Source organism: Psittacula echo (genome assembly GCF_963264785.1).
Source record: "Psittacula echo genome assembly, chromosome: 1".
Taxonomy (NCBI): Eukaryota; Metazoa; Chordata; class Aves; order Psittaciformes; family Psittacidae; genus Psittacula; species Psittacula echo.
In genome coordinates this window covers 144045342-144117430 of record NC_137735.1, presented here as the reverse complement: position 1 = coordinate 144117430, position 72089 = coordinate 144045342, and the positions used below count along the sequence as shown (strand labels likewise).

Sequence of the window (72089 nt, the reverse complement as noted above, 5' to 3'; positions counted from 1 at the left end):
CAAGTGCTGATAAAACCGTCCTCACCCAGGGCTGCACCAGGGCTTATAAACATTTCCGGCAAAATTTTTCAAACACAGTTACAACCTCATTGTCATGGCCTATTTTCAGAAGGTAAGGCTTCCCTAGAACCTATTTTACAACTCTCTTAAGAGCTATACCCTGAATAACAGACCTGAGTAGCTGTGAACACTTTACTGAAGCTGCATATATAGCACTTTAGGGCTGGGGAGCAATTAGGATGTATAAACCCAGCACTGTGAAAGAGTGAAAAAATGAGGATGGTGTTAATGTCCTGGCAATCCCACCTTATACAGCAACCCATGTGTGAAAGAGTATTTTGTCCATATGATTTTTAAGGTGAGAACAAGTGTCTGGCAAAACCATTTTTTCTTCAACTTATTCGTGTAGAACATACATGATCTAGAGTTTGATTATGATCTTAAAGTTACTCCGTGTAGAGGAATTTAATTCACAGTTTAAATTTCGATAGACTTATGAGACATTGCTTTAAGTATTTGGAGAGAAAGAATTTTCCTAGGTTGAAATTCAGCTTGATGCATTGAAGACGTGAGCTGTCAAGACCTTACTTTTGAGCTCCCACATCTTCGCTTTATTTATTAACCCATTGGTCCTCAAGTGATTCATTAGAACAGACTGGCTTGGATGCTCTGTTGCTGGACAGCGATGGGAAAAGGTCTATGAGAAAGGTCAGCAAACTTTGTATGAATTATGAGGTACCAAAGATCTCTAGCCAGGTCTCCTTCATGTTCTTGAATGCAATTTAATGTGGCCAAGTGCAGCCTGATGTGCTTTCTTGGGCATTTTTCAAGTGACAAAATTGCCTATGGTGATTCAAAGTGATAATCAGGTAACAGAAATACTAGTGTTGACATAATAACAGCACTTCTAAAACAAATATAATTACTCTTCTGCAAAGCATTTGACACAGTCTCCCACAGCATCCTCATAGCTAAATTGAGGAAGTGTGGCCTGGATGATCAGGTAGTGAGATGGACTGCAAACTGGCTGAAGGACAGAAGCCAGAGAGTTGTAGTCTATGGGGCGGAGTCCAGTTGGAGGCCTGTATCTAGTGGAGTGCCTCAAGGGTCAGTACTGGGACCAGTATTATTTAATATATTCATCAATGATTTAGATGAGGGAATTGAGTGTACTGTCAGCAAGTTTGCTGATGACACTAAGCTGGGAGGAGTGGCTGACACGCCAGAAGGCTGTGCTGCCATCCAGCGGGACCTGGACAGGCTGGAGAGTTGGGCAGGGAGAAACTTGATGAAATATAACAAGGGAAAGTGCAGAGTCCTGCATCTGGGCAGGAACAACCCCAGGTTCCAGTATAGGTTGGGGAACGACCTGTTAGAGAGCAGTGTAGGGGAGAGGGACCTGGGGGTCCTAGTGGATGGCAGGATGACCATGAGCCAACACTGTGCCCTTGTGGCCAAGAAGGCCAATGGCATCCTGGGGTGTATTAGAAGGGGGGTGGTCAGTAGGTCGAGAGAGGTCCTCCTTCCCCTCTACTCTGCCCTGGTGAGACCGCATCTGGAATATTGTGTCCAGTTCTGGGCCCCTCAGTTCAAGAAGGACAGGGAACTGCTGGAGAGAGTCCAGCGCAGGGCGACAAAGATGATTAAGGGAGTGGAGCATCTCCCTTATGAGGAAAGGCTGAGGGAGCTGGGTCTCTATAGTTTGGAGAAGAGGAGACTGCGGGGGGACCTTATTAGTGTATATAAATATATAAAGGGGGAGTGTCATGAGGATGGAGCCAGGCTCTTCTCAATGGCTAACAATGATAAGACAAGGGGTAATGGGTATAAACTGGAACACAAGAGGTTCCACTTAAACTTGAGAAGAAACTTCTTCTCAGTGAGGGTGACAGAACACTGGAACAGGCTGCCCAGGGAGGTTGTGGAGTCTCCTTCTCTGGAGACATTCAAATCCCGCCTGGACACATTCCTGTGTAACCTTATCTAGGTGTTCCTGCTCCGGCAGGGGGATTGGACTAGATGATCTTTTGAGGTCCCTTCCAATCTCTAACATACTGTGATACTGTGATACTGTGATACTCTGTCTCTTGCAGTATTAACTGAAAATCACAGAGCTGTGCAAACAGCAATCCAGCATGTGAATAACAGGAGGAAAGAGCATTTCTTACAGAAACATGCAAACTAGAGAATGATTTGTCTAATTACTTTGTCCGTCTCTCTAGTTGTACAGACTGATCCCTTTGTATTCTGTATATTTGATTGCTGATTCTATACCATGCACTGTGAAATTCCACTTCAAAACTGAGCACTTGAAGGGATTAGTGATTGTTGTTTGCTTTCATGAGATAATATAGCCTTGTTCTACTCTATGCTATTTACCCATAATCTTTTCTTTCCAAGGAGAAAATTCTGATTAGCCTTATGCTTTGAATAGTAGAATTATTTCCTAGAGTGTGACAATTCTGTAACCATTCAAATAAGCCAGAATACAAGCCGGGACAAATTTATCCCCAGCATAATAATTCTGATTCAATTGAAATAAAAACTGACAAAAATCCACAATAACAGAGTAAAATGCCGTTGGGGATTTTAAGAGTGAAACCTCTCAGGCCAGAAATACCTGTTCTGGTTTCTTAACCCAATTAATGCATCAATGTTAGGTATAGGCTGGAGAGTATGGAACTCTGTCTGGGGATGGGTGAGCAGTCGACAGAGAGTTTGTGGGTCAGGGTTAAAGGAAGAGCAGCTATGGGGGACATCACTGTGTGGGTCTGTTACAGACCGCCTGATCAAGAGGAATGTGTGGATGAAGTGCTCTATAGGCAGATAGGAACAGCCTCACGCTCGCAGGCCCTTGTTCTCATGGGAGACTTCAACCACCCTGACATCTGTTGGAGTGACGGTACGACCTGGCACAAGCAATCCAGGAGGTTCCTCGATTGTGTGGAAGACAACTTCCTTCTGCAAGTAATAGAGGAGCCGATAAGGAGAGGTGCCATGCTTGACCTCGTGCTCACCAACAGGGAAGGGCTGATTGGAAATGTGACGCTCCAGGGCAGCCTTGGCTGCAGTGACCACGAGATGGTCGAATTCGAGATCCTCGGGACAGTGAGAAGAGCGTGCAGCAAGCTCACTGCCCTGGACTTCAAGAGAGCAGACTTTGGCCTCTTCAGGAACCTGCTTAGTAAGGTTCCATGGGACACAGCCCTAGAGGGCAGGGGGGCCCAAGACTCTTGGTTGTTATTCAAGGATCACCTGCTACAAGCTCAGGAATGTTGCATCCCAACTAGAAGGAAGTGCAGCAGGAGGGCCAGGAGACCTCCTTGGATGGATAAGGAGCTGCTGAGGAAAATTCAAAGGAAAAAAGAGGCTTATAGAAGGTGGAAGCAGGGACAGGCGGCCTGGGAAGAATACAGGGATGCTGTCTGGGAAGCTAGGGACCAGGTGAGGAAGGCTAAGGCCCAGTTAGAATTGAACTTTGCTAGGGATGTTAAGAATAATAGGAAGGGATTCTATAGGTACGTAGTGAGTAAAAGACAGACTAGGGACAACGTAGGCCCCCTTCGGAAGATACTGGGAGAACTGGCTACCCAGGATTTGGAGAAGGCTGAGGTTCTTAATGACTTCTTTGCCTCAGTCTTCACTGGCAAAGTCTCTGACCGCACCACCCAAGTCTTGGAAGGCGAACGCAGGGACTGTGAGAATGAAGACCCTAGGCCCACTGTAGGAGAGGATCTGGTTCGAGACCATCTTAAAAACCTAAACGTACACAAGTCCATGGGACCTGACGGAATCCATCCACGGGTCCTGAAGGAGCTGGCGAATGAAGTTGCTGAGCCACTGGCCATCATATTTGAAAAATCATGGCAGTCAGGTGAAGTTCCCAACAACTGGAAAAAGGGAAATATAACCCCCATTTTCAAGAAGGGGAAAATGGATGACCTGGGGAATTGCAGACCAGTCAGTCTCACCTCTGTGCCTGGCAAAATCTTGGAGCAGATTCTCCTGGAAGACATGCTAAGGCACATGAAAAACAAGGAGGTGGTTGGTGACAGCCAGCATGGCTTCACTAAGTGGAAATCCTGCCTGACCAATCTGGTGGCCTTCTATGATGGGGCTATGAAACTGATGGACAGGGGCAGAGCAGTTGATGTCATCTACCTGGACTTGTGCAAAGCGTTCGACACTGTCCCACACGACATCCTTGTCTCTAAATTGGAGAGACATCACTTTGATGGGTGGACCACTCGGTGGATAAAGAACTGTCTGGATGGCCGCACGCAAAGAGTTGTGGTCAATGGCTCAATGTCCAGCTGGAGACCGGTAACGAGTGGTGTCCCTCAGGGATCAGTGTTGGGACTGGTCTTGTTCAACATCTTTGTCGGTGACATGGACAGTGGGATTGAGTGCGCCCTCAGCAAGTCTGCCGATGACACCAAGCTGTGTGGTTCGGTTGATATGCCGGAGGGAAGGGATGCCATCCAGAGGGACCTCGACACGCTTGTGAGGTGGGCTGATGCCAACCTTATGAAGTTTAACCATGCCAAGTGCAAGGTCCTACACCTGCGTCAGAGCAATCCCAGGCACAGCTATAGGTTGGGCAGAGAAGAGATTCAGAGCAGCCCTGCAGAGAAGGACTTGGGGGTGTTGGTCAATGAAAAAATGAACATGAGGCGGCAGTGTGAGCTCTCAGCCCAGAAAGCCAACTGTATCCTGGGCTGCATCAAAAGGAGCGTGACCAGCAGGTCGAAGGAGGTGATCCTGCCCCTCTACTCTGCTCTCGTGAGACCTCACTTGGAGTATTGTGTGCAGTTGTGGTGTCCTCATCATAAAAAGGACATGGAACTGTTGGAACAAGTCCAGAGGAGGGGACTGGAGCACCTCCTGTATGGAGACAGGCTGAGAAAGTTGGGGCTGTTGAGCCTGGAGAAGAGAAGGCTGCGTGGAGACCTCATAGCAGCCTTCCAGTATCTGAAGGGGGCCTACAAGGATGCTGGGGAGGGGTTATTCATCAGGGACTGTAGTGACAGGACAAGGGGTAACGGGTTCAAACTTAAACAGGGGAAGTTTAGATTGGATATAAGGAAGAAATTCTTTACTGTGATGGTGGTGAGGCACTGGAATGGGTTGCCCAGGGGGGGTTGTGAATGCTCCATCCTTGGCGGTGTTCAAGGCCAGGTTGTACAAGGCCTTGGGTGACATGGTTTAGTGTGGGGTGTCCCTGCCCATGGCAGGGGGGTTGGAACTAGATGATCTCAAGGTCCTTTCCAACCCTAACTATTCTATGATTCTATGATTCTAACCTTGCAGAATATGCTGTGTGTTAAAATAGAGTGACATGGACAGAGACCAATGAAACCAGTCCCCAAACAAGGTGAAATTGCCTTGAATGCAAACCAAAATATCGTTACAGCTAATATAGGCATCTGGGCTTGGAAATAAATTATGAAAAGTAGATTTTTAAATGCTTTTTTTTTTTCCTCAGAGATGAGCTGAATCTTTAAGGTTTTAAATTAAAATAGAAATCATGCATGTGGCCTTTCAGAGAGACATGGGGAGGCCTGTAGAGCACTGAAGTCTGAAAAAGCAGTGATGATACAATTTCTGTTACTCTGTGGTTTATGCAACAGCAAACTCACAGCCAGAATGGCTTTAATTTAATGCATGGTTAGAAGACCAAGAATGCACAACACATCCCTCCCGCATCACAGCTGAGATGAAGACTCTGTGACCGTATCAGGAATACTGCCCAGCATTAACTGCTACTTTCTTTGGAGAACTCTGAAAAATGTGAAGACTTCCAAAAGGATTTAGAAGAATGATTTGAAACCCAGAGAACCTAATAACAGAAGAACCCCAAACTACTTAGTTTGTTGAAGAGAAATCTCAGAGTTGATTTGATCAAAGTATCCGTTTAGGAGAAGATTTCTAATAGTCAAATTTGAAGGAAAAGGAAGATTATTTAGCTGAAAGCTAAGCCAAATAAAACCAGAACAGAAATACGGACCACATTTTTCACAGTGAGCATAATTAACTGCTGGAACAATCTACTCAGGATGCAGGTGAGTTTGCTATCATTCTCAGTCTATCTGGGGCAGGTCTGAGCTTTGCACATTAGTGCTTGGACAGAGACATTCTGAGACCTGCTGAAGGACGTTACTGCAGCTTGTCCAAACTTTGAAACTGCCAACTTGCCCAGATGCAGCAAGAAAAGCTCATGATTCAGTAGTAACTGCCTCCTGCTGCCTACCAACACACCAGTAGGCTGCGTAGAAGCAATTATGGATCTTCCCATAGTTGACACACCATAAGGGAGCTGACAGCAGGAAGAAAGCAACAAAACTCTTGGATCTAAAGGTCCCTTTGCTCTGCCACAGGACCAGGCAGGGTTTCGGGTCTTCTAACAGCCAGCCTCAGCAGCCCCTTTTGACATCCTTCCACCACAGGGATTCAGCCTCCCAGACAGCACAAGCCTGATGCCAGCCACATGACATGACCCTTCTGCAGGAACCACACTTCCGTTGCCTGCATGACTTACCTGGTCCAGGAGCCACTCTCTGACCAGCCTTCCCAGCGTAAGCCTAAGGTAAAGTCCCATCCATGTTCCTCAGACAAAGAGAGGATGTCCTGTGAACATCTGGTGGGACAAAGAGGCAACGTGTGGAAAAGGGGCATGGGGAAGAGGGTTGCTTTGAACAGGGGGTGGTGTTATGCTTGAGAGGTGTTACTGTTGGAAGTCTGAAATGAGGTGGAGAATACCTGTAACTGCAGTGGTGGACATATGTATTAACACTGTCTGCCCACACCTGAATGACCATCACAGGAAGCATTGGCACCAGGGTGCAAAGACAAAAACCTGGAGAGAAAAGACCAGGAGGGCAGAAGACCTTCTGAAGGACCCTTCTGCAGGTGTAAGAGACATTAAAAGCTGCTTAAATATATAGATGATAATAATAATAATGATAATAATAGATAATAATAGATTATCTTAAGGTCCTTTCCAACCCTAACCCTAACTGTTCTATGATTCTATAGCCTTGGGTGACATTTAGTGTGAGGTGTCCCTGCCCATGGCAGGGGAGTTGGAACTAGATTATCTTAAGGCCCCTTCCAACCCTAACTATTCTATGATTCTATGATTCTATCTCTCCTGAGTTCAGAAATCACAGAGGGTGCTTAAAACCCTCCGGTGACACTGTGAGTAGTTCTTGGTGTTACACAGATTCACCCAGAGCTGAACAACAGTGTCTGCAGAGCTCACAGCCCCAGGAGAGTACCCACCTGGGAAACCACCGCAGCACTTGCCTGAGAAACCTTCATGGCAGAGCAAGGCACAACTGTAAGAAACGAGTCAGTTGTGTTGTATAAAATTTTCAAATTAGAATTTCAGTGCAGAGCAGATATTCAAGAAGGAAACCTCAACAAAATAATTTGTTGACACTATAAATATGATGAAGTGTATGAGACTATCTTAATAATAGGCTGTACTGTTTGTGTATTCTACATAAAATAATCTGATTTATGCAGGGGGGTGGGTAATGACTTAAATTCTTGTTAACAAAAGGTTACAGTGGAATCAAGTATTAGAAGCTTCAAAAAAAGACCACTGTGTTTGCAGTCCTGTGTAAATTCAATGGCTCTTCACCTCTCCTGCCTTATAGTTCCAATCTGTGATAGATGTAGTCTTTTACATCACTTATTTTTGAAACTTCAACTTTTAAGATCTTCTTGTCTTTTAGATATTGATAATAATTCTCTGTATCTAAAATACCAGTGCCTGTGATAAAAAATATTCTTCCGTATTTTATTCTGCCAGAAGTGTCCATTAGTAACAGACCTGAATCATACTTCACATTTAATTTTTCTGAGTTAAACAAAAAATGTCCTGAGCTCATTTCTAATTATAATAATTACGTTAATTGTTTTCTTAGGAAACTTCTTCCTCAGAAAGCAGACTGGATTAATTCCCCTTCCAGCATCCACAGGATGCGCATACCAATGTCCCCAAAATGGCAAAATAATTATGTCAGGCAGTGGTGGACTTTTCTAAAATCAATCAATCTATTTATCTATTTATCCAAGTTCAGCAAAGCCTTTCATATATTATATTCACTGCTTTGAGTCAAGCTTGCTTGGTGCTATCAAATCATTAGGCAGAAGGCTCTCACCATGCAGAATGGAGATGCATGGGAACCAGATGATAATAGACTGGGTGATTTTCAGCTGGGTCTTGTGTCTCAAAACCGAAACATCTTAGCACAGAGGGCGCAAGCCTGCAGATGCCATGGGCTGGATTGACCAGAAGTCAGCCCCCAGCCTCCATGTGAAGTCTACATCCGCCTACAAGATAATGCAGCTTAAATTCTTGGAGGTGTTCAAGGCCAGGTTGGGCGGGGTTTTGAGTCCCTTCCAGCCCAAACCATTCTATGATGCTATGATGCACTGCTACGGGGAAAGGCCAGTTTTTGGTGTCTGTAGATGCTGTTGTTTTAAAATTCTGTCTCTGTCTGTCTGTCTGTTTTTACATACAATACAACTTTACCTCTTTGTGAAGATTCCCACCTTGATTTTAATTTTTCCTTGGCATAAGCCTCCAAACTGAACTCAGCAAGATAAGTGGAAGTACATAAATTTTTTATATTATATGTAATATGTTCAACTTAAAATAGAAGGCCTAAATATTGCCAATAGAAGCAGCTAAAGACACTCAAAAAGGCTGCAAATTCCAGTATGACTGAGGTCAGTGGCAGTGGCCTTGATCTGCGCCTGAGTTACTCCAGCTGCTGACTGCTTTGAGTTCTGCCACCAGCATGTCATGCTGTGAACAAGCTGCCTCTCCATGCCTGTGCCCCCTTCAGCCTCCCCAACCCATGGGACCCTCTGCAATTAGAGCAGCCAAACACCTGTGAGTGGTCACCCGGAAAGGATATCAAGAGAGAAGGTCCTAGCTGGACCTCTGGAGGGTGTTTTTGTGCTTGGGAAGCAGGCTGGAGGCTCACTTCTGTCATGTAACCCAGGTGTGCCTTTCTTTATCCTGACTGTGCCAGATGTGTGCCTCCTGATGTGAACAAGTAGAGTTTCACACCTCAGTGCAAAGAGACGGTCTATTAAACACCTGTTTCACAAGATGTCTAATAAGTTTTCCAAGACAACTTAAAGGAATGGGTTTTCAAATTCACAGCTGCTCTGTCCGAGGCAAGGATCAACAACTAACATGTTGAGGCCTGTATAAATCACTTTGGTTTAACACAAATATTTGATACGTTGTCAGTTTAGGCTTTAAATCTGCAAGTTATTTCATCCAAGTCATTGTAGAAATAATTACAAGGAAATTTCTTTGGAGGCAGCTACTTTTTCTCATAAGGGAACACTTGCCTGTGTTTTGTTTTTCTGAATGTACAAAATTTCCCAGGCTGGTCAAATTGAGCCAAGAAGAGACAATCCAAGGACAGGCTAAGTCCATTAAAAACACCAGCATAAAAACATGTTACCACAATACACTCAGAGAAATCTTTTCTTACTGGTGAATATCAGGATTTCATAAAGTGGTCTTAAATCCAGTGTGCTTTTAGGACAACTTTTTAGTTTCTTGGAAACAAAAACCATTGCATTCTGCTGAAGAGCACATAAATAAGTAAATAAATGAAAATTATTCAATAATTAAATCATCCTATCTTTGCAGTGTTACATTATCCTGCTGTTATCAGATTAAGGCTGTTTTTTCTCCTAACTAATCAGGTGGAGGGATTAAAACCTGCATATGCCAGCAAAACACAAAACAGACAGAGGGAGAAAAGCCAATTTGATAGGACAGATGGGCTGGGAGATGGTGACATGCGGTGCCTTACCTTGGCTGGGAAGAGGAGTGGCAACTTTGTCTTGAAAATTGATAGGCAGAGATATATCAGCTACAGCTCTCTGACAGCCTGCAGGATCTGCTTTTGCCTCCAGCTTTCCAGGACACGGGTTTTCTACGAGGTTTTATCTGAGGATGCATGCAGGTGACACAGATGATGAACTTCATGGTGAACTGTCAGAACTTGGAGTAGTTATGATATATTCTGTCTACCAGAGTGCTCCCAAACATGGCTGTATGTGTTAGCAACTTCATGAATTCCTTCCCCAGTTCCTAACAATTTAAAGCATTGCTATGATAGACACCTATTTAAAGCACTCGCCAAAACTTTTGCCTCTATTCAGCTCTGCCGTCATAGCAATGCGCAGTGGTACCTTTTCTCTTCTTCATGGTTTGTGGTGCTCGGTGCATTTCTGTGCCCTCAGAAAACCAGCAGCAGCTGTGCAAGTGGCATATGGATTCAAAGAAGCTGCTACAGGCAGTTTCTGAATCACAGAGGATCAATATTAATTACATTTCATCACTTTGACATTATACTGGGGGGGAAAATAGCTCCATTTCCCCTGTTTATTTTCCTCCTCCTCAGTCTTTCCATTCCATTTCTCTTCCTTAAACTCCTTTTGTATACATGGGACTAGCTGAGAGGCATCCCAAACCGTGTTAGAATGAAAAATTTGCTTTATGCAGCTTTTGGAAGTCTTTGATCCTTGTCTAATCTGAGTGGGGTTCTGACCTCCCCACATCCCTGGAGCAGGGTAAGGACACCCAGGAACTGCCTCATTACCAGCTATATATCTGAATTGTCAGGTTTTTCCATCGTGCTCTTCAGTCCCTTTCCCCTCTGACAAGCTGCTTTTTTATGCATCCTTTCTTACATTTATTTGCAGAGGTTCTTTTTCCCCCTTTGTCATTTAAATATTTTTTTTCCTTCTTTAATTCTTCAGTTTGACCTTCTTTCTCTTATTCAAGATGGCTGTTATTATGCACACATGGTCATTCACTGCAAATTGCAGAAATCTAATGTTTAGCACTGGAAGTTTCTCACCAATTTCTCTAAGGGTTTTGATGCATTCAGTCTGAAGAACTGCTTTCCAATTCATAAAGAAATGCTTTGGATGTTAACTTCTAACTTTATTTTTCTCATTTCTTCTGAACTTTTCTGCATACATAGTTCCATCATCCTGTGCATCTACAATCTGATCTTTAAAAAATAGCTTCTTTTTGAGCTCTCAGGCTTTTTAATGAAGTGAGCTATGTTTTAAGTTAGAATTTTTCACCTTCCAGTTTCCGAATCGTAATTTCACAGAGTGATCACTGCTTCCTTACACAGTAAAGTATTGTCAGAGAGATAGCCTAGTATTTAATGATTCTTGCATGAGAAGCCATTTTCTTTAGACCTGTTACTCACACTCTGTTTTATTGGTCTTCAGCTCCCTTCTCACTGATCTGTTCCTTATTCTTCCTTTGCTTTGCTATTTAATCCTCATTTGCACTGTGTCCTTCATTTTTTCTGGAGGAAGCTATTTCTGCTGTAGCTATCCTTGAAAGTAGCCCTCCTCCTACATTAAAAGTAGCACTGTCTTTTACCATCTTAATTAAACTGGAACATTTCTGCCAACAGCACTTAAAGTTAAATGCATGTAACTGAAAACTTCCTGGAATAGCTCAATTAAAAAAAGAAAACAAAACCTCATCTCTGACTCTCCTCTTTACTTTAGCAACATGAATCTCAGTTGAATTAGTCTCAGTTTGCTTGAGGAAAAAGAGGTCCTTCACGTGCCAGTAGAGCCTTGCACACACACCGGGACTCGCTTGTTGAGTATTGCAGTAGTAAGCAGTTTGAATTTCCAAAGAACTGAAAACAAAAATAAAATTGTATACCCCTCTTCCTCTCCTTCTTCTTTCCTGTTAGCACTCACTAGCAAATGCATCCAGTCATGAGTGCAGGAGCAGCTATCCACTCCTTCCACTAACATGGTGCCGACACCCTGTTGTTAAGAAAATCTTCAGCAATCAGGAGTCACTGTTCGCATCAGAAATATTTCCTTACTTTTACAGAGCAGTTATTTTTACCAGCATGAATATATGGCCTTTCATCAGTTTTCATTTACCTTGCTTTAAAGGAGAAAAATCATTTTGATGGAGGGCAACATCCTGGACAGTGTGATATGACTTGTTGGAAGGAAACAAGTTTGCAATCAGGTTGGGACTGTGTAGCAGCAGGAATATTTTAGTCAGCAAACTGGCTACACTAAATTAAATGAAAGTTGGGAATAACTGTTTAACATTGGACATTAGTTAGAGTGCGAGGAAGCAGAGTAAGTCGTGGGCTACAGCTCTTGAACTGATTAACAGACTGTCATTTGCTCTCACCTTGAGCTGGCATAACTGAGTGGCTGCCACTGACATCAGTATTTGCCTCCCACATCAGTAGGTCTGATTCTGTGCCTCACAGCAAGATTGGTTTCTAGAATGTCCCTTCATGCACTTATGGTTCTTCACATAAGCATATGAATATCTACATGAATGCCATCACAACTTGAGACCCATCTAAAGCATGTACAGATTAAGAACTATAGTACTTGAAAAGGATAAAATATCTTCTGAATTAGGGCCAGAGGCCAGAAATACATTATGTATAAATAACCTAGCCAGGTGTGAATGAGTAGATCATTGGAAATCACCACTTGAAATGTTATGAAAGTATCAGGCAAGCTGCCACTTGAGGTACAGAAATGCAAGGCCTTTAAAAATGTGTGGAACTGTGCAGGATTTTCGAATTATTCTAGCTCTCATTTTTCATAGTACATTTTAATTACAGAGTAGCTTATTCAATCTTACCACTTTTACTAGATAAAAACATGGTATATTTTGAACTTGTATAGAGAACAGCAGATAGCAACAAGGGATACATAAAACGCAAATCACAGTCTTCAAAACCAATAGTTCAATGAACAAACCTAAACTGAAGTTAATTTTTTGGCTGCATCTTTAATCTTACATGTTTCATAAAACTGAGTTTGTTCTTCTTCACTCTGCTAAAAATAACTGATGACATGGCAAGTCTCCATATTTTGTGATTTGTTTCAGAATATTCTCCAGAGAGCAACCTTGGCCTGGCCATGAGCCAGACAAACCTCTTTGTGTTTCCTTTCTTTCATTCAGCCTTTTAAAAATGCTTTGCTTTTAAGTTTTTACCCTAGAGCTGTAAAAAGGCAACTTGATACAATATAAATCTCAGGATACGATGTGATTCAGAGGACATATACCAAATTTTAAAAGCACTTTTCAGTATGGAGCTTTAACAGCTTCAATTAAAAACTGTGTTTGAGCCCATATAAAACGTATCATCCTCCAAGGTGGTTGAGCTCTAAAGCTGGAGAAGCAACTTTTTTAAGAGCACGTGCTCAGGTGTATTTTCTTCCTCAATTTAGAGCTTAAGAGCAGCTCTGGTAGAAGTTCAGTGGGACCTGAAGGACACTGCCTCACAGAGAGGCAAGACAATACCAATCAACCAATTGGCAGTACCTTGCCTCTAAAGGGCAGGGATTGTCTGTGTCCTCTAAATTCAAAGGATTGCCTTCTATAGATGAATTTTCAAACTGCAGAATTTCCCAGCACTGTCCCAAACTGCATTATGGGCCACTCAAAATATGTTCCTGTGTTACAAGTTGTTGACTGCTGGCCTTTGATATCATCAAAGGTAAATTAATTTGCGCTGCTTAAGTAAGAAGAATTTTTGGGTCCATACTTTATAAGACAGAATTTAACATTATCTCTTCATTTCAAATGCCCAATTCTCTGAAAGTCAAGAACTTCTCAAGCTGAAAGCATACATCTTTATTTGATAACATGAGCAGACCTAATAAAAACTAATTCATCTCCTTAAAAATCTAGTATAGGCTAATTCCTCTCTCCACAAACCTCAACTTCTACACTCTTAAAGCATTCCAGCTGCTGCAGTACTATTGCCTCAGCCTTTTGAGAAAAGAGAACAGGGATGGAAGAAGCTATGGTGGAGAGAAAAGTTGCACAGGTATATATAATATCCAAATACAGTCTAATATTAATGGTGAATTGTCTTTGCTGGGGCTGTGCTGATATCTAGCTATGACTGTAAACTTACTACTTCTACTCTTCAAATTCATGTGGTTTCCATTGACTGTTACTTTTGTTTAATTGATCTAAACTAGCTCAACTTTTAGGGAGGAAAAGAAGCACAGCAACGGAGACTTCATCTTTTTTTTGATTGCTTTGTATGTGCTACATGTCTCTCACTCCTAGCACCAGTGAAAGCAAAGTCAAACTTGGGCAGGTATCAGTTCAGCATGGGGCAACAGGCTGAATATTAGGTCCAGGCTCTCACTGGCCTCCAGCAATAGGGACTTGTAACAACTGCTGATGAATCTTTACCAGAGAGTGGAGGAAGAAAGGGAAAACAAGACCATCTCTTAGAAAGATGCTCATCATCTGTCCTCCAGAGTTTCTTCTTGGGCATAGATTACCTTTTCCACAATGCTTGCACCATACACTCTTCTCAGAAAGCAGGGGCCAAGGTACAGCATAGTGGTGATGAACTTTGATAATGACATAGTGCAGGTGTGAGGCCTCAGCATAAATTTTGGCTACACAAGGACCTGCCAGGTTGAAGTTAAAAATGCCTCAAGGTAATTGCTGCAAGGGGATTCTCTTTCGTCTGGATCTTTTACTGTCTGAATTCATATTGCCTATGCAAACTTCATAGGTTGCTCATGCTGAGTGTCTGTTTCAAAAACGAAGATTGCTTTTAAGTACTTAATTTTTATGCACTGCTTGAAGTCTCAAATTGTTATTCAAGGACAGCAAGTATATTTCCAGCAATAAAAATAACTCAGTGGGAAGTTTAACTATTTTATCCTTGCCTTTGCTGCCTCACAAAGGAGACAAGGTTTCTTCTTTTCAGGACACCACTCTAATTCAACATGCCCGCAACCTTTTTGATAAAGCATCTGTCTTTTAAATGCTACACAGATCTCAGTGCATCAAGAGTTTACAATGACAGAAGTATTAAAACACAAATCATAACATGGTGCTTTTTAAAGATACAAAGGAAAGGTAGTTTTTAACATCTCAGTAATAAAAGCCCAGAGTAATAAATTAGGGCTACAGGAGACATTAGTTAAAATAAACCTTATCTTGGCTAAGATCCATGGCAGGAATCACTTTGAACAGTACAAATGAAGAGCAGTATGAAGAGCAGTCTTGGCTGTCACTTGCAATTAATGCCCTTGAAGTCCTGGTTCTTTCTTGAAACTACAGCACCCTAGCTACCCCGGCAAACTGCAGTGTGCAGAATGACATGAGTATCAGTTGTCTTCTGACAGCCAGGACATGAGTGATTATACAAACATGGTGATAAGCACATGTTTTTACCAGTCTGGCCACACTAGAAGTTTCCTGCTTGCTCTGACCTTGAATTTTCTGCCTTTCTTACAGTTTGATCAAGATGTACAGGCAATAGCATGTAACAGTTACAAGCAGGTTGAACTCATACAGGCTTTTATCAATACGTACTTCAGTATGCAGATCTTAAAAATTAAGAAAATTTAAAGCATATGAAAACATCGGTGACACAATCCAATGAAAGTCTTGATCCTTACTTATTCTAGTCAGGATTCATATCCCTCTTGGAAAGCTGAACTCATCTGCAGTTATTTCATGGTAGAATTCCTGACAGCTGTTTTCTCAGCTGATGATCACTCTCATAGAATTGTGCTCACTTCAGCCAGTCATGTGTGGGACATCCTATCAAGACACACCTACTCACTTGCTACAAAATCCATCTCTTCAGGCATTTCTGCATCTAGAAGTTGCAGCATCTGGTTGCCCTGTCCCTCCAAATGGCCACTGCCTACTATGTTTTGTCTGCTAAATAATTGTGTTGTGTGAGTGATGTGAGTTGATCATCTGGTCTGCTTCAGTGGTTATCAACCTTCCTCTAGACGAGGCTTGTCTTGAAAAAGACCCTGTTTGAGCCAGATCTTTGTTACTGCCTCCCTGTGCTCATCCATCTTGTGGTCAGCTGTCTCCTTCAGTAGTACCAGGACTGTCACTCTTGGCTTAGGGCTCACTCCTGACCCATGCTTATTCATTCTGTTCCTCCTGCTCACTCTGAACCTGCTTCCCACAGAACAGGCACTGAAGCCAGGCTAGCAAGCCTACCTGCACCTGGCAAATCCAGTTCAGAGCCTCTTAGTCATTTCAGTACTCTCTCCCCATGCTCTAAGCTCCTGAGGCACACTGTAAAATCAGTCCAGTCACCCTCAAGCTCTCCACTGAGCTAAAGCACTGTTCTTGCACCTCTCCAGTGAGATCTTCCTTACTTGTTGCATCCCCTTGCAGGTTCAGCAAGACAGTCTGGACATATCATATATATTCATATATTCAATGATGGTGTAAGCTGCCTTTCGTCAGAGAAACAAGTGAAAGGAGAAAAAATCCCATGAACACTCAGCCTTGGAACAAATTAAAGTTTCCTGACTCACATGCATAGCTTGACACAATTGCCTTATGCAAAAACTTGTCAAATGTGAGTATCAAAACATTTTGTTTAATCAAACATCCCATATTGTACCATAATATTAGTCTTGGCTGTGCTTGTGTCAGGGGAGCTCATATCACCATGAATCACTTCTTCTGTTTGTTTGAAGACTTTTGGTGGGTGGCTTGGAAGGAGAGATGTGTTCTTGTTAACTCAGGAATGTTCCCATTTCAATGATTTAGGCTTCAGAAGGGAAAGTCCCTGAAACTGGTATGGAAGTTAGATTCCATGCCTTGACACACCCCCACCTCCCACAAGATCTCTGCTTGCTTGAAAATTATCTGTGTATTTAAAGTCAGTAAAGCTAGATAGATTGTTGCAACAACAGTGACCTATGCCTGTTGGGGTTTATCTCCTAGCCCATTCATACAGCATATGCCAAGGTTACTGAAAAATCAGACATTGCCAATGGAGAGGCATTTCTGTCCACAGATTCCTGTGGCCTCTTCTGTCATACATCTTTCTTTTCTTACAATAGAAAGTTTAAAAGTAAGAAAAACCTAGGGACCAAAACCAGCAAGTCAAAGCAGCCAATTAATAAAGGGAAGAATACTGTAGGTCAAGGGAGATGAACTGATCTGCCTCCCCCAACAGACTATTCAGCTGCCAAAACAACTGTTATCGCAAAGCTTATGCATGACCCAGTCATTTTTTGTTCTGAAAACATTTCCTGCTACAACAGACTGCTTGGCTCCAGAGCCTCTGTTTTCCTGTGGTTTTCACCATCAGAAAGTGTGTGGATTTGCATTACTTGCATCAACACAGCAGCAGTCAGCAGTATTTTAAATATCATCAAGGCACAGGGTGTCAATGGCATCAGTTCTGACTGATTCTGAAAATGGATTATTTTTGCCAGTATCTTTTGCCAAGTATATTTACATGAAAATATTACCAACTCCTGTATTCATGTGTGTGCTCAGCACAACTCTGTGCTACCTGTAAATACCTGGGCTGCTTCTAAATAAGCCACAGTAGCATGGAGTTTCACATGTCACAACTAGCCCCATCTTTTCTGGAATGTTGGCTCATCCGCCTTTACTCCATACACAACAAGTGCAACACAGGTATGCCCCTCAGGATAAGTTCACACAGCAAACTGAAGGTGTGATTGTATCATGGGTTGGTAACCACAGCTTTTGGATTGTAATTGCAATGCTTTAAGATCACAGTCTTCAGCACATGCTAGCAACCAAAGCAAGCACAACCAGATATATCAAGGCAATAAAAACTCTTAATTGTTTGGTCCCTCCCTACAAGCCTATCTTATTCTTCCCTTCCATGGCAGCAAAAACTTGCACCTTCCCAGACTACAAGGAACTGAAGCCAGGCTGCATCACTGTTCAGAAGCCAGGGAATGATTCAGCATCAGGACATACGTGGCATGGGGTGAAGGTTGTACCCCTCTACATAGTGTAAGGTGGGGGAGAACACCCCTAGGCATGAGCTGATACAGGAATGGAGTTCATTTCTCACCCTTACGTGTTCACATTAGTGGGCGTCTGCCCTTGCACTGGAAGAAAATTAGGTCTTTTTAGGTCTGTTTTCTGATTTTTAGCCTGCGCTAACCCACCCCCATAGTTAATATCCTTATGTTCTTAGAAATCCACTGTATCCATGGATGATGCTTTGATGCTCCACTGTTACTGTCACCCAGACTAAAATTTGCATGCTCCTAGTGTCCAAGTCCATAGTTATCAGGGTTTAAATAGAAAAGGTCCCTTGACTACAGTTTTACTTTTGTGAATAAATGGAACTGCCTCAATCTCTTCAGACCTAGCAACTCATAACTCTCATACTTGAGCTGACCAGCATTTAAAATTAAGGCTTTCCTGAAGTGTATCCATAGAGCTCTTCCTCTGGAAGATGTGCTCCAGAAGATTATGGTCCTTAGGAAATGACTGTCTGGCTTCTGTGCTTTGCTCTGTTAGTGCAGATTCAAAGTTCTCCTTCCGGTTGTTTGCCCTGTCCTTCCTCCATCCACTAGGACCTTAAGGACTTGGGTTATGGGGCTGCAGCAGTTCTCTTACTTGCTTGGTTTGAAGCTGATCCACTTTGCAATCAAGAACTGAATATTCACCAAGAAAAAGAGATACAATTATTTTAAATTAAAAAAAAAACCAAAAATGTCCTTGATGACTTGAAGACCAGCAGCTGGAATCCAGGTATGGTACACGACTGAGAAGCAGCCTACCTGCCCTCCAGCTTGTTTGAGCTTTAAATTCTATTAGTACAAAATACTACACATTCCATAGTAGGAATAATTTCTCATTCCCATCCCATCATGATCCATTTGTACTTCACCTCCTCCTCTCCCATATCTTGGAAACTGCTGACTGGGACTGCCTTAGGCAGTAGGCAGAAATCTAGGGTTCAGAATGGAAGTTTCAAGAGCTACTCACTCCTAGATGAGTTCTCCAAACACTAAAGTTTTGTATAGAAAAGTGTCTGGCTTTCCTATTGTTAGAAGGAAGAAGTGACTCTTTCTCTAACACTTGCTAGATGCTTAATCCTGTGCAATTTTGGTACCTAGCTCTTCACAGCGTATTCTTCAGAAGATGAGTACATAAAGGTTTTGGGCATTAGGAAAAAAGCAAGTCTTTTGAAGTATTTGCACCAGGCAAATTAAATTATCTGTACAAAATCCCATGAGATGTCTGTGTGAGCACAAGAACTGAACCACATTTTTAAGGTTTGGGCAGCTGCTGATGTTAGTGAACACCCTTCCTCTTTCTGGCTGTTAACGGACATGTCTGCTTGCTGTGTGAAATGCCTGGGGTAGTATTTGGCTTCTGGTAAACAAAGGCAAAAGAGTCAGGATTCAAGTTGTGCTGAAGCCTGCCTGCTTACCTGTAGTCATAACTGAGGCTATAATAATTGCCTTCTCCTTATGATCAAGAGTGAAACAGCTGCTATTTTAACAGATCGCCAAGCACTTGCAGTGGTATAGAGTATTTTACTTCCTGAAGTCACCTGTCTCATACTTTATGAAGTTACCTGTCAAAAAGAGAAACAGCAGTGCTCTTGCTTGCTCTATTTTTGTCCAAGATTTAGTTATCATAAAAATCTATTTAATAAAACCAGACATCTTTAATTTCCTTTCCTGCTCTGATGGAGAAAAGAAGGGGGGAGGGGAGCAGTAACCTATCATTTGACTACAGCCTCCAGTTACTGTTCTTGAGAATCTAGCAGCCCTTGTGCAAAGGCTTTAAAATCATGTAAAGCTATTCCCTGTGTTCCTTTATGTTATTTCAGAGAATTCACCATAATGACTTCTGATCACGGCATTTCCTGACTGTAGGATTGCAACTTGCTTCTGTGTAAGGGAGTGAAAAAATACAGTATTTACGGTTGGATTGAGCAGGAAAGCTGCACCTGCAGGGAGAGGCACGGGGCATGTGATTGCTTTCTGGAACAGTAGAGCTATTAACTTTGTGGCGAAGGCCTAGAGCTGGAAAGACTCTGTTCACTGTGTTGAGGGAATTGCTTGATTGACTGCTGAATCTTGCTGTATGTGTGAAACATTTGTCTGTTTTCTTCTCTGTGATTACAGTTATTTCATTAAGTCAAGAGGGAAAGTCTAGGCATCTGTTACCTTTTCATCTCAAAGCATCACCTGTCATATTCTTTATGCTAAGGGTCATCACCTTAACCAAAATACCAAATGAAACCAGTATTTGTGTATAAGCCAGACATTTATCAGTTTGCACCTCAGAAAGCAAATGCAAACCTTGGTTAAGCTTTCATTATTGTTGTTCTTTTTGTTTGCTCATTGAACAAATATTGCATAGATATTGTTATTGAGTTATGCTTACTGCAGAACTCATGAATGGAAAGCAGAAGCTCACTGAGCCCAAGCTCAGTAATTTTTTTCCTCATGCCCTCTTAACAATGATCCTTCCAGGCTATTCACACATTCATACTACCCACAGCTTGCACTGCAGAAGGGAAATTCCCTGCTAGGCAGATCCCTACAGCTATATAGCCTGGATCTATCAGCAGAATGCTGAAAAGTAGGCATAAGGGAAGAAAGAGAGCATGCAGAATCCAGTAGGTCAAATGTCCTCGTTCTACATAAGCTAATGGGAGAGAATGCATGACCAACACAGGAGTGGAGACTACTGCAAGCCAACACAGCTGCCCTCAGTTTCTTTTTTGGCTCCTTCTCTGCCATGTGGAACTGTTGGGAACATCTTCAGGGCTTGTTTTTGTCTAAGACACATAGGAAAGAAAGAAAGGAAGCAATGAAAGAAAATGGTCACACAACTGGGATGAATATTGAGGAAACGAATGTCCAGGGATATTTAGGATAAGATCTTTTTCCTGCTAAAGCAGAACTGCTGATAACTATGCATGCATGACTATAGAAGGAAATAATTGAAAATAGGATTCTCCTTCAATTCAAGGAGAATCCAGCCTTCTCATCTTACATTAGTTTTAAATGAAAAAGATGTTTTCTGGTCTACACAGCTTTTTATGTAGTTGTGAAGATCTGAGCTCTGTTGTAAATAAGTTTTGAAGCAGGTTTGAGGTACAGTGAGTCACTGGACAGTGGGGTTGAGGTAGGGGACTGTGCCTTCCCAGAGAACTCCTTCTTGTGCTGTTTCTTATCTGTATGCTGTGATTTAGCTTTCCTTCCCTTTGAAATTTGGTCTTTTGTTTGTGCGATTTGTAATAAGAATGAACATCCCAGTACTGAGAAGAAACCTCACAGGTCAAGTCCAGGCCCCAGCTGTCATCAAATATTGTTACAGTGATCACAACTGATGCAAAACTGTGCAGTATGAATGCTTTGATGTTGTCCAATCTTAGCAAATGGTTGTTATTTGTCAAGTGAGAGTCCTGCCAATTTGGAATGAAGGTGGAATTCTCAACTGGAAATGAGGGAAATGGAGAAGCCAGCTGAATGGAACTAAAAAGACCTCATCACCTTGCAGCTGTTGCAATGTGAGAAAACCACTTATTTAGAAGATAAAAAAGTTTCAAAAGGCTGGATGCTCACAAAAAAAATCTACTGCTCCACCTGCATGGAGAGTGTGGGAGTTTCTAATAGCTAATTACATAATTTATTGACTTTCCGAGAGTAAAGGGGGCACTCTACAGCTATCAATTTCTGTAAGTCAGCACACAAAATAGTGCTGAGATTGAATGACTTTGCAGGATCACCTGTCCACAAAGCCACTGGTGATTGCAAAGCTCTTCTGCTGCCATAGCAGAGTCAAATAAAAAGTACCATATTTTCCCAATATGCAGCTGGATTAAGAGATTTGGTGGAACATTCTGAGTTTAGCAATTCATCACACCAAAGCAAGGGACAGGAAACTTCAGGAGTAACATGGCCTCTTTTGAGTGGCAAACAGCAAGACTGGTATAGAACCAGGCCCTGAGCACTATGGTGTGTCTCAGGAGAGATATCAACAACATTCAGAGTACTTGGATCTCATTGGGTTCAAAACCCAGCGGCCTCTATTTGTATAAAGGTAAAACATCACCACTCCTCTGAGTTCCTGGTAACATGCTTGTTGTCTAAATTAGAGGAAAAACCAGTCTAACACAAGGGCCTTGAAATGATGCTAACCCTTGTTTCAAAATATGTGTTAGTGCAGAATACTCAATCTGAGGCAATTCCAGGTATTGATTTGGGCCTTGAAAATACATCAACAATTGCTGAATCAGGGGAAAGAGACCTGGTAAAGGTGCTAGGTAGGTGCAACAGCATTACACAGAAAAATAAGACACAGATCAGGCAGAAGGAGGAAATGGACATTCTGCAAGGGCATCCATCCATTAAGTTATGTAGACAGTAAAGAACTTGAATTTTACACAACAAAACCCACTTTCAAATGAAGCTTGATTCAAGGTTTGCTGCTTCTATATTTCAAACCAGGAAAAGTTGAGAAAAGCAATAAAGAAAAGTTGCAGAAAACCTGGTGCTTCCGAAGACCCTTCTGGGAAAAGCCTTCTATGGAGCTTTCTAGAAGGAGAATTCACTGAAACTGATACAATATTTGCTAAACCTCTGTGTTATGGAGCGGAGAGATAAAGACTGGCAGAGAGAACTCATTTCAATGGCCATGCTTACAATCAGTCCAAGGTTTTAAAGAAAATATTGGGCTCTATCCCAAAGTGGAAAATGTTGAAACTGCTGGACAAAGTAGTTGGCTGATGTCTTTCAGGAAGAAACTGGAACAGATTGGAACAGATGAAACCAAAAATTATACTTGAAGAAGAGGCTGCTTAAAAGCTCATCCACTGTGTGACACTACTGCAGAAGAGAAGCAGACCACTAGATGTATAAGAAGCTAACTGGGATAAGGTAGAGCATGTTACGGTGGCAGTAATAAAAGATGGGTTGTCTGATGACTGCAAGAACACCAGTAGCATAGCATTAAAATCACTATCTCTTATCTGCAGTTAAGAATATATTTATCTTATTAGCTGGTGATAAGAATTTCCTTAAGGTATACTCAGTCGAACCCTACATAAAATGGAGATTAACAATGATAAGAAGTGGTGTTAACATTAGCTTACCAGGGTATTTTGCTGTAAAACAGGCTGGTGTTTAGAACAAATGTGCTTCCTTTGCCAGTAAAGACATCTTGCATTGGTTCCCTTAGCGTGACAGAAACAGTAACTTTGCATGCATTGAAAAATTGTATTAAAATGCCTCTTGCCTGTGCTTGTAGGTCTCTTACCTCTGCCAAGTTTAATTATGCTCACATTGAGAGAGAAGCCCCCAAATGCACTCTGGGGATGTAAAAGGGTTTGCTACAGGCCTGTGTCCTGTCATTTGAATGTTCACACAAAGAAGGCAATGGGCATGACTACTACTTCTGAAAGCCTGCTGTTATGCCATTCACACCCAGGAGTCTCAGTCAATAAGAAAACCTATTTGTTATCTTCCCATTAGAAGCAGGAAATAACAATAAGCCAGCAGCAAAAAGAACAGCCTGTGTCTTGCTACAGGCAAGTTAAGCCTCCAGGAAATTGGTAATAATTAATTCTGGCTTAAATAATAGACTATAGTACAAAAAAGGACTACTTAACTCCCCAGCAGCCACAGAGAACCATCACACAGTATTTTTCATAAAATAATCAACTCCATAGAAGGAACTGTTACAGTTTTTGCTTGCCCTTCTCCTTAGAATCATACAGGGAAGGGTGAGCCTGTCTTAACACAGGAGACATAAAGAGCTCAGCAGATTTAATCTGAATCCTGTCAAAGACATGCTTGATGTCTGGAAATTCATCAGGGAAATGGAAACACCAAGGAAATGCCACAGACCAGCACTGGCACAAGCACAAATATATATTAGTAGCTTACAAACTAGTATAAATATTCTGATAAGGCCAGAAAAAATGAATTACTTTTAAACTGGCACATAGTAAATTTGTGATGTTGAACGTAGCACATGTAACTCAATGACCTACCTATGAAGTTGCCTCCAGTCTTATATCCCATATCAATGCAGCAGCCTTCCCTTGAAAGCTCTTTCCAGCAGTTCTCTTCACCTTTTTCACCATGTACTTGCTGCCATCAAGATCTGTCTCACTCATTTCTTGCAGCTGCTGCTAACCTCATTCCTTTCTAGAGCCTCCGATCTTCCAGTGATTTAGCATTTCCTTTAAGTTCCAGTTCATAAAAGGGACATTTAAGGACTTAAATCCTCAGGTTCAGGACCCTCAATTAATTGTTTCTTAAAAGAACTTTATCTCTGCCATTGCTTTTATTCATCAATTTAACTGTGTACAGTCAGATACAATAACATAAACCAGGTAAACTGAGGTGCCACCTGGTATTTATTTCTGAAATATCAGTAGATACATACCATATGTCTACACAGCTTTACATACAAAGTTTTATAGCTTTATTTGTTTCAAGAGGACAATGCAAATTAAAAACAGACTAGGGACAATGTGAGCCCCCTCCGGAAGCTATCAGGAGATCTGGCTATCCTGGATTTGGAGAAGGCTGAGGTTCTTAATGACTTCTTTGCCTCAGTCTTCACTGGTAAAGTCTCTGACCGCACCACCCAAGTCTTGGAAGGCGAACGCAGGGACTGTGAGAATGAAGACCCTAGGCCCACTGTAGGAGAGGATCTGATTCGAGACCATCTCAAGAACCTGAACATGCGCAAGTCCATGGGACCTGATGAAATCCATCCGCGAGTCCTGAAGGAGCTGGCGAATGAAGTTGCTAAGCCACTGTCCATCATATTTGAAAAATCATGGCAGTCAGGTGAAGTTCCCAACAACTGGAAAAAGGGAAATATAACCCCCATTTTCAAGAAGGGGAAAATGGATGACCTGGGGAATTACAGACCAGTCAGTCTCACCTCTCTGTCTGGCAAAATCTTGGAGCAGATTCTCCTGGAAGGCATGCTAAGGCACATGAAAAACAACAAGGAGGTGCTTGGTGACAGCCAGCATGGCTTCACTAAGGGGAAATCCTGCCTGACCTATTTGGTGGCCTTCTATGATGGGGCTACGAAACTGATGGACAGGGGCAGAGCAGTTGACGTCATCTACCTGGACTTGTGCAAAGCATTCGACACTGTCCCACACGACATCCTTGTCTCTAAATTGGACAGAAATCAATTTGATAGATGGACCACTTGGTGGATAAAGAACTATCTGGATGGCCGCACGCAAAGAGTTGTGGTCAATGGCTCGATGTCCAGCTGGAGACCAGTAATGAGTGGTGTCCCTCAGGGATCAGTGTTGAGACCGGTCTTGGTCAACATCTTTGTTGGTGACATGGACAGGGGGATTGAGTGCGCCCTCAGCAAGTCTGCCGATGACACCAAGCTGTGTGGTTCGGTTGATACACTGGAAGGAAGGAATGCTATCCAGAGGGACCTTGACATGCTTGTGAGGTGGGCTGATGCCAACTTTATGCAGTTTAACCATGACAAGTGCAAGGTCCTACACCTGCGTTGGAGCAAACCCAGGCACAGCTACAGGTTGGGCAGAGAAGAGATTCAGAGCAGCCCTGCAGAGAAGGACTTGGGGGTGTTGGTTGATGAGAAACTGAACATGAGCCGGCTTCAGTGTGCGCTCACAGCCCAGAAAGCCAACTGTATCCTGGGCTGGATCAAAAGGAGCGTGACCAGCAGGTCAAAGGAGGCGATCCTGCCCCTCTGCTCTGCTCTTGTGAGACCTCACTTGCAGTATTGTGTACAGTTCTGGTGTCCTCAACATAAAAAGGACATGGAACTGTTGGAACAAGTCCAGAGGAGGGCCACGAGGATGATCAGGGGACTGGAGCACCTCCTGTTTAGAGACAGGCTGAGAAAGTTGGGGCTGTTCAGCCTGGAGAAGAGAAGGCTGCGTGGAGACCTCATAGCAGCCTTTCAGTATCTGAAGGGGGCCTACAAGGATGCTGGGGATGGACTTTTCATCAGGGACTGTAGTGACAGGACAAGGGGTAATGGGTTCAAACTTAAACAAGGGAAGTTTAGATTGGATATAAAGAGGAAGTTCTTTACTGTAAGGGTGGTGAGGCACTGGAAGGGGTTGCCCAAGGAAGCTGTGAATGCTCCATCCCTGGTGGTGTTCAAGGCTAGGCTGGACAAAGCCTTGGGTGGCATGGTTTAGTGTGAGGTGTTCTTGCCCATGGCAGGGGGATTGGAACTAGATGATCTTAAGGTCCTTTCCAACCCTAACTATTCTATGATTCTATGATTCTAACATATAAGAAGGTTGATTCACCTGTGTGTACAGCTTATGCAGCTCAGTTCATAAGAGCTCCCGTAAGTACAGGAAAAACTGAGGAGTAATAAACTCCTCTTTCACAGCAGCTTCATATAGACTATGTTGGTTCATTAATAGAAATATTATTAGATTTCAGTAGACGCTTTGTCTAAATACCCTGAAAGATCCAATGTGTTTCAAACACATCCTGAATTATGACAAAACTGTGAACAATTGTCCCCCTTTATTGATGGCAGCTCTTGAACAGACTGTGAATCATGTGAATCATTTTTATCCAAATGGCTGTTTGGAATGATTTGAAACACACCACATTATTGTCTTACCATCCTGCCATAATAATAATAGCTGAAAGTTTAATCCAGATATTCAGCAAGCAAAGTATGTTATGGGTCCAAATGTGCTCAATGAATGAATAGCATGCCAAGCCGTGCAGCCACCATTTCACTGGCTTTATCAAGCCCCTATGAAGCTTCAGCAGACATCATGCCTTCCATCAGGTCTATTATTGTGCACACTGCTCAACATTTGTAGTAACATTTGTCACATTACAGTCACATCACAATCATTATTTGGAGCCTTGCTGACACACTTACTTTGAGGAACCAGAAGTTTCTTCAGCAGAGTCCAAAGACAGGATATTAAGTCAAAACCGAGAAGGTGATATTATAACATCGCTGATGAGGAAGCTGTTATTAAAGTAGAAAGTCCACTTTTCCCCTTTGTAGAAAAGCCCACAGTGCACTGGACTCATGCTAGTGGAAAAAAAACCTGCAGATAGGTGGGAGAGGTTCGTGTACAATAAAACAACTGGATTTGTACCATTTGTCTCAAATAGCCTGAGTTGTATCTTCACAATATATCAAATAATGATTGAAAAGCACGGTAATGGAGAAGGATGCAGTATTTTCAGTATGATAAAGTTGAGTATAACTGCTTTAATCAACAGCACCAGGTTGAAGTACAGAATTCTGTAGATGAGTAGCAGATGGCAAATGAAGGCATGTGAATACATGCATCCCATATTAAGCTAGACTTACAATTTACTAGAGATTTGTCTTTTGCTTTTACAGCTTTGGTAGCTGTTTCCTCTAGGTGTTCCTAAAGAGTTAAAGCTGAATCAAAACTCACATATTATTGTATATTTTTATTAGTGCTTGCCATGTTTTGAAGCTCATATGAACTGAGCAAAGCAGCCCTATAGGTGTATGTGCAAGTTTGTACGTATCTACAACCCTGGCTATTTAGAAGCCCTGTAAGTAACAGGCTTGCTTCATAATGACTTAATGTGTAGAACACAATTTTAGCCAAATTGCCAACTCATTAATATAATTGCTCCAATACATAAATATTTTTGAACTGTGATTAGAGGAATTCATGATTAGGAATGCACAGTCATTTTAAAGATCCCATAATGATTTTTTTGGAGCCAAAAGAGACAACACAATAGTCAATTAAACAGCCTTCCTTGAGTATGATTTCTTATATGCATCAGAAAAGCATAGAGCCTGGTGTACAGCTTTTACATCCACATCTGCTTTTATCTTTTGAGTGTCTTCAGAGTCAACAAGAAGAAATTTATAACTGATGTTTATTCAGGACATAAACCCAAATTAATGCATTTGGAACAATGTGTTCTTGCTCCTATTCACATAATGAAATTTGCCTTTGACTTGAATGGGAGCAGTGCTGGGCTCTCTGCGGCTACTGATTATACATGTCAATATTAGGCTGTGTTTGAATGATGCTGTATTATGCATAAGAATAAAGCACCACAGAGTTGTTGTGAGACACCAGGCAACATAATTACATGGATTGCAAGAGAAATACAAAGCAAAAAAATAGCACTATATATTAATAGCCCATCTCTGCCTTCCCTCATTATATCTGGACCTTTGTTGACTTAATTAGGAATAATTTTGAAGTTAAATCTGTATTTGTTTTTCTGGTGATGGCCTTGTTCTGAAAGTACATACAATGAGGAGCCCTTGTTGACATGACTGAGCAGGATATTGTATTTTATTAAATTTACTCTGGAGACTTCTGACACCAATTGCTAGCATGTTTGCAGTCCAAATCTCATTGAAAATCTAATATCAACATGAGCTTAGAATAATACCCATATGTTGTTCCTGGATGAAGAAAACACTGCCAACCTGTACTGGTAGACTACAGGAGGCCAAGATAAACTTCACTGTAACTTCAGGTAAAGGAGACTGATTTCTATTGGGTTGTTTTGTTTTGTTTTTAATTACATTTATTTAACAGAATATTAGAAAATATTTGCCACTCTGCATCCACAGCAGGATGAAAAGAATATTTGAAAAACATTATCAATGTCTGCAAACAATAATCATAGCTAGTACAAGTGCTATTACTGAGGTAATATCAATCTTATATATTTATTCTTAAAATCAAGAAACAATCCTAGTCTCAGTTCATAAATGTGGAAGGGTGGCACAGAGGCACCTAGTGATCATCCCAATGCCACATATAAAGAATTGGGGAGAGAAGGAAACAAAGCCTCAGCTCTGAACGTAAACCATGTTAGAATCTGTCTTCTCAAAAAGAATAGAAACCTATTCTTGCCGTGTAATTATTATGATATAGGTCAGATTTTGAAAGTCCTCAGTCAACAGCAGGATTTCAAGGTGGATTTCATACCTAATCATAGGTATGAAATACCTTGGATTTTCCATTATCAAACTTGAGGGTCAAAATGAGTAGCTAAAGTTTAAGTTTTCTCCAAAGCAAGACCCTTCATCTTCTCCCAATATCAAAAAGGCTTCTCCAGTTTAAATATTTAAGCTATAACAGGACATAACAGGCTCAGGCTGTAGTAGGTCATCTGAATCAACTCGGGTGTTATATAAGGCTTCCAAATAGGAATTCAGCAGCAAAGAGTGTTGATAGCAGAAAGAAGAGTGATACTACCTTGCAGGCATATGCAGGAAGTGTCTTGTAATTCAGTAACAAAGATATAGTCTCTGGGAAAGCAATCTCATGGAAACTACCTAATGATTGACTCGCTATTTACAGAAGGCTTCATTAAGCCTTTCCTGCTGCCTGTACTTCATCTTTTCTGTCATTACAAACAGTGACAGCTTTCCTATGTTATAATTACATATTCATAGACATGGTTTCAGAAATTTGCAAGAACCTGCAAATAAAACCCTGCTATGGCTAATTAATGGTAATGGATATAACATTACAATATGATTTTTTCTTTTATAAGGATGTTAATTATTCCTTATATTTTCAAAAGAAAACAGCACAGAAAGCATCTTCATGACATTCTCAGGTTTATATTGTAAGAGATGTAGCGACAGAATTAAGGTGGTTCATCCTAAAACCTCACTGACCCTTAGAATTGTAGAATCACAGACTCTCAGAATGGTTTGGATCGGAAAGGACCTTAAGATCATCAGGTTCCAACCCCAATGCCATGGGCAGGGACGTCTCACACCAGACCATATCACCCAAGGCTCTGTCCAACCTGGCCCTGAACACTGCCAGGGACGGAGCATTTACCACTTCTTTGAGCAACCTTTTTCAGTGCCTCACCACCCTCACAGTAGAGAGCTTCTTCCTTATACCTAACCTGAGCTTCCCATTTTAGTCTTTATTAGAGCTACCCTACATTTACAGCAATTACACTGAGAACAGTCTGAACTCCGATCTGCTAGCACTTTGTCCTGTGTTTTCCAAAGCCTGTTTTAAATCAGTGCTGGGTTTACAATAATATGATTATGTTTCTAACCAGGAAATGTTATGTTTTCAGTAGCAAGGTGGCATACTCTTTGAGTTTCCATGTTTATTATTAATATGAAAGTTGCAATCTTTAAACTGTATTACGAATTGTGATTACTAAACTGAGAATCGAAAGAGCTAGAGAGAGAATGAGAATCAAAAGGAGCCTGAAGGAGGTTGGCAAAGATGTGCAAGCTTTCCATAATGTATCAAAGAAAAGAAAAAAAAAAAAAAAAACAAAAAACTAGAAATTAGTAACTAAGAACTGGCTAAAATAATAAATTAATTTGTTTCCACGGGGGTTTGTTCTAGTAAGAATAACGTAGGATTTAACTATGCAGTGCACGAACAGCCACAACATAAGACAGTGCCCTTCTACACCAGCAAGTTTTCTTCTTTTGGTACCCACTGGAGCTGCTGAGCATCAGGGGAACCACGCATCCCCTGCTCCAGAGCCTGGCCTACTCACGCCTGCAGCCAGAGCTCATGTCTGACACCCTGCTCACCAGGCGAGAGGCTCACACAGCTGGATTCTACCTCACGTGCTACCTGGTGTCTTAACCCACTCCACTGCAGCATGTGAGCCTCCCTCTCATGCCGCAATGCAATGACATATATGAAATGTGGTGAGTCCTGCTGACCTGAGATTGGGATGATGGCCCTCTGGCCATCAGCACTTGGCATGGTGAGGAACTATCAGAGTTACACAGCCATAAGGGCAGGAGGAGAAGGGGTGTGCAGTGTCCACATCAGTTTTAGGGCCTCCACCTGTCCATGGGCATCACTGACACAGCCTCAGGCACAGTTTAATATAGCAGTATTTCATGTATAGGAAATGAAAGCTCCCAAGAAGGCAATATATGTACAGAGGAAGCCGTGACCTTCTCTCTTCCTTAAGCCTTCACAGCTCTTCAGAGGACACTCACTCTCCCGTCCCTTGTACACACACAGACTTGGCCAGCCTGTAAAACAGGAACTAAAAGACAAGAATGTGGCTGACAAGGGAGCTGCCTCTTCCACTTCCTCATGTGTCTCCACAGCACCAGCAAAGATGGATGAGCTGCTGCTGCTGTGGGAGGAGCAGCTGTCAGGGCTTGCTTTACAGGAGGCCTCTGGGGACCTGTAACCTGCCTAGATCTGAGACAACTCCCATACACTGTCCTCCAGCCTCTCTGTTTTCTAATATCTCCCTCATTACATGGAGTAGAACATCACATATGTAGTATCCAATAAAACAAGGTAATCAAGCACAATCTCAGACTCATAATTGCAATACAAATAACTGACAAGCTCACAGAAGACAGGAAATTGAGAGCGACTGTAAATAACAACAAAAAGAAAATTAGCTCCTGTGGAAATTGCACAATTAGAAGCCTGGGCAGACACGGATAGACTCCACTCTCAAAAATCATGGCCACAGTTAGCAAGAAATAGTCTAACACTTGCTGACTGGGTGAGGGCCAGAGGCCAAAACACCTCCAGAGACCAAGTAGAATAAAAGTCAGGCAGTATTTGCTTCGTTCTGGTACTGGAAAACATTTGGGCCTGCTTAATCCAGGGGCGGGGGGCAGGGGCAGAAATATTTCTTCTTGGCTTGTAGAGTGACTGCAGTGTTCCTCTGATTTTAAAACTCAGAATGGTGGTGCTGAGAAAAGATAAATTTAACATCTTGTTAGGTTTTTCACACTTACCATTTCCTACAAGTACTACACCCTCAGCACAGAAATTCAAATGGGACCAAGGAGCAGTCTGGAGAGGACTGGAGATTTCTGTTCTGATAGAGTGGGGTACAAGTGAGAACTAGGTTATGGCTTTAGGAGTACTTAGTACCCCTTGAGTGGATGGCTGCAGATAAATGGCTGTAGTAGCATCATCCGTGTCTTTTTCAATTCGAAATACACTGAGCAGATGCCAAAGCTGCTGATACTGTTCACTCAGGTAGTCCTAGTATGACAGTCCTGTTGTGCAACATGGGCTGGGGTTTCAGAGATGGAACTTGAACTATCTGCTCTTTGGAACATTCATAAATCTTGCCTTCTGGCTCATCATGCTCACAGCTATTCAAGCATACAAGTTCTGTATGCTCACGGTGAGGTCCTACTGTGACCTGAGCATCCATTTGTGAAAGTGAACTGCAATTCATGGTATAGAAACACAGAGCACTTACATGAGGGTTCTGATTTACATAGTGTGTGTGATTTACATTCCACACTGATTCAAAGGCAGGTGTGGAGCAATCTCCACATACTGAATCCACACAAGCAGGCTACCTACAAGTTAATTAGAGTTGCTCAAGGAAGTATAAGAAGTTATGGAAGGAAAATAGCAAATAGTATATAGGAAAATATACTGGTAACATTGCAGTAGTGTTGCAATGATTCCACAAGCCATTGAACTATTGTATAAAGCACATTTTAGAGAAAAGGCCATAAACAAAATGGAACTTTTTACTTTAATGGTGCATGAGTTTCGGAGATTTAAAGTTTTCAAGATTTTTCCTCTGTTATTTTCAGGGCTCAAGTCCTTCTTGATGAAAAGCAGAGGCGTTCAGATAATTGCATGCAGGAGTCAACGCTCTGAGGAGAAATTCTAGTACCGGGGGCTCTGAGTAAACCCGAGAGCTCCGCCAGTAGATGAGGGCCGCTGTTAGCCCCGCTGTCCATGGGAGATGTCCCGTCCCGTCCCAGCCCACCCCCGCTGCCGAGTCACCGCCCTTCGCCGCTGCCCCCCGAGCGAGGGAAGCTTCTGGCGGCCGAAACCAAACAGGAAAGGTGTGATCAAGGCTTTGAAACCCTGGGGGCTGCCAGGCCAAAGGGCAGGTGTCCGCCCCTACCCACACGCTCCGCCCGGGGCGGTGCCAGCCTTCGCCCCCTCAGCGATGCCGGCCGCTGCGGGGCGGAACTGGCACTCCGCCACACCCCGCACCCCCCGCGGAGGACACTGGGGGGGCCCCCCCGGGGCTCCGGGGCCTGTGCGCCGGGCGCCCCCTGCCCCGGACGCTGCGCCCACCCCCTCGGCCTCCCGCCTTCCTTGCCCCCCCTTTCCCCTCCCCTCGCGGTCCCTCCTCCCCTCCGGCGCCGGCCGTGCCCGCTTCGCTCCACGCCCCGGCTGAGGGGCGGCTGCCGCTGCTGCTACTGCTGCTGGCGGCTCCGGCAAAATGTGCGACCGCGGCAGCTTCTACCGGCAGGAGCTGAACAAGACGGTGTGGGAGGTGCCCCAGCGCTACCAGAACCTCACCCCAGTGGGCTCCGGTGCCTACGGCTCCGTCTGGTAGGTGCGGGGCAGCGGGAGAGGAGCCGGGAGCCGGCAGGTGCTGCTGGCCGGCGGCGGGGACGGACAATGCCGGGGAGGCGGCCGTGCCGAGCGCCGGGAGCCGTGTGCGTGGAGGAGCTCGCCGGGCTCAGCGGGGCCGGCCTGCAGCGTGCCGGGCCGGGGGCGTGCCCGCCGGGCTGTGCGGTACCGGGGCTCTCGCCCGCGGGCCGGGCCGTGCCTTGCCGTAACCTGGGCAACCAGGCCCGCCACCGCCGGAGTGCGGCCCCTGCCGGCCCTCCCGCCGCTGCCCTCGCGGCACCCCCCCGCCCGGCGAGGCACCTGTGAGGGAGCCGCGACTGCCCCGAAGCCGGGAATCCTGCACAGTCATGGCGTGTCCGAGCCCGCAGGACCGGGGCGCAGTGCGGGGCACGGCTGGCGGAGCTCTGCCCGCTGCTGCCCCGGTAGCGGCCGCGGCTCTGCCGGCCCTAGCCCTGGGCTGTGATGGGGGTTCCCATTCCCGGCGGGACCGCCCTCACTGGGTCCTGGCCGCAGGAACAATGGAGGGAAGCCCGTGTAGCGGGGCCGGGGAGGGCAGGGGTCGGGCAGGCTGAGGAGAAGGAGGGCTTCACCCAGCCGTTTCGGAGGAAAATCAATGGCAAATTAGGGCAGATTGCTGCCCAGGGCAACGCCGGAGAGTTGTGTGAGGGTTTATCACATCTTCTCATAAAACGTTTCCCTTCGGTTGATAATTACTGCATCAGATTTGCACTTTCGGAAACCCCCAGTGCGGGTTGGGCTGTTATTTTCGTATTTGAAGCACGCTTAGCTATGTCTATAAAAGCTTTGAATCAATTTTTGAAAATAATAGAGATGCTTAAGGAGTTTCTGGAAAAGAATCGTGTTTCTTTGGTAAGCGGAATTATGTGACAACAATCCATCCTGGGCCTGTAAATAAATGTACAACACCAAAAGGATTTCTTTAGAACTTAACTTTTTGTGTGAACTAAATCTGTGCAGTAGTTGCTCACTTCTTTCTCTTCACAGTCAGACACCAGAGAACGCTTATGGAGTTTCTTAACTAGATGGTCTTAAGGTCCTTTACCCTGACCTTTCTATGATTCTATGATTTGTTGCTTCCTTCTCTAGCTCTGTGAAATGCCCCAATTACATGTAAACTAGGACTATGCAGTTCAAAAACCTCCAACCATCAGCAGGAATGCTCCAGACTAGTGTGAAGTATCTCTGAATTCTTCTCTTCTTCTATTATTTCAGGCTTATGCTTGCACTAGGGAAATCTACACAAATATTGTATGACTTTGGGTACCCACGATTGTAGTGAGGCATATAGTCCTGACTGCTGTGAACAGTTTCACAAGGACCTCGTTCATTTAGACTCTAAAATCTTAGTTTACTTTCTTCTCCTCTTTTATCTTTCAAACTAGAAGCTGGATATACAGTAGGAGAGTAACTACTGTTGTGCTCCAACTGAACCTGCATTTCTGGTTATTTTCCCTATTTGTGCTGACATAGTTTTAAAGGGAAGACATACTCTGAATTTTGTAATGGAGTGTCAAGACTTTTGGGAAATTGCAAAGGAAATGAAAACGTGTGGTAGTTCACTTGCAGCAAGGCTGGTGCTTTGGTTTTTTAAAGTGAGTGGTGTTAATCCATTGTACTTACTTCTTTTCTGCCTGCAAAGCCAAGGAAATCCTAGTATTTTGTTAATGGAGAAGCCTAGGAACTGGCATATAGAATGGAGACTAGAAGATGCTATGGGAAAGGTTTTCTCTAAAATATATATTTAAGATGAGACTATAGTAATAAAATGTTACTCTCTATTAATAGCCTTGTTAACGTCGATGAACTATAAACCTAAACAGAAGCTCGAATGTGAGGAAAAGGTTTGCATCTCTCTCAGAAAAGCCATCTATTTTTAGTGTCTATTGAAATTGATTTTTTTTCCCCTCTGTGTGCATGTGCTTTACCCAGGAGACCCACAAGACACAATTGTTCCCTTGAGTAATATCTGTATTGTAATACGAATAATTGTACTCCTATTCAGTAGAATCTCTAAAAACATGTTTAACTCTTACAGAAACCACTGGAATAAAACAAATTCTGAAGTGTTCTGATGAATAGAAGCCAAAGTCCTGAACTCCAAACACTGGCTTTAAAACAGGAACAAAGTTGTTGCAAGAAATCTTTTTCTACCTCAGTGAAATTCTTATCTAGTCCTACCTTTTCCTTCCTCACAGTAAATTATCAGTCATATCCGATATACTTGTGCAACTGAAGTGATAACTGGTAATAAGAAACCTATTGGAAATATTTGCATTTAAGCTAACTTTTGTTTGCCCTTTTCCTGCTTGCAGCTCAAAATCAATAGAAGTGGTTGTGTCAGGAGGCTGTGTTTTAGCCAGTTTATTGACATTTTGTAAGTCAAATAGAATTCATGTTCAGGTTTTTATATGCAGATGCATCAAATGTGCTATGGAGATAGATATTATTGTTTTAAAACAGGTTCACTTTTAGAGAAGTATCTATATCAACCACAGTGCTTTCCAGAATGTGGGGGGTTTTTTATTTAGATGTGGAATATGTATATAAAAGCAAACCTTCCATAGCATTAAGAGCTCTAGTGCATTTCTCACCTTTTTAATGACACATCATGAAAAACAGTCCTTGGAAATCCTCAGAACTCAGACACACTGCCAAGTGGAGTTGCATCTTGGCATCTACATAAACCACAAAGAGAACCTCATATTCTGAGTGACTCCTGTATTTTAAGTCTGCAGAGGGCTTTCTTCTACTTGGGCTCCTTCCTGTGGCCATGCCAGCTGGTGGGTGTTCTGTCATTTGCTCATGTCAGAACTGATATTTTCTTTTTAGATTTAGAAAAAAAATAATAAAACCCTGTGGAAGTATGGTTTATGTGTGCAGTAGTTCAGTTACATTGCGAATGATCAATGGAATCCTCAACAGTGTGTTTTGGTTAGTTTTTCTTTTGCCAGGAGTTGTTTGCATATTAGCAAGTAACAAATTTACATGCACAACTGTTTCTTTTGGAGTTGTTTTCTTTTTGTGCCGTAGCTTTGCTTATCAAATGGAGGTTTGTTTGTTTTTTTTTATTATGTTAAGCAATTATTTTTACTCTTTCTCAAGCCAAAACTCAAATTTAAAGTTTTCTTGAAAAATGCATTTTCAGTGTCCATCCTCAAAGTTGGATTTATGTCTCACAGAAGTCAAAGAGCTGGTTGACTCTTGTAGACCAGGCGCTATCCCTGCTAATTGTGAGTTTAAAAATGTTTCTGATTTTAAATGAAGTATTTAAGCGGATAGCTATTTAGATGGGAAGCAAGCATGACTTTCACAAGGTAATCTTCATCTACAACCATCTTGTTTCAGTTCTAGAGAAAAGAGATGACTCATGTCTTGGGTCAAACTGCATTTTAAACTCTTGTCCCTTGTGACTGTTCCTTTCAAATTAGAATTCTAGCTGTGTTTGAGTCTTTCAACTGTCCCAGTAATATGGCTTATAAACAGGAGCTCTGGTCTGCAGTATCTCTGCCTCCCTGCTGTGTTGCCCTGGTAGGTCCACTATGGTTTGGTATGTGTTCACCTTTTCCTGTGGGAGCTGATGTTACCACCTGCTTGAGAAGGAGCTGCATTATCTCTTCTGTTCTTAAAAGACTTTTTAATATACCACAAGCTATGTAATGTGGATAGGTTTTTGGTTTACTGTTGGTTGTCTTATTTTTTAAAACCTGTATGCATCTGTAAACTCTTTCAAATTGCTTAGTCTTATTTTAGCCTGAGAGGTATAGACAGTCTTCTGCAGGTACTGTCTCTCTGATCTGTCCAACAGGTTATTTCCCATTAGCATATTGCAAGCTCTGTGTTTTGCCTTCTCTGGAAATAACAGACCTTGCAAGGTGAACTGAAGTGAGGCCAGAGCTTCACCCAGCCAGAAACTCCCACACTGTTTCCTCAGAGGCCTTTGGCATCAATAGTACTTATATCATCCAGTCAGTCCCTAAATTTTAAGAGTATGCAATGCCTGACACCAACTTGGGTGACATAACATGTTTTAAAAAGGAGGCTTGCTAAGTCGGAGAGTAATGGTGCAGGCCTCAGTTCAAGAAAAGCAGGAAAGCAAAGCCTGCCTTAAGTCATTAATTGAATACAGCACTTCTGCAGGTCCCTTTATCCTACAAACTTTAAGTGCATGCTTAAGATCCCTTAAGTTTTTGTCCTGGCTACTTTTGGGTGAAGATGGGGAATGGTGGGGTGATGGTTAGGCTTCTATTTTGCTTTGAGGAAGTACAAGTGGAAAAACAGAAGCAGAAAGCTTTAATCCTGAATTTTAACCCTTCTTTCCCCCATCCACCCCGCCCTGTGCTTCTGGTTAGATTGTCACTCAAGTGTTTCAAGGGCAGTAGCTTGCAAGACATAACATGGTTGATACTGTCCTTTTCACATTGGTACCTCCAAGGAGATGCTAAGACAACTTGATAGCGTGTGAGGTTTTCTGAAAGCTGGTATAAATTGTCTTTGACTGACAAAGAGAAAAATTCCTTCATCCAAGACTGTACTTGATGACTTTAGGATGTTTTTTTTAAAGGTGTCTTTTACTTAGCTGTAGTGATACTAAGGGTACAATTTCAACTACAAGATCAGGTGACTGGAGTTACCTGTCACTGTAACATTACATGCTAGTTTAAATGCTGAGATAAACTTTGAGTAGTAATACAAACCTTCTGTATGTAAATACAGCTGGAAACTGAAGACTATATAGATCTGTACAGGCTAAGGGCGGAATTGCTGGCATGTTGATTCCCATGGACTCCCTTGGGCCTGTTCTTCTTTTGGATTAGGTCTTTTGTTTCCAATGCTTCATCCTACAAATGTTTATGGTTTTATTGGAAATATTTCAAGCAATATTGTTAGAATACTGCTGTCCAAGATCTGTTAGCAGTTGTATGGTTTTGGTGTGCATCATTCAGAAGGAAGGTTTTGAAGCCTTTCATTAGTTTTGCAGATATTTACAATGAGCCCTTCTAAGCTTATTCAAGACTTGCTTGAAAACTGAGAGATGAAGAGTGATAAAGTCCAGTGAGAGGCAGGACACCTCTGAAGAGTGAGTATATGTAATAGTGATACTTAGAACCAAGGCCTTTAAAGTGCTGGTCCAATATGGAGGAGAAACTTAATACACGCAGTTGTCTGATCAGTGTTACAGGTTAGGAGGAAGGTCTTAGCAGCAGCATTGCTACAGTGAATGGATGAAAATAAGTGAAGCAACAAAACAATCTTGCTGAGTGAGCAAGACCCTCAGAGGAGCATGATGAAACAGCCATTAGGAATGAAGACACAATGGGGTTTGCAGCTACAAAGCCAAGGGAGGTCAAGAATTGAAGAAATTTTGTGTAAGATACATTGTGAGCACTGGCCAAGGAGACATCACTAGAGAGTTCATTAAAAGTGGTTTTGTTGGAGTACTAGGATGGGATGCAGATTGCTCGACGTTCCTTTGTCCAGTTTCATCCTGCATATTTTCCAGCTGTTGGAACAGTGTAGTTACTGACTTTGGAAAGGAAAAGGAAGTGGGATGGTAATTAGTGGGGTCAAGGTTCCTATTTTAAATGAGAATGTCTAAGAATGCTTTTAATGAAGGAGACTGAATCAGGAAGGAGGTGTTTGGAGAAGAATGAGAAGGACTGAGAATGGCTGTGACAGAGATCTCTGTAGGATGCTGTCACTAAGCCTGTGGAGTAGTTCGAGAACAGATGACAAACGTCTGTATGTGTGAGGAGTGTGGTAGAAGGAATTGTAGGAAGGGTGAAGAAGAGGCAAGCTCAAGAATTGAGCAAGACCACTTTGTATTGTGCAGGCTTTTTTTCAGGAGGAATTAATGGGATCTTTTTTAGAGTGGGGGGACATGCGATGGAGGAGAGATGAGAGGCAGGAGATGAGCCAGTTGTGGCAGAAAGGCAGCAAGGATCATGGGATTACAGCTTTCTGTGTAGCTGTAGAAATACATTAGCAGAATAAAAATTCTCTGCGAAGAGTCTCCTGCATCCCTACTTCAATCTAATCTGCACATGGTGCAGCAGTGGCATAGCTAACTGCTTTCGTCTCCAGCTGTCGGTCGTGATTGGGACTGCAGTTGGCTGGATTGGTTCAACACAGCTTCCCAAGTAGCTGTTTGCAATTTCAGAACCTATTAGATAGTTGGTACCAAAAATCCAGTATCTTAGTTCTGTGTATACAGTCAGGAAGGGAGAGGGTGTTTGAAAACCCCTATGTGACCTGTGAACAAATTGTTACCATTTAATATTTTGGCTATTGTAGAGAGAGAAACTGGGAAATGTGAAGGAGAACTGGAAAGGAATAGGAAAAAGGACAAGAATGTGAGATTTTTGTCTGTTTAGGTTTATGTAATGTATTTGAAAGCACTGGTATTTTTCATGTTAAACTTTATATCCACATTAACCATGAGCATTTCTACCTGTAACGTCAAAGCCCATAATTTATAACTATTTGGTAGTTTTTCTCTGTTTTTAACGAAATGCTGAATAGAATTCATTTGTCATTAGCAGTGTACTGGCTTAGTGGCAGCTGGCTGATTTTCTTGTTTACATACTGACGTCAGGCTTATGGGTATCTAAAAGCCGTGATTATTTTAGTATCCATGAGCTGGTTACACATGCTGAAGAAGCTAACAGCTTATGACCCCAACCTTTTGTATGTTATTCTTCACGAGTACGGTTATAAATGTATCACTCCCACTGACATAAGCTGTACTGTCTATAACTTCACCAAGAAAAGTGTGACTGTTCCTTTGTAAAGTTATTTGACTATTTAGGTCACTGTGGAGACATAAGAGATCAGGAAATAAAAATAGCTTGTGGACTCTGAGGCTGATACAGCATTTTTATGTTACATTGAAAGAAGACTGGGTAGGTATTCATGTAAACATATGGATACCAATTATTTTTTTAGTATTTTTCAGTGTCTGCTTAAAAGTATGTGCACAATCTTGTGTTGGTTATGGAGCAGTTATACTGCATATGTTAAGAGATACTTTGTGCTTTTATATTTAGATTTAGTGGTAAATTATTCTGAGATAATTGACAGTGATGGTACTAAAGCCAAAACCATGCTAGTGCTCAGCATGGTGATTTGGAATAATACCCAAGTGATGGGATGTAATTTTACAATACAATAACCTGTTGTCATCATCAAGCAAGGGCTTTTTTTTCCCCTCTAGTGAGGAGATTAACATGTCCTTTCAGAGCCACCCATTGCTCATCCTTCCACCTTTTGTCTTGCTACCATCTCATTTTTCTTTATGGTTTCTTTCTTACGCACATATATGTCATGATATATGTGGTTTAGTGAACAAACACACACTGCAGACACTAGCTCTTAGGGGGTGGAAATCACCAACCTGAATTTGCATAAAGTAATAAAATGTTTATCAAGAAGCAACAAGTGAACCATTTCCTGGGTTCACTTTGCTGCTTAACTTAAGCTTACTGCATGTGGCCTTTTTCTGTTGTTTTCTTGCTGCACTGCCTATAGCTGTTATGATCTGTTTTCTGGTATTAGGTAGACGGTGTGTGTGCTTTTTTTTCAAGACTATTCCATATCTCAGTACAAGGTAGCTGTGTTTACCAAAAAATATTAAAAATGGTGTTAATTCACTGCAGTTGTGAAGAACCCAGATTATATGATTGGGCACTAGAAGATGTCCCAGGCCAGGATTCCTGTGTGTACCCCTTTTCTATCTTGCTTGCTAATGCGTACAGTAAAGGCTGCCTACCTCAATGATTAGATGCATTCTGTGCTGACCACTCTTCCATTCCTTTCCCTCAGTTCTTGCTCACATACACCCTTCTGCTCCTGTTACTTGTTTTTCTCAGGAAGTCAGGATCTTACAAATTAAGGGTTCATTTGTCCACAAGGATGTTCTTGTCTCCTGCAATAGAAGGAATCGGTGGGTATGTGAAAAGATGCTGAGTTCTGTAGATAAGAGCTCAAAGTTGTGAATGTGTATTTTGAGCATGAATTGTGGGTTGGGTTTTTTTCTTAGTTGGTTTTTTTTTATTTATTTTTTATTTATTTATTTATTTTATTGTTTCCTTTGGGTTTTTTTTTCTTGGGTTGTTTTTTTTTTCTCATAGAACTAACGTGTAATGGAAAATCATCTGAAGGAATGTGACCCAATGAAGGAAAGAAACCTGTGTTGTGATGCAGTGAAAGAAATAAAAACAGAAGTCTGGAACAATATGGGGAAAACCCAGCCCCAGTGTCATTGTCACATGGAGCAAATTTAAGGATCTGTTTGCATACAGCATTCCCTCCAAGTTTGGTATAGCGTGTCCAACCAGTTGTCAGACTTGCGATGATGTAAAGGTAGCGGCCTCACAAGCTGGGACACTGAATTATATAACATAAATTGAAAAATTGAGTCTTCTTTGTGTTTTTTTGCACTTAACCTGCAATCAGTCACTTTGAATAATTAAACCTAATTGTTCGTACAGATATAATGCTTCCACAAGCAAATGTAGACAACCAAATCCTCATGGTTATCTGGGAAGGGTAACCTGCAGCAAATGGGGAGCTCGCTGCAGACACAAGACTGACACCACGTGTAGCAGCTTGGATCATGCCTTCATGTGCATCAGCTAGATCTGAGCTGGCTGCAGGAAAGGACTCATTAGACTGAGCCCTGCACTCAAGCTGAACTTTTTCCAGGCATCATGAGTAGTACTGTGCCCAGCTAAGAAGCCCTTTCTGAGCCCAAAGTATGATGAAGTTCAGGGACTGGCTGTAGTTTGAGGAGACTAGTTGATCCCAGGAAGAGTTCTTTCAGCAATGGATACTGGCGTTTACTAAGTTGGGTGCGAGTTGACTCCATGTGTGGTTTGTTAGATTGGGATCCTGCAAGCAGCCCTCGAGCTCTTCAAGCAAATTTGATGCTGAAGGCTAAGTAGCCATAGCTGAATAGTGTGCTCCTAATCCCAAAGGGTCAGAGCAAGCTGTGCATGAGTGGCTTGTCTGTCCAGTATTACCACTCTGCAACCACAGAGAATAAACTGTCCGTGGGATACTAGGGAAATGACCATGTGTATGGCCATGTTTATAAACATCAGCTACTAAAAATCCATGCTGCAACAGAAGTCATGAAGTTGCCATGAAGTTACATTCCTGTGCTCTCTCTGCTTCCTGAGTTTCTGGGACTGCGTTAGCTTCTTGTGTTCAAATTTTTCTCTGAAACCTTAAGAACTGGGGAAAAATATGCATCTAAATAAGAGTTTTGTATTTCATCTACTGGAACTTTGTCCTGGGTTCAGCAGTAGCAGTGATTTTTCTCCTTCTTAGTAGCTGGTGCAGTGCTGTGAACAGCAGCCTGGGAACAGCACTGATAACACCAATGTTTTTAGTTGTTGCTCAGTAATGTTTACTCTGACCAAGGACTTTCTCATGCTCTGCCAGGGAGGAAGAGAAGCCAGGAGGAAGCAGAGACAGGACACCTGACCCAAACTAACCAAAGAGGTATTCCATACCACAGCACATCATGCCCACTATATAAACTGGGGGCAGTTACCCGGAAGGGCAAGATCACTGCTTGGGTTGGGCTGGATATCGGTCAGCGGGTGGTGAGCGGTTGTATTCGCTTCCCTTGTTATTTCCCTTATCATTATTATTATTGGTGGTAGCAGTAGTGATTTGTGTTATACCTTAGTTACTGGACTGTTCTTATCTCAACTCATGGGAGTTACATTTTTCCGATTCTCCTCCCCATCCCTCTGAGAGTGGGGGGAGGAAGGAGGCGGGGGGAGTGAGCAAGCGGCTGCATGATTCTGGGTTGCCGGCTGGGCTTAAACCACGACAAACTTCAATAGAATTATTAAATATAGGAGTTGACAACACTGAAAAGGTTGGTCTAATTTAAGCAATGATTGATAACCACACTAAGAAAAAGTCTCTAATCTGTGTGAAAATGATGCCATGCTTGCAAGCAGTATGATGGTTTTTTTACCCTTGATCTTGAAAAGGGCAGACAGCAAAAAAATGTCATTACTGCAAAGGCTTCTGGGTCAAGAATGATCCCATCTGAAAAAGCTATTGCTAAGATTGTTCCAGAGTTGTTTCTTGTAAATTAAAAAAAAAAAAAAAAAAATAAAAAAATTGTATTTCTTTTTAAATTATGATACAAAGTCTGTCTTAAGTGATGTTCCCTTATTGAGACATGTGAGCATACTGTTGAATGACGGTGTCAGAAATGCTCACTGATGATACGCAGTTAAAAAGTCACTTATTTTTACTGCCTACAAGAAATGAAATACTAACAGCAAAGAATAGAGATAAGAGATTATACCCCTTTCAAGTATCAGAGTTTATCTGCATCGTACTATTCTGTCCAGCTACATAAGATAACATCATAATCAGAGATAAGACACCTCAGAATAACTAGTTTCAAAGAAACTCAGGTAACAGCAGCTGAACCACTGGAAGGGTGATTTGTTTCCTGATGTGAGTATAAACACATGTGGTTGGCCAAAGCTGCAGCCTGTAGAAATTAACCTTGTGAAAGGAAAAGGTGCTGTAAGTTGCCTGCAGTTGTTTGTGAGATGATACAAGCACCAAGAGACTGGTGGAGAAGCCTTCTGCAGTCTCAGTGTAAAAGTGGGGAAGGTGTGTGTCAGGTATCATGCAGAGTAAGGGAAGGTGAGGACCTCTCACCCTTTTCTTCTGTGTTAAATCACACTAGTTAACAGCATGAGTTTGTTCTGGCTTTTTTTTCTTAAGAAGCTGTTTTACATCATTTTAATCAGGCTGGTTACAGGGCCCCAAGAAAGTGTTTGCAGGTGCCAAGCACGGGTGGATCCCTGTTTTCACCGTGACTGAAACCAGAGATGTCTTGTCCAGAGACAAGTTTGGAAGCTAAACATTCTTGGGAAAGACACACAGAAAGGGAAGCAGCTTGTCCTGCTAACAGGTTTCTCAGGGGATGATTAAGGATTTGGAGGACAACCTAGATTGCAGCTATGATGATAAAATAGCAAGAGGGGGAGAACAAGTCTCTAATAGGAGGTGTTAAGTGTTCATGGGAAGGAAAGCCTGCTGCTTGCAGAATGTGATCACAGGCAATAGCAGATCAGAGATGCAGATCATTCTTGATTCTGACAAATGAGAGTTCAAACAATTTGAAATCTATATATTTTAATGTTTCACTATTAATAACTGGAATTATGATGATGGTAACCTAGTCAAGGAAAGAGCCTGGAGGCATTAGCTCTGATTATGATTTGGTACAGATTCTTGACTGCAGAGAATGCATTTAAACCAAGTGAGTCCCTGGCCTATGCAGCTTCAATTCATGATTTGCCATTGGAGGTACCAGGACTCAAGTTGCCATTTGGTTTCTTTCTTCTTCCTTCCACCCCCCGTGCCCCCCGACCCCCTGCTTCCTTATGTGCTGCCATCCTGGGTCTAGAAAGCTGCTGTCCTAAGAATTACTGAACCTAAAAAAAAGTAGTGCTTTGTTCTATCTGAAAGCTTTGCAGCCTTGAGTCATATGGAGGGTAAAAAGCAATCCATCTTAAAGATTAGTGGGTTTTAAACCACTGAAGCCAACGTTTGACCTTAGAATTGGGAGAAGGATGTTTATCATGATAACGCAATTTAAAACCTAATTCCTACTAGCCTTGTATAATGTACACAGTATTTCACAAACTGATACAAGCACAAGTTGGAAAGCTTGTGAATTACCAGAAGAGCTGAGATTTAAGCACAGCCTGCTGTTTTTACAATGTTATTTATTTATCTGGAATAAACATTTCCTTTTCTACTCGAAAAAAGTTGGAAAGGATATAGAGGGTGTATGTATTTGTGAGTCTTGGCGGAGTTCTCCAGTGGCTTCATTGGCCAGGATTACACATAGGGCAATTATATCTAATCTTTGTTACATTAACACGAAGTGTTGGCTTCCTTTTTATTTCTTTAGATTTACTTGTGCAACTTTCATGTTGCCCCTGTGGCAAGTCCTGTGGAATTTAAGATACCTCTGTTGTTAGCTCTTCTCACACTGTTCATTCCTTGAGCTGCTCCACATATTTGAGCAACACAGTGTCCTCATCTGGAATAACTGGCTCCCTACCCTACTATCAGGGCAAGTATCTCTTATATGCCTTCCACCCACTCCTCAGAGTGATACCAGTCTTCTTGCTATGCTTGCTTTCTTCTGCTCAGGGAATGCCCTTCCTGATGTCCTCAGCAAAGCCACAGCCCTGTACACCTTTAAAACTTCCCTGAGGATCTGCTTCTGTGATGCTTGCAAGAAACTAGCTGAGTAATCTGCTTACCTATTTCATTTATCTCATGAGTGACTCACTCCTTCCATGGTGCCTGCAAAAAACTTGTTGATCAAAACTACTCGATCTTACTCTCTTTTTATCAAATAAAACTGTTGCTGGATTTTTCCCTGCATTGGTTGGGTGAATTCTAGGATAACTGGATCACAGTCATCTTTTGGATGCCACCATGTTCTTCCTGCCCATTTGTTGCTTGTATCCTTAGTTCTTTTTATTAAAAATATCACCTCATCCTCCAACTGCTTACAAATAAAGAGGCTTTGGTCTTCACTTGGCTCTTCATGAGTTTAGCAGAGCACCAAATATGTGTAGGAGTCCACATACTTGGATCTGATTATCGGCTCTGTATTAATTTGGGAGCTACTCCAGCCACAATCAATGGTTTCTGCCTCTAGCAGGTGTCTGCTTCCACAGTTTGCAGGAGTGTCTAAAACACTGTTCTTAAGGAGCTAATAGCTTTCAGTGTGGCCATTGACTGTTGTCATCCTATGCTATGCATTTTTTGTTACCTAATTTTCATGTTTGTAACTCCAAGAAAGTTCTGTAACGTGTTTGAAGGTTTTCAGCTTGTTAATGCTCTTTAGCAAGCACAGATAATGTTATCTGTACTTTAAACAGAGAATTTTGAGGTATTTTAATTTAACACAATTTTAACTTAATGGATAAGAGTAACAAGTTACAGACTTTTTTTTTTTTTTTTCCTCGTAAGAGAAGGTAGCAATCTGATTATTTTTTTTTATAGTTGTACTGTGTAGTGTCATGAAGCAGTACATACAGGGATCATTTCTATTCCTGTCCTACAGAACAGGCAGCACTTATTTGTGGCTTGTTGGGCTTGTCATGTCTTTCTAATGCATAAAAAGCATTGGTGCAAATGGTGGTGGTTGCATTTAGTGTCCTCTTCAGCGGGGCATCTCCATCTGCATGAAGTAAAGAACATGCTGTGTGTCAGCAGGATGTGTGGGCTGGAGTGTGAGACGTACTCCTATTCACTTGTTACCAGCATTTCACAAGGAAATGGCTATGTCTGCATCCTCATTTGGTACAGTTTTGTGGCATTATCATCTAGCAAGCTAATGGTCACATAGGTGATTAATACTGCTAGACACAATGACAGTGTTCCTCTAATTAGTAAAGACTTTGGTTTGTTCAGAGTTTGAATCCCCGTATTTCCTACAAGCCTTGCCTTAGAGGTTGAGGCTGGAGCTGCACTAATAGAGCTAATCTCTGGTTATTTTTCCTGCCGCATGGGGAAGGGTTACCTGGGGATGAGTCCTGACCATTACCATAAGCGTTAGTAATTTGCCAGGTGGAAAACAAGGAAACTGTCTTTGAATACTCAGAGTTACTGCTGACTAGCTCTCCCGGTGGCAGTCCCTGTATGGAGCATGAAAGAGGGCAAAGTAAGGAAAAAGAGCTCCCAGGAGGTTTCTCCAGCAAACTAGCGGAGAGCTTTGAAGTAGAACATGCCATCAACACAGACTTTCTCTTTTCCTCTTCTAGCTCAGCTTATGATACCAAAACAAGACAGAAGGTGGCAGTAAAAAAGCTTTCAAGACCTTTTCAATCGCTTATTCATGCGCGGAGGACCTACAGGGAGCTTAGGTTGCTTAAGCACATGAAGCATGAGAACGTAAGTGGAGAGTGACTTCTTTCCTTTCGGATTTTCATGACAAAAGTTTGCAATATAGGCTTAATTTCAGTTAGGTACAATCTTTATTAAAAAGTATATGCAATTCTCTAGCTACCCAAGATACCATAAGCCATCTTATGTGAAGTCACTGGACTTTAGAGACTTTCAGTAAAAGGCTGCCTTTTTATATAAAAAATACCTAAATTCATCTTGAAGATGCAGCTGATGAAATCCAAAACAAGTGATCCCAGCTTCTCTAAATCAAGTAATATTCTGCTTGCTGCTGCTGGATGCTCTTGAAATATCAGTCCAGGAAAAAAATAACTCGAGCCTCCGAATTGGGATCCTCTTGAGAAATTAAGGGCAGATACTGTCATTGACATTAGCAGCAGTGTAATATTTAGATGAACAATAGTAGAACTTCAGGCCCCAAGTAATTCAGTACTACTCTAAGTTTGTGTGGCAAACAGTTGATCCTGTGGGAGTATCCGTCTGCTTAAAAGTAACTTGATGAATTAAAGCCCGAATAAAATAAAGTGGGTTGAAAAGTATCCTGCAGAAAGGATGCTAAGAAAGCTAAATAACAACAGAATGAGAAACCCCATGAAACTGTGCATAATTTTAAATATACAAGTGTATAAACTATGTGTCAGCTTTTTTGTAATGAGGTATCACTTTTCCTGCCTTTATTTCTGACTGTCTAGAGTCTTGTTGTAATTACTGATACTAATTCGTATCATTTTCTGTTGGTCATGGAGATAGCTGAGGCTATACCTGTACAGACCACCTATCGTACCAGTTGTACTAAGTTTTCAAGACGGCAGAATGTCATATTTTTGTCAGTTTCATCCCCAAAATGCCAAGCACTGTCAGTGCTTATTCCATGTCTAAAAATAAACTGTTGATTCCCTCTTCTTTCAGGTTATAGGATTGCTGGATGTTTTTACACCTGCAACATCAATAGAAAATTTTAATGAAGTGTAAGTAAAATTGTAAAGTCATTCTGGCTAGTTAGTAAGTACCACTCTGATGTTTAAAAAGAAACATGAACTGTTCTAGAGGACTTGCAGCCACAGATGGCTTTGAGTGAAGAACCTCAATAAATCTGTTTGCAACTTTTCCACAGAAGAGGAGGCAGGAGGATGGGGCTCATTTTTGTACTTTCTTGAATGATAGTTAATAAGATTATAGGTATATGATAAGTGGTTTGATGCTGCATAAATGCCAGTAAACTTAAAATTTTTTCAGTTCAATTATGAGTTAGCTGTAGATTATTTTTTTTCACAGCTAGATGGGATAGTTCAGGAATGCAGGAAAGTATCTGTTGGTTAGCTGAGGCAAGGTAAATTTAGGCTGGATTTCTGACTAACCTAGGGCTAGGTGTATTTTCGTGTTACACGTACGATTTATGCTGAGTTCCTCTTGGTTTACATCCTTTATAAGCACTTAGGTAAACAAGTTAGCAGAAAAAATAGTAACTAATATATTTTTGTCTCCATGGAAATTAGTGCCAAACACCTTTGGCTCTGGGGCAAAATTGCACAAATGGAAACTGGGTATGATAAATGCATGCTTGTATCCTAGCACTGCTTTTGGAAAAAAGTCAACATTTCTGCAAAATTTGTCAAAAAATAAAGCTTACAGGAGGGCTTGAGAGGGAAGGTAGAAAAGCCACTCTTTATTTCAACCAATTCTATGTTCATCTCCATCATCAGATATTCCAGAGCCTTGCAGGTGCTGTAGTTTTAGTGCCTCAGGCTCCCAGTTTGATGTTGGGTGAGGCTTTCTATTCATCTGAAAATATGATGCATTCTCCCCTCACTGAACTGCTGTAGCGTGTCACAGGGAAAACAGAGATACAAGTTTTTAATGTACTGTAATGGTTTTTCTTTTTCATTATATTAAATCTCATAGCTGTGATTCCATTATTGAAGGTCTTAGCTGATTTAAGTGGCATAAACTATGGAGTGTGTTGGTAGAACATGGAAAAGGAACCTTCATGGGTGTATATAGTTGCTCTAGATGTGCTGCTTTTAGGATTTAGATTCTGCCATTTGTAAATGTGGTGTGTTTCTTTTTCTTCTGCTCTGTGTTTTATTTTCACAGGTACCTTGTGACAAATTTAATGGGTGCTGACCTGAATAACATTGTGAAGTGCCAGAAGTTAACAGATGACCATATACAGTTTCTTATCTATCAGTTACTTCGAGGTCTTAAGGTAACTGGCTGTAAACAAGAGTATCAGAGTCGGCAGCCAAAATGTTGTAGTAATGACTGGTTTGTTGCAGTGACAGTACTGAAACACTTTTTTTTTTTATGTCTTAAGAGTTGCAGATAACAGCAATCATCGCAAAAATTATCAGATCTTTCTTCTAACCAAGAATAAACCCCAAGCCTGCCAATGTTTGCATGCATAATACATGTGAATACTCACCTTGAACATTAACTTCAGATCTGTCTATTTAATTATTATTGGAGGAGAATCATTTACTATATAGTGTCTCAAGTGAACGTGTTGTATACCACACAGTGTATGTTTTAGACACTTCACCTGTCACAAGAAGGTAGTGAAAAAAGATTCTGAAGAAAGTGAACTTGATAAGGAACAATATGGCAAGTAACTCACATTTGTGCTTTGAAAGACATGAGCCAGTTTGAAAAACTACAACTCTCATTTTGGTAGGGAGCATCACATGGATGAAGACATAACCAAGTTAGCTGGGTTCTTTGAGAGATTTCTGGAAGGAGAACTGTATCTTAGCAATGTACAGTGTTGCACACAATCACCTAGGATTTAAGCTGCTCATAAGTTCATTGTTTCTTCTAATCGTATCAGTTAAAATGTATACAATCACGTAACAAAGGCAATTGGCAATGAAACTTGCAAAATTTTCTTCCAAAAGAACGAAAATAGTTGTATTTTTTCTGACATTAAATATGAAAGTGTCTATAAACAGCAGAAGATGTAGAAAATGTTTTCCATTACAAGGTGATAAGCATTTTGTTGCACCAGTGTCGATTTTCAGAGGAATAAACAAAAAGAAAAGAGATGGGTCAGCTGCTTTAGTAGCTAACTTAACAGTAATTGATTATTTTAAACATGGAAAATAACTGCATGTTTGAAAGCAAACCACGGTAAATACTGGCTCTGAAATATACTTATTACATGATTTTCAGCAAGTCACCTTGTGCCTGAGACAGTAATTCTTATTCATGCATGACGGTTCTGTCAATTGAAGTGCAGATCTTAGTGAATAAAAATTGCAGAACTGAGCCCTTAATTGCTTTGTCTCATTTACTTAAGTTAATAGCTTAATTAGGAAGATGGATTCTGGAGTTAATTATCCAGCTTTGGAATTTTGAATATAGGGCTATGTTGTGTCAGACCTAAATAATAGTAAGAATTGTGCTCCAAAGTGAATGTTAATTTCTGTCTCTGTTTCCAATGGGGGAGGTTGATGGTGGCTCACCTCTTCTGGAATTGAAAGTCTCATGTCACATTAGTCAAAGAACATTTGATCATTTATAACTCCTCACTTACATCTATGCTATAGTCATTACAATGTGTATTTGCATACCTGAATAAGCTTTGGACTTGCTGGTAGATGTGTTCAGCAGCACGGAGCATGGGCTTCATGCCCTTTAGAAGCTGTCTAAGCAGATGAAGGGTTAGTGTAGAGCTGCATCGGTTGGCAGGATCCTGACTGGCTTGTGGCACTAAGACGGGCTGTTGCCATCGTCTAAACAGAGCAGGGAGACAGCTCATTCTGTTGCAAGTAATGGTTTGGTTTCCTCTTCGTTCAGCTGCTCTTGGCTGTTGTGAGGAGTGCTCAAGGGTGGTCCTGCTTTTCTGATAAACAGTGCAGAGGTCTGGAACAACAAGAACGCCCTGGTGTTTTCTTTGGGTTTTTTCAAGTAGATACCTCTGCTCCTAAATAAAGGTGAATTCAGCTCAAGAGAACAGAAAAGAAGGCTTTCAAGGTCTTGCTGACCCTGGTCAGTAAGGGCATAGATAAATTTGCTGTTAATCCTAACAAGTGAATGATAGCAGTTACAGAGTAAGCGTTTCTCAATCTTAAAGTTTTAACATTTTATGTAGAATAGCAGAGGCACTAAATAGAATTGTAGAATTATAGAATAGTTATGGTTGGAAAGGACCTAAGATCATCTAGTTCCAACCCCCCTGCCATGGGCAAGGACACCTCACACTAAACCATGTCACCCAAGGCTTTGTCCAACCTGGCCTCGAACACTGCCAGAGATGGAGCATTCACAACTTCCTTGGGCAACCATTCCAGTGCCTCACCACCCTCACAGTAAAGAATTTCTTCCTTATATCCAATCTAAACTTCCCCTGTTTAAGTTTTAACCCATTACCCCTTGTCCTGTCACTACAGTCCCTAATGCAGAGTCCCTCCCCAGCATCCTTGTAGGCCCCCCTTCAGATACTGGAAGGCTGCTATGAGGTCTCCATGCAGCCTTCTCTTCTTCAGGCTGAACAGCCCCAACTTTCTCAGCCTGTCTCCATACGGGAGGTCCTCCAGCCCTCTGATCATCCTTGTGGCCCTCTTCTGCACTTGTTCCAACAGTTCCGTATCCTTTTTATGTTGAGGACACCACAATAGCCACTGAAATACTGCTTTGGGTCTCTGCTTTTAAAGTGGATCTGAAGTAATGCTGTGGCTTAGGTGGGTATTTTGGTCACTAACCTGTTGCAGGGTGCAAGTATCACCCACGTCAGCATTCACAGTAAGTACTGAGGTGACTTAATATCAGCTAGAGGTCAACCATGCTAGTCCCCAGCCGCTGACTTCACTAAGTTGTTGCCTGATCAACATGGACATCCAGATAAGACTGGAACAAATTCCAAATTGGTGTAAACCTTTCAACAGAAGAATCACTGCAAGGGCTATCTTTTATGGTAGAATCTAGTCTTCATGGTTACGTTTCTTGAAATGTCCAGCTCTGCAATAAGACAAAACAATGAGTTTTGAAGTTCATCGTACCCTGTTTGATCTGAAAATGTAGTGACATGAGGCTTCTCTGTATATAAAATAATCTGGGTCAGAAGTGAAAAGAAAAGTGACTTACACTTTTCTTCACCTCTTACTTCAAATCTTACCTTTCTGCTCTCTTTGTTTCACAGTATATTCACTCAGCTGGAATCATCCACCGGGTGAGTTCATTCATTGCGATAAGAATGAATGGAGTGTGTCCCTGTGTGCATCAAATGTGTTACTAAGACATAGTTATAATATACTTTAAAAGATTAAAATCATACTTGACTAACTCCTTCTGCTGTGCTACAGGACCTGAAGCCCAGTAACCTAGCTGTAAATGAAGACTGTGAATTGAGGGTAGGTATCATGTTGTAATGAAGAATGTTGTAAAAGCTCTCAAGATGAGAGTTTCTGAGAAAACATTGGCTACTGGTTTTATTTCTGATTCCATTAATTTCAACTGTTTGCTAATCTTGGTCTCTTGGCATAGAAAACCCACTTCCATGAGCATGTGTTTTCTCCCAAATGTTAATTTAGTATGAACACGAGTATCTTCATCCCTAGTTCCTCGCAGATGGTACATAGGCTAATAATTTGGCCCATGAGTAAATACTGAGTATATTTGAAAGTTTGACCTGTGATATGTATCTGCATCTGCCGTGCTTAGATGAAGCCTTGTAACAGCTTTCATTTTTATATTCATAGTATATGCAAGCCAAATTAAATAACAATATGGAAACAGTTACCAATATTACCAGTTATGTTACCAGTTACAGGCAAAACCTCAACCAAAAAAACCCTGTAATCCACACTTCTCAAATGCTGTTTTAATGTACACAGGTGTATAAATACATATCTTTGTGTAGGTGCGTTATATGGCATTACATAATAAGGGTGGGACTCTGGAGAAGGAAAAGATGTCTTTAGCTTTCTAATCCTTTAAGCCTAAGAATGAGAAGTTTAGCATTTCTCCATGACAGCCAGAAACATCTTTATCCCTGTAACTGAGACTGTGATGTAATCACTTTATTCCAGCTGTGAGGGAATATTTGGGATACAAGAAAAGATTCCAAATACTACAAGATCAGCAAAAAAACACAATAGTGAATTAAGAGCAGTGTTGCAGTTTGGTCCTCACAGTAATCTGGATCTGTGGTGAGAAATTATAGTTCCTGTTTGGTTTAGTGGCATATGCAGATGCTCAGCAATTTTCATGATTATCCCTTTAATGTCTTCATGCATATATGTTCAGCATCTGTGAAATTTTATGGGTCATCTGGGTCTGATCATGCAGTCTAAAATGTGTGCTGTATTTTCATACTGTAAGCGAAGGAGACTTTTAATCTTTTTTTGGTTTTTTTCTATTATTATGGTACCTGTGCACCTCCCTGCCTAGCATTTGTTGCGCTGCTCTTTGCCTTATTTGTATTTATAGCTTTACTTCCTCTGATACCGAATTACTTTCTAATAGAAAAAACTAGTGTACAAACAAAAAGAAAACAGAAAAGCAAGAAGAAGGAAAATGTGTGTGTACACAGTTGATAGGAGGGATCAGCTATGATAGCTATTAAAGAAAAATATTACTGAAACCCTTATAAAAATAAAGGAAATAGTGTTTCAGTTTTCATGCCTTGTTTGCCTCATGCTTTTATTTTTGCTTTCTTAAGAAATAAGTAATGCTTTTAAAGTATATTAGAAGTAAAGATGTTAATGCATTATTTATTTTTCTTTAGGCTTTTTATATCTTTAAATTGGATTATAGCTGAGGAATTTTGAATGATAGTTGTAAAGTTTTCTTACTCCCAATGAAAAGGATTAGCTTATCTTATCACAGGAGGTTGCCACTGATCTTCATTCACATTTCTATTTGAAGAGATGCTAACTAGCTCAGATGACTGACTTAACAGCACTGAGGCTCAGATGGTACCCTTCCAAACAGCCTGTCTTAGTGTTATGGGTACCTTTTAGCTCCATAATTAGTGGGACACAGACTAATAAAAAAGCAGAAAGCAAAGAAATGAGCAGGAAAAATTTAATTAAAATAACTTCCCATCAATATAAACTTAGCAAAGGAGAGCATATGGAGAGAAACATTTTGCTACCAACCCTGTGAGTAATATGTGTACCTAAACAGAGCTCCTTTGTTTTTTCGGTGGGGGAGTTCTGCCGAAAACAGATGGTGTGTGATTTAAATCTACCTTGTTACACAGGATGCATGTTTCTTTCCTAGCAGCACTGGAATGATGCATTATTTGGGTAAATGCTTAGACATGAGAGGGAAACAACACAAATTCTGCAAATTTGTGATAGGCTCATGTGGTCTTTAAATGTTTAAAAGGCCAGCGGCACTTGCCATTTTACACAGACATTCCCATTGTTAGTGCTTCATTTTTTATAGCAGCAGTGCTGATTTTTAGCAAATAAATGTCAGTGGAAAATTGAATTTGAGGCAGAATGTGAAGTTTGCCTTAGAGGACAAAGGGCTAGGCTCATCGCAGTGGAAGCAACTTTATGCAGACCCGTAGGCTGCAAGGGTGCAGCAGGGAGAGCAGATGAGCTCTCTGCAGAGTGCTGCTGGTTTACTTCACCAATAACGAGGGACCATGGATAAAGTCAGAAATGGGTAACAGGGAAAGTCAGTACCTGTAACAAAAGTGAAAAAGGATTTTTAAAATCATTGTTCATTTTACTTTATTTTTATTCTATAGATTTTAGACTTTGGTTTAGCTCGACAAACTGATGATGAAATGACTGGATACGTTGCAACAAGATGGTACAGAGCTCCAGAAATCATGTTAAATTGGATGCACTACAATCAGACAGGTAAACTGTGAATACATACCTTTTGCTCCAGCTGGATATAGTGATAGTTTTAAACCGAGAGGCAACTCTGTTTAAGAGTCTCTTCAATTCATCATACACATTTCTGTCTCCGTTTTTCGGCAGTTGATATCTGGTCGGTTGGATGCATCATGGCAGAGCTATTGAAAGGGAAGGCCCTATTTCCAGGAAACGATTGTATCCTTAACAATAAAACTTCAAATGCAGCTGTAACAATACTCTCTAATTCTTTGGTTTTTTTTTTTTTAATGACTTCAGTGTTTCTGGGGAAATGTTTTTGAGCTAACAAACTGAATCAGTAAACTGATTTTGCTAATCTTTCAGTTTAAAGTATATGACAGCTGAATATGAGACCCACTGGTAGGAAAAAAACCCCACAGTAACAGATGTTCTAAACAACAGTGAGTTACATTTATTCTTTGTTGTGTATCTGTATTTAAATAACAACCTACTTACAAGAGAGCAGATTTCTTCCATGTGTGTGTCTTACTGAAATAACATAACCTTAAAACTGCAGCTGAGTAAAGGCAGTATTTTTTGATCAGCTAATGTAGTTTCTCAGGACTCTGAAAACCTGCAAAAAGCAAATACTTCTGTTAAAACTAAGCCATTGCCAGGCGCAAAACAACATGACATCAGAATTGCCTGGAAAAGTTAAGATTGCTGAGAGACCAGGTATCCCTGCTTGCCTTTCTACTTGCTCAGCATCGTTAGGCTGTATTGTAACCACAGGCATTGTCCAGATGTTCCTCATCTGGATGACTGTGCTTCAGACTGATTACACAATGTGTGGTATTTGGGAAAAATCCATGCATTTAGTTTTCAAGAAATAAGATTTTTTTTTTTTTTTTTTTGCTGTTTAAAAACATTGTCTGCAATTATATGATTACATCCATTTCAATAAAGCTGTAATATAACCTTGAGTCTCTGGGGCGTGCAATACATTTTACAGGTCATTTAGGGCAATGAAAAATGCTTATTTTCAAAGTTCTAATCTTGACACTGATACAAAACAGATTTTTAAAGCTACCTGATGAGAGCTTGCCACTTGCCAGCCCTCAGATTAGTAATCTAGCCCTATGTGCTGTATTGTGTGAGACCGTTCTTCAGAACAGGTATCTGAAACATACATGTGCTATTAAAATTAAGCTTAAGAATATGCTAAATTGGGAACTAGAACAGGAAGGCAATATCTTGCATGTACCATTCTCATGTACAGGCACACATGAAGGATTCATATAACGCAGTAAAGAATTTGATACTCCAGGACTAGGCTTAAGTAGGTATGAATTGGTATCCTTGCATGGACTACGATGGAATTGTCTCACTGAATGGTTTTAAACAAGTATCTGCATGAAAGCTCATTAATTGTTTAAACCCAGAGGGACCATGTGCTGTTTATTTCCCTGAATACTGCAGATATTGATCAGCTAAAGAGAATAATGGAAATTGTGGGCACACCCAGTTCTGAACTTCTGAAGAAGATCTCATCAGAACATGTGAGTTCAGTTATCTGGCTTTCTAGCATTCTTTTCTCTAATTGGCATCATGTATCACTGATGGTGTTACACAGATCTTCTGATCTGGAAATGAGCAAACACTAAGTGTTTATTGCTGCTAGAATGCCACGATTAAAAAAATCCCATTCTTTTTAGAGGTATCCAAATGCCTCAACTCTCAGCTGGATTACTTTAGATACTTGTTCTCATGTGCTCAGTGTTTGAAAGGTGTTTTGCAATTGGTCCTGGTGAACTTTTAGTTTGCTCCTGTACTTGTAATAAGAAAAAATCACATTTATTTTCAGCTCAGAGCATTATATTGTTATTAAATCTGATGTCTCTGTAACTTTATGCTTTCCATTGCTGTAAGGGATCTAAATGGAGGTATTGGAATCAAATAACATGTGTTTATGTTCTTTATGAGTGCACTTATTTGGAACCCTAATTTGATTTGTATTTATTCATTTCTCTGAATCTCATGTGAGGTCCACTTTCATGATAACATCTATGGTTAATGGTGTGATTTTTAACTCTCCAGATGACTTCTTTAAAATAGTAATCTGGTAAATTAACATTTTCCACTTCGTTTCTCTGCTGAAGCTACACTTACAGAATTCACTTTAAGCAATAACTGTGGGTATCCAGCTGAGGAATGAGATGTGGTATTGATTGATAAAGGCAGGTGACGGGCACAGTGTAAAAATTCAGATAAACAGCAGTACACGGATACTTTCTCACCTGAAGCTGTTTTCTTAAACCTTTCTGCATACAGCTCAGACTAATACAAATGGCTGTTTTTCAGCTTGTGTGTATATTGGTGGGTTTCCTTTGAATTTGCTAATGAATGCACTAATGGATTAAATAATCAGGACCAGCAGCAGAACCAGAGCAACACTATGTCTGGAAAGTCCAAGTGTAACAAAACCTCACCAGCGCAGGTCAACACACAACCCCAGAGTCTGTGGGTAGGCAGCACCTGGGAATGGCTGGGGCAGGAGAAGATCCTATGTTTTTTCCAGTAACATGTTCAGAGTGGTGCATACAACTGTGTGATTTACCCACCACTAGTCAGTTTCTGAGTTTTTCGATTGAGATAAAGCAGCTTAAATATTTACTGAAGATAGTATCTGCTTTTGGTCAGCTACAGGAATCCCAAAGCTGTTTTACTGGGGCTAATTTGTACCTTTAGAGCATGGGGAGAACACAGAAACCAAGTTAATGAATGGGAGTGCTGCTAGGTCACCCCTGGGCTGCTGCTGCCTGCTTAGAGAAGCAGTGTCAAAGGAGATATATACCTTGCTTGGAGGTACTTGCCTCTTGCAAGGGAGTGTATTCTGTTCCTTTGTTCTAGTTCTTTACCACCAATTTAAGTCTTATTGTTTAGATATTTCTTAATGCAGCTTTCCATCCCAGACAATTTTTTCCGTTCTTGTAACAGCAAGGTCAGAGGTTTTCTGTAATACCAAGCCTATTTTCAGTTATAGTAGAGGATTAAAGAATTGAAAACTAAAAGATCAATCTCATAGGATGTTTCAGCACAAGTTACTGAGCTGTTTTGTCAGTTTTTCATGTTAATGTGGGTTTAAATGGTGATTGCATTTCACTGGTTTTTTTTTTTTTAAGATTAAGTTTTGTTCAAAGACTAGCTGGGATTTTTACAGATTTGGGGGCAGCCATTTGCCTCTTTAACTGTTCCATTTCAGAATTCCCTGTTCTATCTGATCCCAGCATTCAACCTTTCCTCTTGCTGACCTATCTACCTCAGCCCAGAAATTCATGGCTTGTGTAATGTCAGGCTCCACACTGACATTTGTGGGTCTCATATGTGGGTAGGCTTTTCCTAGCTGAGTTTGGATGAGCCTTTCACAACCACAGTGACAAAGCACACTATAAATTGTGTTAAACATCTGAAGATCCGTGTCCTGGGAGTGTCAGGATTTGTTCTTTGGTTACTGAAGCTACTGTTTGACAGAGGAGAGAGAAAAGAGAAAGGTGCAGATTGGATATCACTTTGCTGAAGTAACTGAAAGATGAGTTAGGTTGCAGTTTCTGGATGAACCTTACAGGGAACCTTATGTGTTCCGTGGGGTTATATTGCAGTGAGCCAGTAAGGGCAGGTAAATAGATAAGTGCTAACACAAATACACACACAGTGTGAAAGATACCTGTTTAAAACTCTCTTGGATTGGACTGTTTAAAACAAAGTCATAATTTACAGTTTTATGTAAACAAGGATTCCCATATAAGAAACATCCTAAAAATTACATCTGGTATTTTAGAGTTGATATGGTTACTGCTGAGCAAAATCTAACATCTGTGCATGTGGTTTGTATATCAATCTGTTCCTAGGCAAGAAAATACATTGAATCTCTTCCACATATGCCTCAACAGGATTTAAAAGCAGTATTTCGTGGTGCCAATCCATTAGGTAAGAAAAACTGATATAGACTAAAACTTTCACTAACATAAGAACTCAAGCCTTCCTTTGCTATATGATCCCATATAGTAATCATCAGGCCAGTGAGAAGAGCATTGCTTAACCTTTCGTCCCGAGACTGTTTTCCCTTCATGAAGCCTGTGTGTTTTGTTTCTGGTGGAGATTACAGGAGCCTCCTAAACAAAACCAGTCTGTGGATGAAAAGCAAAAGCCAGTTATATATAGCAGTAATAAATAAAAATACTATGGAGTCTAGACTGGAGACATCACTTCTGGCTCAGGAAGGCCATGAGCTGAATTGCTGACGAACAGAAGAATATACCGGGAAGTAAAGCTGTTTGAATGACCCTTTTGGGTATTATTTCCTAGGAATATATTACCCATTGTTGGACACAGGATACGAGGCTAGGCAGGCTTTTGGTCTGATCCTGCACAATTGTTTTTACACCTAACCAATTGGTTCTGCCTGTGCAAAATTGATGTTTCTGTGAACTGTTTCTTGTGACATGGCAAAGGAGATGCTTGAGCCACCAGAGTCATCTTACTGCAGTGCCTGGTCAGTTCCATCAAGTGCATGTTAAAACATTGTGTATAGGGAAGTATTATGAGTTAAAATGTTTTTAATTCATTCTGAGTATAAAAAGTCAATTGTATTTTTACAAATGCTGTGAACGTTTTCTTATAAAAAAAGGGATTTATTTGCATGAGGTACATGACAGCATGCTGCATATTAAGGCAAATTCATGACAGTGCTTTTTATGAAAGCAATAAAAATCATTTTTATATAATATTTAAGTACTAACTGTGAACTTTCCATATAAACCAAATTTTGGCCTTACAGATTTCTCTCATTTCTATTAGTCTGCAACTGTCAACTTCAAACATATTTTCTTCATGATGGATCCTGTAAAGTTGCTTTGAGGTTTTCATCTGATTTCATTGGTGCAGCTTATTAAAAGTGCAATCTCAGAATCACAGTTTTAAGTTACTTAAGTTTGCACTGACGAGGATCAAGTTAAGCACATGATGCACACAACACAGGATATCTAACTTTAAGCACACAGAGATCTTTTCAGAATGAAGGCCTTGGATGTTTGAAGAACTGAATCATATCAAACAGATTATAATGAAAATTTGTGCATACCACAAGTAAACCAGAAGCTTCCTTCACCTCTGAAAATTGTACTCATGGTATAACATCTTCAAAACTTATTTGTTACCTTGCCTAAATTTTATGGGTTTGCTGGTAATGTTAACTGTGTTTCAGGTGAGTGAGAATAGATTGTGTGTGCACAGTTGCCTTCTCTTTTATTTCCAGATGGTCTCTTCTGGCTTTGAACCATGCTTCTCTTTTTCCCTTAGCTGTAGATCTTCTTGAGAAGATGCTTATATTAGACAGCGATAAGAGAATTACTGCCTCAGAAGCACTTGCCCATCCATACTTTGTACAGTATCATGATCCAGATGATGAACCTGAGGCTGAGCTGTATGATGAGTCAATAGAGAATAAGGAGCGAAACATAGATGAATGGAAAGGTAACAGGATTACACATTAGTTAATGCATGTAGTAGAACAAAACCTTACTTAAATAACAGTTTTGCTCTGTTTCTAACCAAAACAATTTGAATTCTTAAGCCTCAGGGTAAAGAAAGATAAATCCATATGTGCTTGTGGGAGTGGAGAGGTGGAAAGGGTTGTGTTTCTGGATTTTGTTCCCTCTCTTTCTCCCACCCCTTCTATCATCTCCTCACTGGGGTCCCCATAGCAGATTTAAGCTTAACTAAAAGCTGATGTTAGTCACCAGGTCACCACATATGCTGTGGTGAGTGCTGGAAGGGTTAAAATCTGATTTAGTTGGAAACTATTTACTCAAGAAAATGCTACAATGGCACCTTCTATCATCTCCTCACTGGGGTCCCCATAGCAGGTTTAAGCTTAACTAAAAGCTGATGTTAGTTAGCAGGTCACCACATATGCTGTCTTGCTTTTAGCTTCTTGATCAGATCTTCAGCTGAAGTAAGTGCCCTAGGGCAAGTGGCACTATTTGAGATTCTGGTCTAGCTTTGTTGAGAACCAGAAATTATTATTTTTTCACATAGATGTGTATTTTGTTGATAATTCTTTAGATAGCCAGGTAGTTGGGATTAATAGATAAACCATGCTATTGATCCTGTTTGAGATGAGAGTTGATTTTACTTGGCAATGTCACCCCAAAACCCATCCTTGAGAAATACAGCAACAACCTTCTTTTATTAGTTAATTCCGTGCTTGCATCATGATCGTATTGCACTACAGTATCACGGAAGTAAAGTGGCTAAACATTAAATTTGCAAGTGCACTGAAAAGTACAGTTCAATTTCATCATTGTCTAATGAGGACTTATTATGCTGAAAATTCCTTACTGGACAGTCTAAATTGAGAGTAATGTTCTAGAAAACTAATAGTTCGTGTTTATCAATGAAGTCCTTTCATTGGCTTAAGATGAAATATGTGTTCTATATAATAAATGTTCTTCTGTTTCTATTTGTGTATTCTGTAGCTTTTACTCCAGAAAGGTTTGATAAGAATGTGTTAGTATAGTGGGTAGGTTTCTCATGAAAAATGCTGACCTCCCATGTCTTACACTCTTCCATTTGTACCATGTTTTATCCTGGGCACTGCAGGGCAAACAAGCAGGCTGACTAAAGCAAATACATCTTAAAGAAAGATAAAAGCTAGGTCATGGGTCTCTCTACAATAAAGCAGCCTCCTAGAGCCCTGAAAAGGGTTTCCTAGAAGCTTACTGTGTCTGTACAAACAAGAAGGATTGGCTGGTATCACTTATTCCTTACACATGCTCTCTGCAAAACCTGGCAGCATACAGCACCGCCCATACATCTTGTTTATTGAGAAGCCTGTTCAGTTTGCTGCTGTACTTACAAATGGGTGATTTATTCTCTGCTACTCTTTCAGTTGACCGAGTCTTTAACAGGAAAGTTTAACAATTTCCGAGTCCTGCAGCTGATTTCTGTTTGTGACGAAACTCCGCTGAAATTATTTCAGGAGCAATTTTAGCTTAACACTTCATGAACCAAACTGAGGATGCGGAGTTCCTAGGAATTCCCTAGGAAGGACAGTATCATATTTTTCTACATCACTGTCCTTGCTGGAACTACAGGTCAAATTCCTCCTCTATACAGGGGGGAAAAAGGCCTGAGGCAAAAATCTCAATACTGGCACAGGATGTGCAGCTCTTCCTCCTGGCCATATTTTATCTTCAAGCCACGTTTTATTTTCAAGCACAGCATGTGCCACTTTTAAGTAAGATGATGTGAAAGGTGACCATCTGCATAAATGTTTGTGTTGTTGATGAAATAATGACCCAGTTTCTCAAGATGTCCATTTTTCCTCTTTTTTGTTCAAATTAAAAGTCAGTGACACTTGATCGCAAGAAGGACTGAGCACCAAAGCGAAATGAGATTTCAGACACTTTGTCTTACACGTGATGCAGTGAAGAGTTTCTCTGGCCACGGCACGCTGCTGAGGCTTGCAGCCCAAGCTTATAGATTTCTTTGTGCCATGTTTAAACAGTTAGAAAATATTTCACATTTTAGAGGCCGGGAGTAAGATATTCAGAGTTGAATGCTATGCACAGTCTCTTTAGCTGTTGCTCCAGTTGCACGTATCGCAGTGTAACATCTGTACTCTCTGCTGTGTAGGTGGCACAAGAACTGGGTAAGGAGCTTCGTAAATATACAATGCACAGCCAGCAGGAGTAATTTCTAATACAGTTCCAGGGGTCCGATTTGTGAAGTCACTGGCTTCCTCTGAGCTCAGTCAGGACCACTCTAGCTCCTGCTGGCTGTTTGTGACCAGATGCTACTTAATAGTCACAAGTCAATCACTGAAAGAGTCACCTCATGAATCCTTCCACCTCAGGGGCTCTGCACACAGGATTTCTTTCAGAGAAATCTTCTGCTGCAGCTAGCACGCTGGTCACCATGCACAGGGCTACAGCGTAACACAACCGGACCATAAGCAACATTTCAGCCCTAAGATTTTTACATACTTTTTAGAGTGCTAGGTCCATTTGCAGGTATAGCAGCTGTCTTAGATCTGTTTAATAAACAAGTTAATAGGCATGAGTTTGATATTTAAACATCACTGTTTGGAAAACAGAACCTGGAGTAATGCATTGTTAGCCATATATTTATGCATGAACAGGATTTGGTCCTTAAAATACAGTATCTAAGTAGAGAAATTACACAGGAGGTAGCTGCTGGCGACACACTCCATTACTGTGCAAGGCGCAAAACAGTACGTGACTGCCAGCATGAAAAGATGAAGGGCTGTTCCTAAAGCAGGATAAAATGGCAGAGAATCCATGTGTTCTAGCTAAGCTCTTGATGAAAATAGAATTGTTACATGCTTCTGTGACAAAATACTTTTTCTTTCAGAGGACCTCAAAATGAAGTTAGTCACAATAAAACATAAAAAACCCGCAAAACATAGATCCCAAGGCATTAGCACAGAATTGCCAATGATTTATGTTGAAGGCAATTGACTGGAGATGGTAAAGAACATTCTCTGCAGTTTAAAGTGTACATTTTACAACCTGTTCGGGTGCTTTTAAAGCTTCCATTTCCCGTTGCATTTTGTCATTTATTACGTCATTTTGGCAGGTCATCTGACAGCACAATTGATGTTTCCATTTCAGGGCCTGTGTTTTAGTAATTAGCTGAAGGGGAAAGACATGGTGTACAATAACAGTATTTGTGAGTCTAATTTGTAACTGAGGTTAACAGAAGGATTCATGGTGAATTCAGTCTGGTTTTGGATCCCACCTCTAAAAAGGCTGGAAATACAAACTACAAGTCACTTGTATCCATAGAACTGTTTTGTCTGGAATATTTTCCTTCTGGGGAGGATATCACCTAATTCTTCTCTCTCCTTCGCACCCTCTCTACAGAACTTACCTATGAAGAAGTGATTAGCTTTAAACCCCCTGACTTAAAAATGGATAGCCTGGAGATAGAACAGTGAATACAGGCAGCTCTGTCTTGCCTTGCTGCACTATGAAGACTGTTAAAATATAACCATACAATTTCACCTGTGGTCAGACATAGATTCTGCTATCCAAAGATGTTGGAGAAGACGTGGAAAAGCAGATGCATTACATACAGAAACCAGATGTTGTCTGGCTTGGGTGGGGGTTTTCTGCCTTGTAATAAGAATGTATTCCCAACTCACAAAGGGTGACAAAGAACTACTTCATTCTGACAAAATTATGCACTGAGTTCTGTCGAGCTGTGTTCTGCATGTTCCATTTTATCAATTGTATTGCCAAAATAAAGGTGGCTTTTTAAATTAATTTTAAAATCGTACATTTAAAGCATGAATGTATCAAACATAAGCATAGGCGTTCATACAAGCAGTCCTTTGTTCTTCTGGCATTTTATCTGTTTTCCTATTATTTATAGTTAGTGCCTTTATGAAAGGAGGGCGTGGTAGCGAGATAGACACAGTATGCATATGTAGCTATATCTGTGGTTGTCTTACAAATTTACTGGATGTCTCTCAAGCAATCTTAACACCAGTTGAAAGTCAGTAAAAATAAATCTTTGTCTTCTGTTGCCATTCAAGTGTCTGTGCTCATTCTTTTTCCAATGTGTATTTTTCAATCCGCACAAGACGTTTTTGTGAGACGATTTTATTTCCCGATGGTATTCCAGCCGTGCCATCGGTGGAGTGCAGGTGGATTTGCCCAGCTCTACACGAAGGTGCCCTGAAGGCAATGCGGCAGATCTCTGTGGTCTTCTGCAAGCTTCAGCAAAGGCTATCACAGGTGGAAGTGCAAGAGTACTCAGTTCAGTTCACAGCTTTGAATTCAGTATTCCTCATTGTCTTACTTTCCTTCACCTAATCCTTGGGAAAAATAATGTAATAATTGCCATTGGCAGACATGACAACAAAAGAGAATTCAAGATTTCTGTCATGAAAAACAAAATATCCATCTCATCAGCTTCTTTTTCTGCAAAATTTTAAGGGCTTTCCAGCTCTGAAAAGTTGGGAAATTACAAAATAAATTGTAGAATAAACCAGATTCCGAGATTCTGTAAAGCATTGCATTTATCTGATTTCCCCATTGAAGGCATAATACTGAAAACAGGAATATCCTTTGGCATGAGGCCACTTGTGGTGTACTGGCTGTGTCCTTCTACGTACTTGTGTTTCACAGTTGTTCAATGTTGTTCATTTTTGTCTTGTTCTTGCTCTGGCAGTCTCATTTTGGAGGTGGCTTTTTATATTTAGGTTTTCTGTAACTTCTGGCATTAAGATTCAGTTGTACAGCTGTTACATGAATTCTGCTGCATTTATTTACCTTCCTCTGTATCTTTTCTATGTAAAAGGGAAACTTTTTCTTAATAAACAGATTAAAAAAAATTCACGTCCAAGAACTTTGATTTTTCAGAGGTACTTGATACAGGATTGATTGTCTTCTTTGAGAAACAGAAATAAGCATTGCCTTTCTGCAAAGCTGGGTGAGGCCTGTAATGACCGTGCAACAACTGAATTTCATGCTGACTGAAACAGGTGAAAAGGTTGTAAATCTTTAACTTATTTCCGTGGCTGCATAATGAAATTAATCACTTAATCATGTCTTAAATATGTATTTTTCATTTGTTTGTTTACCAGTTAGCAGAACAGTCTTTTATTTTCTCTGAATTCTGATGGTGAGCTTGCCAGCCTGCTCTGTAGCTCTATTCCAGCTGGAAAGGCAGGCATGAAATAAAGAGATTTCACAAGAGCCTCCTGCATCCAACGATAATTAATTTAGTGTGGGATTTGTCCCATCATTTGTTTAATCTGGTTTCCTGGCTATGAGGGTGGCCGTCACCACATGTTTCAAAGGATGTGTAAAACTCTGTGGTAGGCGAAGACCAGACGGTCTGCTCTTGCCATGGCTCTGCTACTTGAGGTGGAAAGAAAGTTCTATATGAACTCCAAAATGTGTTCTTCTGGCAACTCTGAATCTTGCTCTGAACGTTTCCTTTTGCATTCAAAGATGTAGCTTTTCTAAATAAAGGAGATAAATTATGTAGGAAGAATACGGTCATAGCCATGTTCAAGCTAATCAAAGGTGACAGTAATGGCTAACAAAAACTCAGCTATTTTTAATTAAGTGCCCTCAAACCCCATAAATAATCTAATCTTAATGTCAAGAAAAGCAGTAGGGAGAGAGACATCTTTTTCCTGGATTTGCAAAATGAAGGCGATTTCTTAGACCTCAAAAGCCACTAATTAAAGTATTTTTCTAGAGCAGGTAAGCAGCTCCCGCGTGGTCCTCCAATGCGGGACTGCAGTGTGGTAATGCTATCAGTTTGCAGCAGCAGGCCAGGGTAATTGGAAAGCCAGTACCCCACTGGGACAGAAAGGTGGAAGGCTTAGCACTAACAATGCTTATCATTGGAACACAGATGGAGAACAGGGGTAAGCAGCTGGGAGCGAGGGCTTTGTCAGGCTCGGTGAACCTGTAGGGCAGATTGCTTAAAAGTAAATTTTACAGAGTAAAAATATAAAAATGAGGATTTTTATTGTAAAAAATAATATTTTCTAAAAATGTCTGTAATGATGGCATTGTTTAGGTGGCCAGAATTTTACTTGCAAAACTCGTAGTGGAGCCTGCTTAAATTATAGGGTTTTAATCTCCTGACACCACTCTCACGCTCATTATTACCATTGTGCTTTTGTAGGTACTCCACACAGTGCATGTATGTTTGAGGAGAGCAGGTTATAGTCCTGCTCTCCTCAAGCATAGGTTTTAGCACATGCTAAATTAGGGTGCTTATCATCCCTGAACACCTGTGAAGCACAGAAGGGATGCTCACAGGAGCAGAGCTGGGCAGTGCTAGAGGAGGAGATGACTCTGGGGAAGTACACAGCTCTACAAGGGCTTGCTCTGGTTAATTACTTTCATTGTTAGCAATTTACTTCTAATCTGAATTTACTTAATTTCAGCTTTCTGTCCCAAGAGTTTGTTATCCCTCCACCTACTGAATAGAAATCACTTCTGGTATTTGTTATCTCTCTCTATGATCAGTGTTATGTGCAACCCCAAGTACAGTAATTTTATCATCACTGGAAGCAGAAGGTCTCACAAAAGGGAAGTCTTTTGCATACATCTCAATCTTTTGACAAGCATAAGTATACACTGTGCTTGTTTTAAAATCTGCATCTTGCTTTTTTAAGCTCTCTACCTCATCAGCACTGAAGCCCAGCAGAAGGAAGTTGAAATGCCACAACCAAAGCCGAAAGAAAGACAAAAGTAAAGAAATCTCTAATTTATAATGTACTCATGGAACAAAAACCCAAGGATGGTTCAGAATGAAAGCACAGCATTAGAGGGTATTATGTGCCATACACAGAATTCCCTCCTCCCGGAACACACAAAGTGGCTACCCAAATATAAAACAGCAGGGATGCTAATAATTTGGAGAATTTGTACGGGGGAAATAATAGGAAATTAGGTAACCTACACTGATACATGAAAAACTCTATCCTGCTCCAGTAGGTCAAGAGCCATTAATTAGCATTGTTGCAGAATTCTCATTAGTACTCTTGGCATGTTTTTGATGTGGTGCAAAGATGAAAGCAAGAGGGAAGGAGGGTCAGTGCACTGCAGGATCTGAAATAGAGAGCTCACCCTGGGGACAGGGGGGAACAACCCTTTCAAGGGCAAAACACTGGCAGCAAAAACACCTCTGACAGAGGTGGTGAGCAGTTAATACAAAAGCCACTTCCTTCCTTTCTTCCTGTCACATGTTCTCCTGGATCATAAAAAAAAAAAAGAAAGCAGACCTCCACCTTCCTGACCCTGGGGACCTGGTCAAAGATGAATCTGTTCAAAAAGCACCCCATTCAGTTGCAGGCACAAATTACTTAAGTATCCTTTGCTACATTTACATTTACAATGTACATTGCTTTTTTGGCCCAAGAATCCCTGACAGATGAGCAGTGGTAAAGATTTAAGTCTCACATTGTAAATTGGGTAAGTGATGTCCTTTAGTAGCAGAAGAAATTAATTGAGCCTTGGCAAGATCCTTAGCTACTGGCTATTAACTCCTTAGGAAGGAATTAATAGCAACACCTCTGTTTTAAAAGCAGCCGCCTGTTTCTTTTAAAGTGTGAATTGTGCTGCTAGTGTTTATGGATGGAGCACGACTCTCTACAGCTGGTCCTCAGAAAATCAACACATTTGCACAAGTGAGAGCACCAAGTGTCTTTAATTTATGAGACTAGGCAAAAAGGAGAAAGAGCTTTTAAGGGACTAGTATCAAGAGACCCAGAAAGCTGTGCTGGTGTAGCTGCCACTGACCTGCTGCTGCAAGATGAAGTATTGAACTGATACACCTAAAAGGGTCTAAGTTTTCGCTAAAAGGAGGGAATATATTGCGAGTTCCCCATGCAAACACTGATCTTCCAACCAATCTGACACTTAATCCATTACACAGGAAATGTCTACATAATGAGCGAAAGTGTTCAATTAGGCTTCAATCTTGCATGCATAGAAATGCTTCATTTCGCACTCACATAGTCCCCCAGCTTCAATTATAGTCACAAATTAAGACATGCACCATAGCACAGAGATTTTAGCCAGTCCTTTTAGGTTCCAATTTGATCACAAGCAACACTGATCACTGTTGAAATACCAAATCCCAGTGGTAGCCCTGAGACAAATACACATCAAATCTGCTGTAACTGGCAGCCTCCACTGAGCCATACTCTGATCCTTATAGAGTAATATCATGTAGATTAGCACTAAAATAATATATTCCTATTTCATACTCATTTTATAATAGAGCCCAAAGGCTCAAATCAGGAATAAAGCCTAGTTACTTTATATTCTGTGTAAAATGACACACCATACTCCTGTCCTGTCCAGCTCTCTTGAGATGGAAATGCAACAAATGAAGGCAATGTTAAGGAGGATGGAAACGATGGGATTAGAGTACCACCAAGTTTTTGGTGATTTAAATGGGTGATATGCATAACTACATAGTGACAAATAAGGAAAACTATCAATCAGTGATATTCACTAACGCTCCTTTTGTATGATTTTTGCACTGAAGCTGGGAAACTCTTCAACACAAGTCTATTTCTATCTGTGCACAGTAGCATCTCAGACTGCAATAATCTGTGATAGTTTAAAAACTAAGCTCCTGCAGTATATTGTAGGAACTAGTATGAAGAGGACCTTCGGGCAGGCTCTGAGAAGAAAAGAGTTAGGAGAGTGTTAAAAGCTGCTGGTTTATACACAGCCTTGCTTCCTCCACCAACTCCAGCAAGCAGGAATAATGGGGTACTGAATAGTTACTTGGTAAGATCACACTCGACCTCTTGAACAAATGAAGTGGACAGTTTACAGAATAATAACTCTTTTTTGAAGGACCACTTAGGTGGTGCCTGTTCATTCCTTCCTGCTGCTGGCCGAGTGCTCCCGCAGCATGGCGAGGTGCCCGGGGTGCTCCGTGTCACAGCGACTGGAACTGAGGCATCCTGCGCAAGGGCAGAGAGACAAACACACAGAAGTTGCAGAATAGTTGGCAGCAGCTCCAGTGGGGAAGGGTGGGGACAGCACAGCATGGGAATATTTCAGATGAAAACTAAGGTTTAATTTAAGCTTTACTTCTTGTAATAAATAAAATGGACTTACTTCCTCCACAGCAACCCATCTAAGCAGACAAGGGCAGAGCATTGTTTGAATGTGGGGATATAGAAAGCTGGTTAAAAAAATAACATTATAGGAACCAGCTTTTGACAATTCAGCAGGACTTTGTTGACATGTAAAGCATGTTTTACAGAACTAAATAACTCATAAATGAATTAGTGTACCAGGAATAAAATGACCGCGTGAAAAGACATCTTACTGACATGAACAGGCAGAAAGGTGGGAAGATGCTTGATTTTTCCAAGCACTTTGTATGATCTCCTACTTTCTCCCAGTTGAATCCACATTGCTGGTGCCTGGACTAGGGATCAAGGTCCCAGTTCCCCTCCCTGCTCAAGCAGATGGCCCTCCTTCGCCCTGCAGTACGGCTCCCGGCAAACTAAGCTGTGCCATTTTATCACTGCTAATCCAGTTTGCTGTGAGCAGCATTGCCATCAAACTCCCTCACCAGGCTCTGTACAGGCAGAATTTCTCTGGAAAATCTGTTTAGCTTTCTCAGTGCTCTCTTGTGGACCTCCTGCTCCAGCACCGAAGCCTCACATCCAGGCTGGAGTGTAAATGAGTCCCTGGAGGGATTAGAAAGGGTACTGCATGCACCCCATCCGCCTCATGTGCTTAGCAGCTGATGGCAACCTTCCAACACATTGAAATTTGACCCTTAAAAAACCCAACAAAGGTATCAAAATGAATGTTTCTTCCTGGTAACAACCTTGCCAAGCTTCCCTTTATGGGATGGGCATAGGAAAGTGGTATTTTGCATCACTAGTGCATTTACTATCTTTCATTCACGATCTCTGCAGAAGGTCCCTTTTTGTTCTATTAACTTTAAAATAAACATATGCCAAAAGCAGAAACATCTGACAGCACTGCTTTTTATAATTTACCCTGGCAAGCACACAATGCCTGGGATAAGATACAGCCATAGTATCCTGTAACTATCATTGCAACAGGTTGTCTCGAGAAAACACATCAGCCTGTATCCAGCAGCGCCTAGCATGATGCTAAAGCTCATGCCTTTTGTGGTGCTGCTGTGAGATCTATTTATTAGCTGTGGATGGATCCAAGTTTCTCAGCTCACTCCCTTCATAGACAATTTGAATGGTTTCATTAGACAAAGCTTCCCTTGTTACAGCAGTGCAGATTTCCTAACCTTTTCATTAAGTTTATCAGTTCATCTGCTGTATTTGTGACCTGATAGGAAAAGGTGGTCTTCTATTTGACCTACACTGCTACCTCACCCTTCTATGGCAGAGAAAACCTAAACACTCATATGAAGGAAAAACATGGGAAAACCAGCACTGGCCAACTTTGTCAATGCATTCAAAATATCTTACAGAAGTTGCTCTGTAGTACCCTCAGCTTCTGCACAGGGGTGATGTTGTCTTGGTGCTGCGTTAGTACTTTCACCTACTGTATCAAAATCAGCTACTCTCTGCCTCTTGAAAAGCAAGCAGTAAGAAAGCATCATTTTGCCACAACTGGATAGAGGAAAAGTAGGTGAGGGATCAAAAGCAGAACTAATGCTTAGTGCATTAGAAACAGATATATTTCTCATTAAAAGCAATTTAACCAAGGACTAGCTCAAAACTGAGTGGAAGCTGCTCTATCCTTTGCCTTGCCTGTACCACATTTCACTCCAGCCATCGTCTGAGTGGCAAACACAGCATAAAAGAGATGCCAGAAATTTCAAACAAAAAGTCTGCTGAGGCAGTGGATTTTAGGAGCAAACGTGCACCATTAACCTAACACTTGACGAGCCCTGCACCACCAGCCAAACGTCGGGAGGTCACTTTCCATTCTCACTAAGCTATGGAGCAGCACTGGAACACAGCTGTGGGGTGTTCCCTGTTCCTCCTGTACCCCACACCTAAACACCATGAGAAGGGAGGGCAGGGCAGCTCTTCAGCATTCAGCAGCCAGGCACAGAATGATCTGGGCCCACGGCAACTACCATAAAGGCATCAAGCACAACGAAACTTGGCCAGATTGCCTCTTTCGAGCTACGCCACAGATTGAACTGTAGTGACAGCAGGTCTGAATTATCTAACCTCAGCAACATTGCTCAGGGGTGAAGTCAGACAAAACAAAGGCTTTACCAGGCCCTGAAGGACAACAACTCTAATTTCATTCACACGGAGAACACACACAACATTTTTCAAAGCAGGTCTTTGCCTTACACATGCCGGCCCAGGTCTGTTTACTGCAGGGGTACTGAGGCGGTGGCTGTCCTCAAGTACTCCAGCATCGCAGTTGTCTCAAGCTGCTTGAACTGTTCGGTACTGCACTAACCACGCAAGGGACGGCCTGCGCCGAGCAACTGGATCCAACCTGTGCTTGTTTCCATGTAACTAGACGAAATACTGTTGAAACTTGGGGCTGCCCCCAGGATGAACCGGGAAGCCCGCAGCTGTACGCTTTCGTGCAAAGGTCACCTGAAAGCC

General features: G+C 41.3%; 1 protein-coding gene across 1 annotated transcript; it reads left to right on the top strand.

The window, feature by feature from the left end:
• Nucleotides 1-33051: 33051 nt before the first annotated feature.
• Nucleotides 33052-63962, top strand: MAPK11 (mitogen-activated protein kinase 11; the record flags this gene model as incomplete). Its single annotated transcript, XM_080630866.1, has 12 exons — nt 33052-33164; nt 47033-47162; nt 48084-48142; nt 49269-49380; nt 52309-52338; nt 52472-52519; nt 54871-54985; nt 55109-55180; nt 56423-56502; nt 58852-58930; nt 60302-60475; nt 63889-63962. 12 exons carry the CDS (start codon nt 33052-33054, stop codon nt 63960-63962), a joined length of 1086 nt encoding a protein of 361 aa, XP_080486992.1.
• Between the last annotated feature and the right edge of the window lie 8127 nt (nt 63963-72089).